The sequence below is a fragment of the Phaseolus vulgaris genome, chromosome 2, assembly GCF_051622355.1.
Source record: "Phaseolus vulgaris cultivar YP4 chromosome 2, ASM5162235v1, whole genome shotgun sequence".
In the NCBI taxonomy this organism is placed as follows: domain Eukaryota; kingdom Viridiplantae; phylum Streptophyta; class Magnoliopsida; order Fabales; family Fabaceae; genus Phaseolus; species Phaseolus vulgaris.
Window position 1 is genome coordinate 8,858,549 of NC_143499.1, and position 72,089 is coordinate 8,930,637.

At 38.0% G+C, this 72,089-nt stretch overlaps 2 protein-coding genes across 6 annotated transcripts; both read left to right on the forward strand.

Annotated features, from left to right (window-relative positions):
- Nucleotides 1–12,917: 12,917 nt before the first annotated feature.
- Nucleotides 12,918–15,685, forward strand: LOC137810616 (polygalacturonase 1 beta-like protein 2). The gene is made up of 3 exons (XM_068611987.2): nucleotides 12,918–12,999; nucleotides 13,207–13,544; nucleotides 13,651–15,685. The coding sequence occupies exons 2-3, from the start codon at nucleotides 13,491–13,493 to the stop codon at nucleotides 15,475–15,477; spliced, it is 1,881 nt and encodes a 626-aa protein (XP_068468088.1). The 5' UTR covers nucleotides 12,918–12,999; nucleotides 13,207–13,490; the 3' UTR covers nucleotides 15,478–15,685.
- A 24,659-nt stretch (nucleotides 15,686–40,344) lies between these two features.
- LOC137810617 (uncharacterized) lies at nucleotides 40,345–55,470 on the forward strand. Of its 5 annotated transcripts, XR_016518428.1 has the most exons (5): nucleotides 40,422–40,653; nucleotides 40,787–40,908; nucleotides 42,209–42,277; nucleotides 43,374–43,493; nucleotides 53,230–55,470. XR_016518428.1 is itself a non-coding variant. In XM_090298241.1 (4 exons), exons 1-3 carry the CDS (start codon nucleotides 40,508–40,510, stop codon nucleotides 42,226–42,228), a joined length of 288 nt encoding a protein of 95 aa, XP_090154367.1. In that variant the 5' UTR covers nucleotides 40,422–40,507; the 3' UTR covers nucleotides 42,229–42,271; nucleotides 43,374–43,493. The 5 variants fall into 5 exon arrangements, 4 of the variants coding, with proteins under 4 accessions (XP_068468092.1, XP_090154367.1, XP_068468093.1 ...); XM_090298241.1 differs by lacking the exon at nucleotides 53,230–55,470 and having other exon boundaries at nucleotides 42,209–42,271; XM_068611992.2 differs by lacking the exons at nucleotides 43,374–43,493; nucleotides 53,230–55,470 and adding an exon at nucleotides 42,375–42,573.
- Nucleotides 55,471–72,089: the final 16,619 nt, after the last annotated feature.

Below are 72,089 nucleotides of genomic sequence, written 5' to 3' on the forward strand. Positions count from 1 at the left end.
GCTTTGCCTCGTCAAACTTGGATCGACGTATGCGCCGCGTCAACCTTCGTCCTTCACCGCGATCCACCTCAAGAACCTGCAAAAGAACAGAACGGCGCCGCTGCGGCCGATCGCACTCCAACGCCCAAGTCAGTGACTGAACCACCAAATACTAAGAGTAACACTCAAGAACTCTCTCAAGGAACCGTGAACCAGTTCTCTCTCAGTATACTCAAGAACTCGCAACGTAAAGAACACAATCTGAACGCGCGTACCTCAGAAGTTCGTTGGGAAACTCTTATATACCTGGGCACTTTCTCTCTCCTGGCAGTTACACATTTGGACACGTGGCTCGCATCCAGCTGTACACGTGCCATCATCTGGAGCATCCTTGACTTGGGCGCTACTTCTGACTCTCCTTTGGCTAAGTTACTTATGCATGATACTACTCAGTGCATAGTTGTCTTGGAGCGCAATCTCTTCTGGATTGGCGAGTTAGGGTGCCTTCGTACACACCTTCCCTGTGGTCTCGCCGGCCGCCTTCATGATCTGCACCACCTGTTTCTCCGTGTATGCTCAAGCAAGCTGTCCCCCGACCTCGTCCTTTGGCTAGCTGGGAAATGTCTACCTGCCTTCATCTTCGGCAATGTGCTTGTCTCGGCGATCTCTAGTCACTTGGTCGCCAGGGTTTACATCTGGCGACTTCATCTTCAACCCGGTGACCGCTGGTTTTGGTGTGCTGGAGATCGGAGCACGCCAACTTAATAACTGGCGACTACACGAGCCCCCCGACTTCCTTCCCTTCTGCCAACCAGGCATCCCATCAACACGCCTATGCAGTAGCTTGATGCCACGTCATCATTTCCGACTACCAGGGCGGTACACAAGCCCCCCAGTCTTAAGCGAAGACTTGTTCAGCGAAAAGACTAAAGGAGTCACGTCAATACCGATCTACGTGGCGCTGGCGCAGAATTCCAAGCGGTTGTACTTTCTGCTTTCCTGACGCTCCACCAAACACTCCTCCAATCGCTCGACACGTGGCTTCATCAACGGTTACCTTTAATTGCCGTTTGCGCTTCCCAAACCCATTCGAAAAACCCTTAAACCCATTTCGCTTATACTGTTCCATCACTTCTTCGTTTCCTCAAACGCTTCAAGTTTCTTCTGCAAAAGCTCACGACGCTTTTCAACTTCCTGAATCCTCGACTTTCTTCATCGTTCTTCCGATCATAAAAAGGTACCCCTTTTACTTCTTCTGCTGATTTTTCCTGCATTTTAACCGATTCGCATCATCCATTAACTGTCTGATGCATACGCTGTGGGCTGTTTCTTCTATTTCTCCTTTCTCGTAACTTAGGGTTTCGTCTTCGTTACAACGAACCTTCGTTCGTTCGTTTTTCACCTTTCTTTCACGATCGAGTCAGCCTCTGCGAACCCTGATCACCTTTTCTTTTCTTCTTCCTTTGCAGTTTCCGCGATGGCTCGCTCAAAGATCACCCCAAATCCTCCTCCCTCGTCACGAAACCCTTCATCTCAAGCACACAACCCACTGCGAGCACCTGGTGCTTCTTCTTCCCAGGCTGAGAGGCCTGCACCCTCCCGCCCTAACCTGGCTCATGCTACTCCACCTGTCGCCGGAGGAGCCTCCGTTCCTTCCCCAGACTTCAAAAAATTATACCCATGGGCCACCCCGACCTTGTTGAAGGAAACCTCCTCAGTAAACTCTGCTGGGGCAGTTCTTCGATTGAAGAAAGGGGACGAGCCTCACCTGTCGTTCCACAAGGAGCATGACGACAAGATGATGGTGCTACCTTGCCCCCCCGGCATGCCAGTGTGCGCCGACGACAAAGGGAACAACGGCGGGTTGTTCTGCTTCGTATACACCACCCTGTTCAAGAAGGTGAAACTTAGGTTTCCCTTCACTCGTTTTGAAAGGAAGCTACTTACCGAGCTCGACATCGCCGCCGCCCAGCTCTATCCCAACAGCTGGGCATTCATGCGGGCTAGATCATGTGCGACCACCTGGGGCTGCCAGCGTCAGTGGACGTTTTTCTTTTCCTTTTCGAAGCCAAACACCCGGGAGATCACCTGTGGGTGAGTCTGAACGGGATTGCTGGGAGGTCGATCCTCTCTATCTTCCAGCAATCCTACAAAGATTGGAAAGGCAAGTTTGTCCAGGTGCGCCCAAACGACAAGGACGCCTCGCTGCTCGACGGCTTCCCCTTGTATTGGGTAAACAAGGGGAATAAAGAGTCCAAGGGAAGCTTCAGGAGGCCAAGGAGTCCTGACAGCATGGGTGCTTTGGACAAGGATTTGTGCTTCTTCTGGAAAAGCGTGGCAGACGCCAATATTACTTTCCTCACCACTACGCTCATCTCCTTCGAGTTCTTCGAAGATCAACTTGAAGTCCGCATAGGTTAGAACTCACCTCAACGTCTAAGTCATTAAGTTGACATTACCTCTGCTAACTGTTTCTGGGCGTCTTGTCTGTTGTGCACAAGACTTTGGTTTTATTTTCTGCACCACTTATCTGCTTTTGCTGCATACTGACTTATGCGTTTATCTTTCTCTCTGAGCTAACCCATGTATCTTTGCATTATGCAGATCGTATGTTGGGCCAGGGAAAGCTAGCTGAACTGCGGGCGCTCGCCCGGGCCCACGGGTTGGCGTCGGGTTCCCAGACCGTGCCAAACTCAGTGGTGGAGATCGCCGCTGCACAGGGCAGATCGCCACCCAAAGGCCCAACCCCTTCCGAGGCCCAGCCCGCCAATCAGCGCAAAAAGCTTATCCTCAGGAAACCAAAGAGGAAAACCCCTCAAGTGGTTCATGAGGAAGAAGAAGAAGACGATGAGGCGACTGAAGATGGCCTCATCACCAAGAGGAAGAAGGTGGCGCCTTCTTCACCATTTGCTCCACCTCCTCCTCCAACATCAACACCACCTTCCACCCCAGCTCCACCTCCAACACTGCTTCCTCCACCAGCTCCCACCTCGCCAGTCCAAGCGGTTCCTCTGGCGTCTGCACTTCCTGTGGTTGAGGCCGCCGAGCCCAACTTCATGGAGAACCCCCCGAGCGCCTCCACGCCCTATGTATCAGTTGGAGGGGGTCCTCCTTCAAACGCCTCAACCGCAAATGATGAGGGTGCTCACAACTCTCCAATCCTCATTACTGAATCCCCGACGTCGCCACCACGCCAAGAAGCACTCATTGAACAACCAACTCAAGAAGGTGGCGGCGAGAACCAACAACAAGCCCCTCCGGTGCCTCCACAAGCAAACCTCTCTCTTGAGGTCAAAAGGGTGTGGGAGCCCTTCTCAGCAAAACTGAAGATGATGGCGGAGGATTTCCCCTCCATCATCTCCAAAGCTGTGGAGAGTTCCACCAAGAAGCTCCAGGATGACATCTTCACACTCCGAGCGGAGAATCGCACCATAAGGATTGAGGCGGAGAGGTTATCCTGCAATCTAACGCTCGTCGATATCGATCACTCCCAAGTGGAAGATGCTATGAGCACTGAGCTCCGGGTGGCACGCAAGGAGGCCACCGATCTACGCCATAAGGTGCAGCTCTTGGCTCAAGAGAAGATTGAGCTAGAGAGCAAGCTCGTACCCTATCGCGTCAAAGTGGCTGACCTGGAGGCGTTGATCAAAGCAGACGCCGCCAAGGTAAAGAACCTCGAGAAAAGGTCAGCCGATCGGGAGGTCTTCTTGGGGAAGGTGGAGAAGGAGAGAGACGACACCATGGCCAAGCTCGCTGAAGCCAACGAAGAAAACGGGAAGATCACCACACAGCTGGCCCAGGCGCAGGCGGAATCCAAGAAGGTTGCTGAAGACCTTCTTCAAGCTCGGGAGACAATTGAAGAACTCAAGAAACAAGCTGAAGAGCTGAAGCAGCAGAACGAGGGGCTAAAGAAACAGATTGAAGAACTTGAGCTAAGCTCCGCCCAAATTCTCGCTGCTGGATTCGAGGCCGCCCGGGAACAGTTCGCCTGCCTGTACCCCGACTTGGATCTTTCCATGGTGTCTCTCAACAATGAGGTGGTGGACGGGAAGGTTGTTCCTTCTGAAGATTGATTGCTTCCCTCCATCCACGATTCTTATGCTTTCTCCTTACACATAATTGTAATAGACTTTCCCTTTTTCTGTATATGTACCTTGAACTGATCGCACTTTATTATAAAGTCTTTGCGCTTCTTCTTGTAACTTCTTTGTCTGCTTTATCTCTCCTTGCATAATTTACTTCAAAGAAATTAACTTAGTAACTTCGTAAGCGCAATTGTATACTTAACTGCTTCGAACCACCGACTTCCGAATTAAAACACTCTAACAACTTGTAGCCTCAAGGTAATGAACCTTAGCGTGAAATCGCTCTTCAAATAACGAACTTCAACTCAACTAATGGCTTAAGACACCGCTCATCTGATCTGCCTTATCAAAACGGGTCTTGACTTTCTCGCCATTGCTTGAACTTTTCCTGGTCGCCAAAGACTCTTGGCGATATCAGCTTCTTCCTGCCTTCACAACTTGGCCATTGTTCCTTTATCTGGGGGTAGAGGCGCCTTTCGGATCCTTCTTTACCTTCCTGAGCTTCAGAACAAAAGACCGGGTGGCTAGGCGTTCTCTTCGAACCTGCCTTAGCCACCCTCCAAACTTCTTCCACCCTTTACACCATACCTGAACTCGTTCGAGACGAGAAGGATTTTATCTTGCCTGAACTCGCTCATTGGCGAGAAGGTCTTTAACTCGCCTGAACTCGCTCATCAGCGAGAAGGTCTTTAACTCGCCTGAACTCGCTCATCGGCGAGAAGGTCTTTACCTCGTGCCTCTACATTGCCCCAGGGGTTACATCTCCTCTCCCCCAAAAACACTGAGGACTTTTTGCTGGTGCCTCTACATTGCCCCAGGGGTTACATCTTCTCTCCCCCAGAAACACTGAGGACTTTTTACTGGTGCCTCTACATTGCCCCAGAGGCTACATCTTCTCTCCTCTGGAAGCACTGAGGACTTTTCACTGGTGCCTCTACATTGCCCCAGGGGTTACGTCTTCTCCCCCCCAGAAACACTGAGGACTTTTCACTCTTCCTCGCCTGCACTCGCTCGACGGCGAGGAGGTCTTTATCTCGCCTCAGAACGCGCGAGGGCGTTGAGATCTTTTAACTGGTGCCTTCGATCGCCGAAAGACGATGAGGACTTTAACTTTAACTGGTGCCTCCGGTCGCCGAAAGACGATGAGGACTTTAACTTTAACTGATGCCGCCAATCGCCGAAAGACGATGGGGACTTAGAAACTTTTTAGAAAGCATGCAATATATCTTTAACTTGCCTTAAATCACATATAAGTGACAAGGTCTTTCTTCAAAACTTTCGGAAAACAACAAGCATACAATCTAAAACGACTTTAAGCTTCGAAAACTCTTCTTTATTGGGTGGCCTCATTAAAAACCCTCCTTAGGGAAAAAAGAGTGCCCCCTCCAAACTGTTTTAACAGAAACATTGTAATATAACTTCGTGTTTGTCTTTACTTACAAAGTTCTTAACTGTAATATAACTTGAGGTGCGTGGCGTTCCAAGTGCGAGGAATCGCCCCTCCTTCCAATGTCTCTAAGCGGTAGGCGCCGTTCCCGAGCGCCTCGGTTATCCTGAACGGTCCCGTCCACTTAGGCGACAGCTTATTCTCCATCTCGTACTGGTGGGCCTTCCTCATCACCAGGTCGCCTTCTCTGAACTGTCTTGGCATCACCTTCGAGTTATATCTTCATTCAATCCTTCTCTTCACCGCCTCAGCTTTCAATCTCGCCTCTTCCCTGACCTCATCCAGCAGGTCCAGGTTCAACCTTCTCTCCTCATTCGAGTCTTCCTCTACGAAGTTCTGGAATCTCGGCGAGCTCTCCTGGATCTCAACTGGAATCATTGCGTCGCATCCATAGACCAGGCTGAACGGGGTCTCATGGGTTCCTGACTGCTCGGTGGTGTGGTACGCCCAGACTATACGGGGTACCTCCTCAGCCCAACCTCCTTTGGCTTTCTCTAGCCTTCTCTTCAAACCTCTTAGCAACACCCGATTGGCTGACTCTACTTGGCCATTCGTCTGACGGTGCTCGACGGATGCAAACACTTGTTGAATTCTCACCCCTTCGCACAGCTTCTTCAACAGGTGACTTGCAAACTGAGTCCCATTGTCCGACACCAGGCGCTTGGGCACACCAAACCGGCACACAATGTTCTTCCACACGAAACCTTCGATCTTGTGTGCTGTGATCTGGGCCACTGGTTCTGCTTCGATCCACTTGGTGAAATATTCAATCGCCACCACCAAGTACTTCATTTGCCTGATCGCCAGCGGGAATGGCCCCATGATGTCGATTCCCCATGTATGAAACGGCCAAGGGCTGTAAATCGACTTCAACTCCTCGGGAGGCGCCTTGTGCCAATCGGCGTGCTGCTGGCATTGCTTGCAGCACTGCGCATACTTCTTGCAATCTTCTCTCATTGTTGGCCAATAGTAACCTGCACGGAGAGTCCTTGCGGCCAGAGCTCGACCCCCGACGTGGCTTCCGCATACCCCTTCATGGAGCTCTGCCATAATTCTTGTACATTTTTCCCCGTGCACACACTCCAGGAGTGGGTGAGTGAACCCAAACCTGTACAACTCGCCGTCAATCATTGTGAACTTGCTAGAATTCTTCTTTATCTTCCTAGCCTCCGTCGGATCCAGCGGGAGAAGGCCATCTGCCAGGCACCGTTTGTACCGTGTTACCCAGGTATCTGGCTCATGGGTCGTGCAGACCTGCGTCATGTTCACCTTCTCTCCCCGACATGCTCTTATTCTTGGCGACCTCAAGGTCTCTTGAGTCAAGGATCTGTGACTCCTCGCCGCTTTCTCCGTCGACTTGCTTATCTGAAGGACCAGGTGATCTGCTACAAATGCTCTCGGCGTCTTCAGAGTTTCTTGAATCACCGTCCTCTGCCTACCCCCCTTGCCTGAACTGGCGAGCTTAGCTAGCAAGTCAGCTCGGGCATTCTGCTCTCTGGGCACATGCACCACTTCAAAGGAGGCAAAGGAACTCTTCAATTCCTGTACATACTCCAGGTAAGCCGCCATTTGTGGATCTTTAGCCTGGAACTCGCCTGTTACTTGCCCCGTGACTAGCAGCGAGTCACTCTTTGCCATCAGCACCCTAGCTCCCATCTCCTTGGCCAACAAAATTTCGGCGATCAGCGCCTCATATTCTGCTTGATTGTTGCTGGCCTTGAAGGCAAACCTCAAAGATTGTTCGATCAGCACGCCGTTGGGTCCCTCCAAAATGACTCCAGCACCGCTACCTTGCTGGTTCGACGATCCGTCCACTAAAAGCACCCAACGGAAGTCATCCCCTTCAACTCGTGTCGCTTCAGACGAGAGCTTGACCACGAAGTCTGCGAAGATCTGCCCCTTGATCGGGCCTCGGGGCTCATACTTAATATCAAACTCCGACAGCTCCACTGCCCACTTCACCATCCTTCCCGCAACATCGGGCTTCTTCAAGACCTTCTGGATGGGCAGGTCGGTCATCACCAGTATTGTAAAACTGTGGAAATAGTGGCGCAACCTCCTCGCCGAAAATACCACAGCCAATGCAGCCTTCTCCAGGGCCTAATATCTCGTCTCGGGGCCCTGCAGCACCTTACTAACAAAATAAATAGGCTTTTGAGCCTGATCTTGGTCCTGGGCGAGCACCGCACTCACCGCCCTCTCAGTTACAGCAAAATACAACCTGAGAGGGGTTCCCACCAGCGGTTTGCACAAAACCGGCGGGCTCGCCAGATACTCCTTAAGCTTGACGAAGGCTTCCTCACACTCCTTCGTCCAGGCAAACTTGTTATTCCACCTTAGACACTGGAAATAGGGATGGCCCTTCTCTCCGCTAGCTGACACAAACCGAGACAGGGCGGCCATCCGACCTATAAGCTGTTGTACTTCCTTCACAGTGGCCGGGCTCCTCATCGCCAAGATGGCGGCACACTTGTCAGGGTTGGCTTCTATTCCTCTCTCAGTTAAGAGGAAACCCAAGAACTTTCCAGCCTCCACACCAAAGATGCACTTCTCCTGATTCAGCTTCAACATAAACTTGGCGATCGTAGTGAACAACTCCTCCAAGTCCGTAACGTGCTTGCTTTTCTCTGGCGAGGTCACGACCATGTCATCTACGTACGCTTGCACATTCCTTCCCAGCATTGGTGCAAGTACTCGATCCATCAACCTCTGGTACGTGGCCCCCGCGTTCTTCAGCCCAAACGGCATCACCTTGTAGCAGTAACACGATCTCTCGGTCATGAAGGTAGTCTTCTCTTCATCCATGGGATGCATCTTGATCTGGTTATACCCCGAGAAGGCATCCAGGAAACTCAACAACTTACACCCTGCAGCACTATCCACCAGGGCGTCTATGCTTGGTAAAGGATATGAGTCCTTTGGGCAAGCCTTATTCAGATCAGTGAAGTCGACGCACATGTGCCATTTTCCATTACTCTTCTTCACTAGCACGACATTTGCCAGCCATTCAGGGTACTGGACTTCCCTGATGTGGCCTGCAGCGAGGAGCTTCTGGGTTTCATCTCTAATCGCCTGCCTCCTCTCCTCGTTGAACTTTCTTCTCCTCTGCCGCACTGGTCTCACCAAGTTGTCCATCGCCAAATGATGGCACAAGAAGTCGGGATCGATCCCGGGCATGTCCGAAGCGGACCATGCAAACGCATCCAGATGCCGCTCTATCACCTTGGCGATCTGGTCCTGGAGCTCGACCTCCAGAGATCTTCCCAGCTTGAAGATCTTTCCTCCGATCTCTCTCTCGAGCCACTGCTCGACGGGTTTTGGCCTGGTTTCTCTGGCGATCACCGCCCTGGCGATTCCCAGCTCCCTCGCTTCCTCAGGGCGATTCCTTGCCTCTTCTTCCTCTAAACCGGCGTTCCCCTCCCCTAGCTCAACGTCCACCATCACTACGTCACTTCTGGCGGTCTCTTCCATTACCGTCGATCTGGGCTTCACACCAGGAGGCGGGGTGGTTGTCACGTAACTCACCGACCTCTTGTTCTTCAGGCTATTCTCATAGCACTTCTTTGCTTCTTTCTGGTCGGATTTGATAGTGATCACCACCCCCTCCATAGACGACAACTTCACCTTCATGTGCCGGGTCGACGGTATAGCGCCTATTCTGTTGAGCGTGGGTCTTCCCAGCAGAATGTTGTATGCTGAAGGAGCGTTTACGACAAGGTATTTGATTTTCTCTGTTCTTGAACCCGCCTCATCTGTAAACGTAGTCCTCAACTCAATGTACCCCCTGACCTCCACCTGGTCACCAGCGAAACCATACAAACACCCTCCATAGGGCCTCAGCTGGTCAAGGGGTAGCTCTAACTGCGTGAAAGTCGGCCAGAACATCACGTCTGCCGAGCTTCCTTGGTCCACCAGAACCCTGTGGACCTTTCTTCCTGCTGTGATCAACGAGATGACTATGGGATCGTTGTCATGAGGCACAACGTCCCGAAGATCTTGCTTGGTGAACGTAATGTCCACATCCGGCGAGTGGTCTTCAAACATATCCACCGTCATCACAGACCTCGCGTACTTCTTCCTTTGTGACGCGGTGCATCCACCACCCGAGAAACCCCCTGCAATGGTGTGGATTTCCCCGTGTGTAGGCATCTCGTGCTGCTGAGCCTCACCACCTGCTGGTTGGGAGCTCGACGCGCCCCCCGTCCTTTTGTCCAGCAAGTAGTCGTTTAGGAACCCGCTCTTGACCAGATCGTCGAGCTGGTATCCTAAAGCCAAGCACGAATCCACGGTGTGGCCAAAGCCCTGGTGAAACTCACACCAGGCGTCTGGCTTTGGTCCCAGCACCTTGTCGCCCACCTTCTCGGGCGCTTTCAGCCTAGCTGATATATTGGGAATGGCGATCAGATCCGCCAATCCTATGACAAACTTGTGCTTTGGCGGGCGATTGTACTCCCGGTGTGCTGGTTGCGGGCGCCCTTAGCCCCTGCCCTTGTTCTTCCTTGGATCATAAGGATGGCGAGTCCTCTGATCCCTCCTGGCCGCCGCTGTCTCCAGCACCCTCTGTGGCTGGATCCTGGTCTGGGCACGTGGCTTGGCGGGGGCCACGCTTCCCCTCTTCTCGGCGACCTCACTCTCATCGGCGATGTGGGCCACCGCAAGTCGCCTGACCTCAGCAAACGTGGCAGGGTGAGCCCTGATCAATGCCTTGCAGAATGGTCCCGGCAGCACGCCCTTCTTGAATGCGTAGACCAGCATCTCTTCATCTTTGGCTGGCGATCGGATCATCTGCGCCCCGAAACGATTCAGGTAGTCCCTGAGGGACTCTCCCTGATACTGCCTTATGTCGAACAAATCATAAGACACCCTGGGCGGTGCCTTGTTCACGATGTACTGCTCGACGAAGATTTTCGAAAACTGTTGGAAGTTGGTTATGTGACCTGTAGGCAGGCTCACAAACCATTCCAGCGCCGTTCCCTGGAGTGTGCTCACAAACATCTTGCAGTACACGGCGTATGATCCTCCTGACAGCATCATCTGCGTACGGAACGTGGTGAGATGAGCTTCGGGATCCTCCACGCCGGTGAAAACAGCCTTCACAGGTACCACACTTGCAGGGATAGGCGTGTCGGTAATCGCCTGAGCGAAAGACATAGGAAAAACGCGAGGCGGCGTTGACGGCGCAACCTCTTCAGCGACTGGACGCCCTCGCTGCTCCTGAAGAGCCTGACGCAGTTCTTCAGTTACTCTGCTAAGCTCATCATTCCTGGCCCGAGAGGCGACCAGGTCCTCATGCATTCTCGCCTGCTCTATACGCGAGGCTTCCACATTCGCCTGCAACGAACGCATGATTTCCACCATCTGTGCCATAGTCATGGCGCCTTCCGCAGCAACGGGCGCAACTAGACTTGAACGGTTGCTTCTCATTTTTCTCATGAAAACTTGGCAAATCACAGAGTGCAATGAACAACACCTCCTTCAACGACGATCGATTCAGCGATCAATCGGTCAGAACTTCGCGAAACTGCGAAAGAAACCTCAAGAACACAGAAAATCTCCACAGAAACCCGCAACTCCACCAAAAACCAACACTCCTTCTACGAAAATCCAAACGAGCCAAAGAACTCAGATCTCACCTAACAAATCTCGCGTAAGCAGCAGAAAACTTCACCTCACCGAACAAAAACCCCAAACGAACGGTGGAAAACGCGAAATTACCGAACAAAACCTAGATGAATCAGCGGACAATGGTTGCACCAGCACACAACCACACAGAAAACTGTAAAAACCTCCAAGAACTCACGCTGTGGATGGGAATAGGTTTTACACGGCCCCACGGTGGGCGCCTGATGATCCTGCCTGTTGACCAGAACGCTGGAGCTTTGCCTCGTCAAACTTGGATCGACGTATGCGCCGCGTCAACCTTCGTCCTTCACCGCGATCCACCTCAAGAACCTGCAAAAGAACAGAACGGCGCCGCTGCGGCCGATCGCACTCCAACGCCCAAGTCAGTGACTGAACCACCAAATACTAAGAGTAACACTCAAGAACTCTCTCAAGGAACCGTGAACCAGTTCTCTCTCAGTATACTCAAGAACTCGCAACGTAAAGAACACAATCTGAACGCGCGTACCTCAGAAGTTCGTTGGGAAACTCTTATATACCTGGGCACTTTCTCTCTCCTGGCAGTTACACATCTGGACACGTGGCTCGCATCCAACTGTACACGTGCCATCATCTGGAGCATCCTTGACTTGGGCGCTACTTCTGACTCTCCTTTGGCTAAGTTACTTATGCATGATACTACTCAGTGCATAGTTGTCTTGGAGCGCAATCTCTTCTGGATTGGCGAGTTAGGGTGCCTTCGTACACACCTTCCCTGTGGTCTCGCCGGCCGCCTTCATGATCTGCACCACCTGTTTCTCCGTGTATGCTCAAGCAAGCTGTCCCCCGACCTCGTCCTCTGGCCAGCTGGGAAATGTCTACCTGCCTTCATCTTCGGCGATGTGCTTGTCTCGGCGATCTCTAGTCACTTGGTCGCCTGGGTTTACATCTGGCGACTTCATCTTCAACCCGGTGACCGCCGATTCTGGTGTGCTGGAGATCGGAGCACGCCAACTTAATAACTGGCGACTACACGAGCCCCCCGACTTCCTTCCCTTCTGCCAACCAGGCATCCCATCAACACGCCTATGCAGTAGCTTGATGCCACGTCATCATTTCCGACTACCAGGGCGGTACAATACATATATAATAACAACAATAATAAAGTAGTAATACATGCGAGCATATATTCACAGACATAGGTTTTAAACTTGTCAAAAAAAAATTACATTTTCATTTATTAAATTACAAATTACTATGTATACTAAATTTATCATAGCTATCTTAAAAATTCTAAAAAATAATAATTTTGATTATATGATAATATAAAATTATTGGACATAATTATTAAAGTGAATGAGAGAAAAAGAAAGTTAGTAATAAAAACGGAATCTAAATCCATAGATACTTAAATTAGAGTAGTTTTTGCATTAACGAAAAGTGAGTCTAGATTTATGGTTTGAGTAAGAGTGAGTGTTTATGATAGGCAAATTGAGCGGAAGGAATGCAATATAGGTGGATCTTTTGTTGACTTGAAACATAACTGGAAATTACTTCACAATTAAGGATGCATTTCAATTGCATGAGAAGTCATCAAGTTTTGTGCTGCTGCTGCATCATGGTTGACCTTTTTCTGATGTGGTGAAGTGTGAATCAATAATATCCAATCTTGTTTCCTTTTTAAACCAACTCTATTGATGAATAGTAAAACCAGGAAAAAGAAATGAGTGATGGGAAGTAAAAGAGTTAAGGCAGATTCGTAAATTGATTTCTTACCGCGTATGCTGCATAAGAATCAGAATGCGCGTCTTTCACTTTTCAATGCCTATAAAATCCCCATCTGTATCTATGTACCAATGTTCATGCCAACACTACACCAATCAAGAGGTGAACCCTCCATTCCATTCACACTCAACAAAATTCAATGCCTTATACCACTTTTTTTCAATTTCTGTGCCACATCCACTCACTTATTTTTGTTTTACACTCTTCCCAGTTCTTTCTTGCACTGTGATTAGAGTAAATAATCAATAGTTTAATGTTGACAGCAAATTAATAGTGAGTCTTTTGAATTTTTGTGAATGTACATTGCAGGAACTTCTCAGCATTCACACACAGGAGCATGGAACATTGAAGGCCCAATATAAAGTCACATTCTTGCACTTCCATTCTTCGCATAATGCACTCTTCTCTCTCTCTCTCTCTCTCTCTCTCTGGGACACACTCTCACGTAATATAAATTTCTGAGTACAACTCAACGAGACCACAAAAGTTTTCAAATCTCTTACCCTTCTTTCTTTACTTCATTTCTCACTCTTGGGAACATTTAAAAAAAAGGGGAAAAACGAACAAAAAGAGAAAAAAAGAGTGAGAATAACATGAACGAACAACTCACGCTGCTCTGTCTCTTTATCCTCTTCTCATCTCTCAGTGTAAGCACAGCTTTTCCTCACTGTCACTGTTACAAGTCTGGATTTTTCCGATTGTTTTATTCATGCCATTGCCACTTCTTAAAAGGGTCTTGTTCACTCAATGCAGGTGAGCTTCGCCGCCGTCGGCGACGGAGAGAAAAACCCGTTCACGCCCAAAGCCTACGCGGTTCGCTATTGGGACAAAGAGATCCGCAGCACGCTGCCGAAGCCGCCGTTTCTCTTCTCGAAGGCGTCGCCGCTGAGCGCTGCGGAGTCGGCGGTGTTTGTGAAACTCGCCGGTCAGAACGCGCTAGACAAGCGGCTGCCGGAATTCTGTGCCGCCGCGAAGCTCCTCTGCTTTCCGGAGGTGGCGCCCAGCCTCGAGAAGCACGACAAGGACTCGAACTTCGCTGTGTACAGAGACAAGAACTTCACCAACTACGGAACGGGTCGACCCGGTGGAGTGGACTCGTTTAAGAACTACTCCGAAGGGGAGAATATTCCGGTGAACGATTTCCGGCGCTACAGCAGGGACTCCGCCGGGCATAAGGACAATTTTTTGAGTTACGGCACCGACGGGAACGTGGTGCAGCAGAGCTTTCACACCTACGGCGCCGGAGCCACAGGCGGCACCGGGGAGTTCAAGCGCTACTCCGACCAGACCAACGTCCCGAACCTCGATTTCACCTCCTACTCTGACGACGCAAACGGGAGAACCCAGACGTTCTCTTCTTACTCAGAAAACGGCAATGCCGGAGAGCAAACGTTCTCCTCGTACGGTAAAAACGGCAACGGCCCGACCAACGCGTTCGCCTCTTACGGGACAGAGTCCAACGTTGTGGGATCCGGGTTTTCCAACTACGCCGAAAACACAAACGCCGCTAATGACACCTTCAAAGGCTACGGCGTGGACATGAACAACCCCACCAACACGTTCTCAAACTACGCCGCCGGCGGCAACGGCGCCGTCGAGAGGTTCTCCAATTACCGCGACAAGGCGAACGTTGGCGCCGACACCTTCGCGTCGTACGCGAAATCCGCAAACGCCGGCGACATAGGTTTCAGCAACTACGGCAAATCCTTCAATGAAGGCACCGACACGTTCAGCTCGTACGCGAAATCCTCGAACGGCGAAACGAAGGTGGGTTTCACCTCCTACGGAGTGAACAACACCTTCAAGGAGTACTCAAAAGAAGGCACCACTGTCTCGTTCGCGAAATACACGAACGTGAGCACCACGCTGAGCGTTTCGGCTTCCGCGGCGAGTAGCAGGATGGTAAATAAGTGGGTGGAGGCGGGTAAATTCTTCAGGGAGAAGATGATGAAGGAAGGGACGGTGATGCCAATGCCTGACATAAGAGATAAAATGCCACAAAGGTCGTTTTTGCCCCGGAGCATTTTGTCTAAATTACCGTTTTCCGTTTCCAAGATGGACGATTTGAAGCGCGTGTTCCGAGCCTCCGATAACGGTTCCATGGAGAGGATGATGCGTGAGAGCTTAGAGGAATGCGAACGCGCTCCCAGTCGCGGCGAGACTAAACGGTGCGTTGGGTCCTTGGAGGACATGATCGACTTCGCCACATCCGTTTTAGGGCGGAACGTGGCCGTTCGGAGCACGGAGAGCGTGAATGGATCGAAGAAGAGTGTGATGGTGGGGCCCGTTACGGGTATCAACGGTGGTAAAGTCACCCAATCCGTGTCCTGCCACCAGAGTCTGTTCCCTTACCTCCTCTATTATTGCCACGCGGTTCCTAAGGTTCGGCTCTACCAAGCGGATCTTCTCGACCCGAAATCCAAAACCAAGATAAACCGGGGCATTGCCATCTGTCACTTGGACACCTCCGATTGGAGCCCCACCCACGGAGCCTTTCTCTCCCTCGGCTCTGCTCCGGGTCGGATCGAAGTTTGCCACTGGATCTTCCAGAACGACATGGCCTGGACCATTGCCGATTGAGAATCTCCGAATAACAATCCCCTCTATAGGAAATCAAACCTAAATTCTCAGAAGCGCTAAGAAAACTTAGCCCCCTTCAATCATTTGTTTTTAATTTCAAAATTAAGCAATGTATTTTTTTTTAATTCATAGAAAAGTTCGAGTAATGGGTTTACTAAGAAGAAGATATATTAATTTATATGAACATGACCACTATTATTTACTCCAACCATGACTCTCTTCTCGTGTCTTTCATTGTTGTTATTATCATTACTATTAGGTTTTGAATTTGATGTAGAATGTTTGCAGTGTTCGTTTATGAGTTTGGGAGCTTGTGAATGTTTTTTGGTTGAATTATTGTTGACACCAGAAGAGTCCATGGGGAGACAGAAAGACACATGTTGATAAATTTTAGAGGGAGAGGAGAATTAGAGGGACGCGCCATTGGATTTTCCACATATATACAAAGCCATGTGAACTGAAGGATGAGGTGGTCCTTAAACCTCCCAAAACATCCTTTGTATTGGTCTGGAAGGAGAGTTCACGGGACACCTATTCTTGCCCAATCTCCAAACAATACTCAAACAAATAAATCTATAATAATAAATCTATACACCCTTTCTTCTTTGTATCACTTCCATGGAGACACATTATCCAATATGCACACATTATGTCAATGATGCTAGAACTTCACTAACCATGGAAATCAACCATGTGAATCACATAATCAGTTATAGTGGTACGAAAAGGCTTAGCGAAAATTCTGGAATTATTATTGAATTCCTAGTGCTGCTAGATGAGTTGGTAAGAGACTGTCTTCTCTTATTCACAATGTTACTACTAAGAAGGGTTCACAATTATAGTCGTACATGTCATACCGAAAATTGGGGAATTATTGAAATCCTTGTGTTCAGTTCACAACTTTCCCATGTGTTTGGTACTTGATATCAAACATGAACATCTAATGTATCATCATGGTCATCTTTATCATTTGTCCACAAAAATTTAGGACAGGGTCAGTATGTCCCCAAAGAAGACCAGTGTAAAAAAGTGAACTTCAAGTGAAATCATACTGCGGCTATAACGTCATAACTCACCAAGGTAGATGCCCTTTTTCTATGCACTATTACCATTTATATATGTGTATAAAAAAAAAAAAATATGTAAACCAAACAAACCTAAACTTTTTCCTTGCAATCAGGGTATATATTGGTTAAGCATGTATTTTGAGCGTGACACTGAGAGAGATCTTGACTTGCTAGTGTAGCAGTTTGAAGTTTGAGCTGGGATCACTAATTGAATGCAATGTGCATGAGCAACGACGAAAGCGAAAGCACAACGGTTCCATCATTAAAAATTTTACCACTTCACATAGTGGATAATCGGTGCATGACAGATACTCATTCCTGTGTTTGATTAAAGCAAAAAGAAGAACGAATACAAAGCTGTTTTCAAACCAATAAATCTCAACTTTTACTTTCAAATCGTTACAACAACGTTAAGAATCAAAGACCAACCAAATTTTTCAATGCTCTTTCATAAAGAAATCAACACAACTCAAACCCTTTATTCTTGAATTCAAGCTCATCAATTATTAACCTTTGGCTAATGAAAACTCTTTTTTCACTTTAACCCAAGAATTCCGTCATCAAAGAACTAATATTTCAAATCTTGTTTTCAATTATCAAGTTTTAGTTAATAAAGATAGATTCCTGTCAACTACACTTTTTCTTTTTCTTTTTAAAATAACAGAAAAAAGCATAATTAAAAAAATAAGAAATTTAAGAAAAAAAAAAAGGAATGGGGTTTGATGGTGAAAGTGAAGAAGGTAGGTTTGGTAAAGAATGTAGTAATGCTTCAACTGCCCCGTGTACAAATTTATACTATGCATTAATGTAGGTGCCTGAGGATTATTACATGCATCATTAAAACTTTGTGCAAACCCCAAGAAACAAATTAAATACATTAACCTAACTTTCCCATTCATAATCAATGAGGATGAGGTGTGATTTCTTGTTCTGGAAAAACTGCAACACCTCCCCATAAGTTTTTTATGATTTCAAACTACTATTAAAAAAATTATTAGCAATAAATTCAAAATTAAATTAAATATAGTTAAGGATAACCGATTAAATAAAATAAAATAATTTAAAATTTATTTATCTTTAAGATTGATATGAAATAATTTGTTTCACTTATGTTATAAAAAAAATGAGATAGTACTATTATTTTGCATACTAACTATTAAGCGTGTTTTATATTTTTAAAATATTTATTTTTTCCTCTATTACTTTCTTTACAAAATAGTAAAGAGAATTTAAAAGAAAAAACAGTAGAGAGGATCACAATATTAATCTTTCTTTGTAAGTTCTTGAAGATATTAGTTAAGAGATCAATAACTCTAAAATCGCTTTATTTTTAATTTGTTAGATTGGAGTCAGCTTTATTTTTTTCTTTTTAACCACCAGAATGAGTTTTATAGTATACTTTTATTAATGTAATTTTATATTATTTACTTATTTTAATTAATGTAAAAAAAAATTGATATTATATTTATTGATTGATTAAGGTATCAACGTAATATGTGATATTTTTTTAAATAATTTCATAGATTTTGTTTCATTATCAATCTGTAATTGTAAATCACATACATATAAGATTGTGAGGAAAATAAACTTATGAGGAAAATAAACTTAGGTATTTATCCTTGAGAATAACAAAACTTGTTCAAATCAAAACTTAGGAAAATAATGTATAATACAACTTAATTAAAATTAAACTAGTTAAATAGTTAAATAATATGAAAGCATCACACATAATTCTATATCATAAATTTCTAATTCATAAAAAATATTGTGCCCATTCATGATGAATTTTGTCAATTGTAATGACACGATACTGCAAAAAATAAAATATGAAATATAAAATACTCAATTTTCATGTATATTTTTCCCATTTTGTTGAGTAAATTGTAGAAAGTTCTCAACGTCATTCTCATACACATCACTAATTCGACTTGAGTTCATCCAACTTCGATTCATTACTATGTAATAAAAGAACTTGGTTTATGCATGAATATCTCAAAACTTTTTTTTAAAATGTGTGACCCTATCCTGTTCAAGAAGATTAAATTCTTTATATTTCATTAGTATGTATATTTTAATATGCACTATTTATGCTTTACAAAATTTTGGCAGCATTTCGTATTGATCTTCAGATAATATGAAATGAGAGTGTGGATCAATCATCACATTCGAGCTATTGTTCGCTTTGGAGCTCCATCACGATTTTGTCCTTAAAAGACACCTGAGAGAGTTAGGGAGGAAGGTGTATATAACCTATCATTGGCCTTGACTCCTAAGTGATGTGGGCGTATCAAAACAAGCCTCCCAGTCGAGGTCTAAGGGAACGAGTTCCAACCTCAAGTTCGTTGAGATGGCATCACTAGGGTTAATCATCGCATCCTAGATATTGTCTACTTTGGAGCTCGAAGCTTCGTCACAGTTTTTTTCTTAAAAGGCACCTCGAATGATTAAGAGAGGAAGTTGTATGTAACCTATTCTTGGTCTCGACTCCTAAGTGACGTTGAACTAATATTGGGCTAACTAGAACAAGTCCCTCAGTCGAGGGCTAAGAGAACGAGTTTTCAATTCCCACAAACGACTCCAAAAATGTTCTTACAATGCCAAATTCCTTTGTGAGTGTTCTCTCCTTTTGTTGCCTTCAATTCTCGGCTCCTCGGTTCTTTGGTTCTTGGATCGCAACAGGTGGGGGGTACGTACAAAGATACTCTAACGTTCAAGTTAGTTCGAGTACGATTTGTAAGTATTATATTAGATTGATCATTACATTTGTCTTTTCGGTGCCTCTATTTATACCTTTAGCTTAGACCTTTGTTGATATGGACTTACATGTTGGGTCCAAAAGGGACTCAATCGCTCTTAATCGTGCTTTGTGGATAATTTAGCATATTACTGATTAATGATGTTTTAAGGTCCTCCGTGAGTCTTGCCGGAATGTCAAAGAAGATACAAACAGGATGTAGATCATTGGATAATGTAAATCATTGGATAATCTATTAGTATAATTATGAATATAGGGAATTTGTGTACAATTTGCATTATATTATTTTTAGATATCTTATAAATAATTTTTTAATAGATTAGTTTGTATCATCAAAAGATAAAGCTTAATCACTTAGTTACCTTTTTATTTATTTCAACAATATTAATTATAACAACTTCTCCAAGAGATTATTATTTTATGATTGTTGTTAACTCTTATAACAAAAATGAAAGCTCTTATTAAAGCATATATATTAACATCTCCGTGACAGAGACTATCATGTGAAATTATACTATATCTAATACACTTAATCACTTTATATTCTTTATTTTTATTATACATTTTTATTTAAGTATAAAAGCGCCATGTAAAGATGAACCTCCATTCAATTTTTAGTCATATATTATTGGCATAGAGTTTTTCATTTAATCAAATCTTCAACTCAATTTATAAAGCTAAAAAAAATGAATTCTCTCATTAAATGTTCAGTCAAAAACATTCAAATTTTGGTAACATTAATAAATAATCTATGTATATTTTATTTTAATGAAATTTAATTCATTATTAATGTGAAACATATATAAATTCATAATAGAATATTAAGTGACATGCCTTATTTATTATACCAAATTCATTAGTATTGTAACATCTTGATACAATTCAAATAGCCAAGAAGATTATCAAGGATACAAGAGACACTTCACACTTTGATAAGTCATCTCAACATCCAAGACAAGGTCCCACCAAATGTCGGAAGAACCTCAGCAAAAGAAGAATTGGGCATAAACCAAATCATCAAATGTTCTTTCTTCTGGTCTTCTTACAAGAGAAAATGTTTGTAAATAAATTAGGCTCCCTTTAGGGGTCCAAATAGAAGAATAAGCTATAGTAGATTTACATAGCATAAATAAGAGTGTACTTAGCAAAATGGGTTTGTTCCAAGCCCACTTTTCATGACACATGCACCTAGAATTAGGGTTTTTAACCTAACTTCTAGAAGTTATGTCTAAGGTGCAGTTTTGACCATGGTCAACACCCTAGGCAACCCCTCTTCTCTTTCTTTTCTACCCTCACTCATCTTGCCCTCCAAGTCACTCTTTTCCTATATAAAGGGTGTCTTCCTCCATGTATTGAGACATTGAAATTAAATAGTAAAAAAACTCCGCATGAGTGATTTTGTGAGACTTGTGAGCTCTCATGTTGGGTCTTATCTTGGGTGGATAATATCTCAAGTGGCGGCTCTTGCATCACTCATGTTGGAGTTCCTCTGCTTCAAGTGGTGTGACTTCATTTCTTCCCATAAGCTCTCTTCATCTCTTCCTCTTTTATCTTTATTTACGTCTTCCTCTCCACTCCATATACATTTTCTTCTACTATTTAATTTGTTCTTTACTTTGTTCTTCTTCTTTATTTGTTCATTGTCTCTAATTCCGCTGCATTATTGTCACCTTATAATTTCTTTTTCTCTTTGCCCTTCTGAAGTGAACTTTCACACTTACTTAAACACTTGGTTAAGTTCGTGTTCATTGAGAATCTTTGTAGGGTTATCACTATAATTGATAAATAAAAAATCATAAACAAAGAGCAACCAATCCTAAAATCAACTCACATCACATCCACATCTACATTCCTCTAAATATTCACATCATACTATTTAATATATATATATATATATATATATATATATATATATAAGTATAAACATCTTAATTACATATTCATAATACTGTATTACAAAATTTTATCTCTTTTTATAAGGACTTTTAAATTTATATACATCAAAAGACAAAATATTTTATCCTCTGATCCCATGTAAAACATGATTATTACAAGTTTTATAAAAACAACCACAAACAAGAAAATAGGGTAAGCTAGTATTTTTAAAAATTTTAATGCAATTCTTTAATTGATATTCATTCAAAATTGTTCTCATATATCTTAATTTACATCACAACACATGAACCATCACACTTAATCTAATTCATGTAATAAACAATCAAGTGTCTATAAATATCTCATGCTCAACATTTCTCATGCCATAAATCCACTAACAAATTTCTCATGCCATAAATCCACTAACACCAACACATAGATACTCGTCTCTACTTCTGGAACACCAATGTATTTAAATTAGAACTCAGAGACTTGCACCTGTCATATTACCATGTTCTCCTTACAACATAGTCTCCCCTTCAGGAAATTCATCCTCATATGACATGGGTAAATCCATATGATTTGCTCTAATGAGTTCTTTCAAACCTTAGACTCGGTTATATGAACCTCATTCGGCTCTGACTACTTAGTACTCTTCGTCTATATGATTTTAATATACCAGGAGAGTCAAGATCACCCCTTTCACAGAGTTCTCACAAATAGATACACCCTCCTAACAATCTCAATATATTATTTCCTTTCCTGAAAATATTATGTCTTGATCACACTTTCACTTGATTCATCAATCATTTCACACATTATACATCAATTAAAGATTAAATATTTAATTTATAAAAATATAAATAAACATTCATTAAAATTTAAAAAAAAATCATTACACAATAAATATGGAAGATTTTATCGATACTTATATTCCTGCGATGGTTTCCTCTGAGGAGAATATGATGTTGATTAAATGTCCTGATTTTTCTGAAATCAAGAATGTTTTTTTTAATCTTAACGGTAATAATGCTCCTGGTCCTGATGGTTTTGGTGGTGTTTTCTATCATTCTTGCTGGGAAATTATTGGGACAGATGTTTGTAATGTTGTTCAAAAGGTTTTTAAACAAAATTGGGTTCTCCCTGGAATGAACATTAATGTGGTATCTCATATTCCTAAGATTCAGGGTGCTAATTCCATTAAAGATTACAGGCCAATTGTTGTTGCTAATTTCAAATTTAAAATTATTTCCAAGATACTGGCGGATAGGCTTACTCTTGTGGCTGCTAGAATCATTTCTCCTAATCAATATGGGTTTGTGCAGGGTAGACAGATTCAGGATTGCATTGGTATTGCTTCTGAAGCTATTAACATGCTTTCTAAAAAGGTTAAAGGAGGTAATGTGGCTTACAAAGTTGATATTCATAAAGCTTTTGACACTCTGAGTTGGAAGTTCTTATTATTAGTTTTGAAACGCTTTGGTTTTCACCCCTCGTTTGTCAGTTGGATTAGTACAATTCTTCGTTCAGCTATGATTTCTATCAGAATAAGTGGTAGTTTGGTGGGGTTTTTTTCCTTGCAGTCGAGGTGTAAGATAGGGTGATCCATTGTCTCCTTTACTTTTCTGTCTTGCAGAGGAAGTTCTTAGTAGAGGTATCTCTAAGCTTGTGAATGATAAGAAGATTTAAAATATGGCTAGTCCGAAAGGTTATCTCACTCCCTCTCATATTTTGTATGCTGATGACATTTTTATTTTTTGTAGGGGGATATTAAGTCTCTTCAAAATTTGAGTATTTTTCTTAAAACATATGGTGATTTTTCTGGTCAATATATTAATAACTCTAAAAGTAGTTTCTTCACCATGGATAATTCTCCAAGATTTGTCACCAAAATTCAAAATATTCTTTCTTGTAGTCATGGTTGTTTGCCTTTCAATTATTTAGGAGTGCCTATCTTTGTTGGTGTTCCAAAGTGTTGATTCCTTCAACCTTTGGCTGATAAAGTCAAATTAAAGCTAGCATCTTGGAAAGGTAAATCTCTTAGCATGATGGGTCGGATCCAGCTGGTCAATACAGTGATTACTAGATTTCTAGCTTATAGTTTTAATATGTATAAATGGTCTGTTTCACTTATTAAGCAAGTTGAGCAGTGGTGCAGGAATTTTATTTGGACTAGTGATATTATGAGAAAAGGTATCGCTACCGTTAATTGGGCGAAAATTTGTTCACCTCTTGAGGATGGAGGCTTGAATATTATTAATCTTCATCATGAAAATAATGCATATCTTCTTAAGCTTGCTTGGAACTTTGCTTATAGCAACAAACCTTGGTCTTTACTCTTGAAAGCCAGAGTTCTTAAATCAAAATACGAGTTTAGAATGGTTTATAGATCCTCCTCTCTTTGGCTTGGAATTAAGCAATTTTATTCTATCATACTTGATTATACTTCTTGGACTGTTGGTACAGGTTCTTTTATTAATTTCTGGAATGATAAATGGTGTTCTACTACTTCTTTAGCAAATATTGCAGGGTTATCTGATGGGGCTAGCATTCCGGATACAATCTCTCAATTTTGGTCAGGTTATGATTGGAATATTCCCTTATCTTTACAGCAGATGCCGCATTTTTTTAATCATATCATGGTTAGGGAGGAACAAGATATTCCTAATTGGATTCTAGATGAGTCTGATCGTTTCACTCTTAAATCGGCTAGGACTTTTTTCTTGGAACCAGGAGTTCCATGTGGTTGGGGTAAGTTCATTTGGTCTTCATCTATTCCGCCTTCCAAAACTCTAGTACTCTGGAAAAATTTTCATGGGCGACTTCCTACAGATCATCATATTCAGAATAAGGGTTTGCATATATGTTCTATGTGTACGCTTTGTGAGAAGCATGGAGAATCTATTCAACATCTATTTTTTGAATGTTCTAATGCATTACATATTTGGAGTTGGGTTCGAAAGATTTTTCTTACTTCTCATTTCTCTAATAAGGATGATCTTCTTTCTTTTATTAAGAGTGATGGTAGTCCTTTGGTTAAATTGATTAAGATTGTTGTGACAACCTTTTCTATATGGATGATATGGCGTATGAGGAATTATGCTAGATTTCAGGATAAGATTGAGATTTCTAAGGCTACTTTGGTAATTAAAGATTTAACTTGTCTAGTGGGAAATTCGTCTAAAGCTTCAATGAAGAATGATATGTTAGATTTCAACGTGATTAAGTTTTTTGGTATTAAGACTCGTAGTGGGAAAGTTCTTCGTCCTCTTCTTGTTAGATGGGAATTTCCTTCACCAGGCTGGGTTAAAATTAACACTGATGGGGCTGTTAGGGGGTATCCTGGTCTTGCTACTTGTGGAGGTATTTTTCGTGGGAGTATGGGAGAATTTATTGGTGCTTTTTCAACGTTTCTTGAAGTTCAGACTGCTTTGGTTGCTGAGTTTTATGGAGTTATACATGCTATGGAGGAAGCTCAGAAGCTCAGAAAGATGGGACTTACTAATGTTTGGCTTGAATGTGATTTTGTCTTGGTTTGTGCTGCGTTTACTGCTAGGACTAATGTTCCGTGGATGCTTCGTAATCGATGGAATACTTGTCTTAATTTCTGTGGGACAATCAGGTTTAGGGTTACTCATATTTTTCGTTAGGGGAATGCATGTGCTGATAAGTTGGCTAATTTAGGATTCATTCATAGAGAATCATTTCATTGGTATAATAGACTTCCATCTAGTATGTTCTTAGAATTCTTTATGAATAGGTATAGTCTACCTATGTATCGTTTTTGTTAACATGTGAGTTTTGGTCTAGTCCCCACATATTTTTGTATTTTCTTTCTTTTTCTTTTTTTTAATAATACTTTTTTCATGTGATGGCAGATGATTGTTGTTACTTGAGGTGTCAGCCTAGCTGAGATGTCAAGTTGCATAGTGATGCCTAACATAAAAACTTTTATAAAAAAAAAATAACTAAACAAACAAAATCAAAAGAAGTTTTGTTTAGCTTGAGAAAAAATTGGCCTTGCTTGAGCAAAAATTTCATCGCTTGAACAAAAATGTTGTTGAGAGAAAGTTCAACTACAATACTATTTTCGCTTGAGCAAGAATCCTCTCGCTTAAGCAAAAATAGATTCGAGAAGCAAAAATGGACCCAGGAGCAAGGTTAATATCACATTCTAGCTTAAGCGAGGATCTTCGTTTAAGAAAAAATCTCTCACTTGAGCTAAAATATTAGAAGAAACTTTATAAATTTTTCTATTTTTCATGTTTTGTCTCAAAAATCAATATCCAAAACTGTATTTTCACAAAACAAACAAGATTAATATGATACCACCTTGCTTAAAATTGGAGAGTTACTATTCTTAAACATTATGTCAACTCATATATCGATACATTTATAATTCTCAATCAGATTCATTCAAATTCAATTTCAATTTCAAACTCTAACAACCAACAATCATCAAAGTTTACACTTCAAATTATTCATACTACAATTTAAGCATATTTAAGAATTTCATCACATCAAAATCAACATGTAATTTACAAAATCGACAAAATCTATCATCTATATAATTTCATTTCAATCTCAATCAAAACACTCTAATTTATTCAATAACAAACCCTACAAGAAAACTTGAAGCTTGTAACCAATCACCTTCACATCCAAGTTTTCTAACTTAGGGTTCTATTGAAAAGTAAAACTAGTTTCCCTTATCTGATTAGAAGTAGGCATGTTCACAGGAGTTTCAACTCATAAAGAAACACAAGGATAACCTAACTTGCACCACAAAGTCTGAAATAACATAGACTCGTCCTAAACTCTCAGGTATGAAGAAAATCTATCCAAGTAAACAAGAAAAGTTTAAAATAATTCAAAGAAAAATGAGCATAATTGAACTTACTCTAACTAAAATTCTGATCAGACAATGTTGTTCTTTTCACTGCCAGGAATCTGGTGATGACCTCGTTAGTCTGATGAAGGATGTGTCTAGAAATCTAGAAAGAAGGTAGATGAGAAAAAAGAAAACCTTTCTAGAGAGATGATGATTATATTAAAATGAGACCTGAATATAGTCAATTGTGTTCTTCATCTCCTCCCTTCTTGTAGAACACTCCATAATCAATTGTCCCTTTTAAGTATCTTAAAATCTTCTTAGTTTCTTGTAAATGTACATTAGTAGGATGCTTCATGTACCTATTGATGAGGCTAACAACAAACATAACATTTGGTCATGTAGCAGTTAAGTACATGAGACTTCCCACAATCTGCTTGTAGTAAGTACTATCAATTTTCATGCCATCTTCATCCTTTTGAAGCTTTTCTCCAGGAACAATTGGATTATATACCAGATTACTTTTCTCCATTCTAAATCTCTCAAACACATTCATCGCATACCTTTTTTGACTAATGAATATACCATCAGTTTTTTGCATCACTTCTGTTGAAAAAGAGCTTTAATGTCTCCAAATCTGTGTGGATTGCTTGAAGGCCTTGCTGCTTCTTGTGTGTGTGTTCTGGGTAGTTTGAATTTGTAAATCCATTCTTAGTGAGGATCCAAAGTTGGTTTAGATCAAATCTTTTTAAAAAAAAAGGTGTTTTACAAAGAAGTGGAAAAACAACTAGTTGTTTTATCATTTCAATCGGTTGTTTTATACTTAGTGTTTTTGAAACAAGTTTTGAGAAAGCTTGTAATTGGTTGACTTTGCTGTCAAACCAATTCAATCGGTTGTTTCGACGTTTCAACCAATTGTTTTTTGAAAATCCATAACAGAATTTGTTAAGTTTGGCAAATCTGTTTTAATTGATTCAAAACTGATTTGGCTTTTGCATTAAATGTTTTTAACAGTCATTTGGAGTTTAAATAATCTATTTTACGCTTCTAGTAGTTAAGATATCAGATTAACATCTTTCAAATCAGTTTTCTCCAAGATTTGCTTCAAGCTTTGAATTTTGTTTAAGAGTGGAATAAAACTGTTTTGTAACTTTGGAATTCAATCAGTATCAGGTGGGATCAATCCTTTTTTCTCTATTGAATACTGTAATTCTGTAAACGTGTTGTGTGCAGATCTAGAGGGTGTTTTGTGATTTGTAGTGTGTTGTTTGCCAAAGGAGGTGTGTGTTCTTGAAGGGTTCAAGATCACCTCTTTGGTGTGTGGTTTGTAATCAAGGTTGTTGATTGCTTAGTGGAATATCTAGTGGTTTCTGGAGACTGGATGTAGCTCTTGGTATAAGAGTGAACTAGTATAAATCTGTTGTGTGATTCTTTATATCCTTAATCTCATTTAAATCTGTTTTGGCTTGTTTTTATTAACTGCTGATAAAAACAACCGGTTGAATCGCATAAACAACTGGTTGAATTTTTGGAAACATAATAAAAGATATTTGGTCGAGATCTCTGATGATCGAGGATGACCTGGAAATGTTGTCGGTCTTGGACAGACTTCCCCACAAGATTCCAACTCGGTCTCTCGTCCGTGCTTACTTGTCTCTCCAAAAAGTCATTGATGTTGGTGGTATGTCATTTTACTCGTCTCAACGTGTTTTTTTAAATGAGACGTTAACTTACCCTTTTGTCGTGTGCAGGAATTATGGCAGGCATGGCACCAGAAGAGGGTAATAAGGATTACTTCCACACTTGCCACAGAGGTGACCATTCCAATAACTGTGGTGCTAGCACCAAAAAGCACTCGTCCTCCCGTAAATCTAAAGAATAGAACAAAGGAAGACCATGTGAAGGATCATTGTCGTTCTTCTCGACATTACAAAGAGCGCTCCTCTTCGAGCAAGTCTCCAAGAAGAGGTCGCGTGACTGGGGGGTCAAGCTCAACTGACCTTGATTTCTTGGGTCATGATCTACAAGTGGTCGAGGGGGTCCCCTACGAGTAAGATGCTTACTTGTCGGCTTGGCCTTCCCAAGTCCATGATGCGTTCATGGAGTTATGCTCGTGCACCCTGGTATTAGGCAAGTGTATGGCTTCCGACCCGATGAGGCGAGACAAAAACGCGACCGAGTTGGATAGTTTGCACTCTCAACTGGAGGAGTCGGCTGCCAACCTTCAGTCGACCTTAAATGAGAACAATAATCTCTTGGCTAGGAATCAAAACCTAGAAGCTTGGATGAATCACTAGAAGAATTTGTGCACCGAGGTCGAGAGGGTGGGTAAAGAGCTTTCTATGAAGATGGATGAGGAGATCCGAGGGCTTAAGGAGAGACTTTCGGATATGACCCTCTCGAACTACCGGTCTGAGGAGAAGGTAGAGAAGTTGTTGAAGGACCTGGATGTCGCTGAGGATAACGTTTTGGACCAGCATGAAACAAGCGACCTTCTTCTACAACATTCCCTTGGACGAGGGAAAGTTCAATGTCGACAAAAACTTCTATCAGGGTCAACTTGTGCCCATTGAAGAAATTCTAAGTGGCCGAGAAGTCGTGTTGGCTCCGCTAAGGACTCCAGGCTCAGAGATAATAGCTGTCAACTCTTAGGCTCTTTTGTTTCTCTTTTTGGCTGGGCACACGTGTTTAACCTTTTGTAAACGTGGGTCCTTTTTTGTGTAAATTGGTGGTCTGTCAGCCTTTAATGGAATTAACTTAACTTCTCATGAAAATGTTTCCTTTTCGCTTTACTGTTTTTACTCACTTACGTTGTCTTTCTTTAACGCGCTCTCGATAAGGATTCACTTAGGTGAATTCTTCCTCCGCCGAGAGGTTTCTTCAACGCGCTCTCGGCAAGGATTCACTTACGTGAATTCTTCCTTGGCCGAGAGGTTTATTTATCGTGCTCTCGGCAGGGATTCACTTAGGTGAATTCTTTCTTAGCCAAGAGGTTTCTTTAACGTGTTTTGGGCAGAGATTCACTCAGGTGAATTCTTCCTTGGCCGAGAGGTTTCTTCAACGCGCTCTCGGTAGGGATTCACTTAGGTGAAATCTTCCTTGGCCGAGAGGTTTCTTTAACGCACTATCAGCAGGGATTCACTTAGGTGAATTCTTCCTTGGTCGAGAGGTTTCTTTAACATGCTCTCGGCAGGGATTCACTTAGGTGAATTCTTCCTTGGCCGAGAGGATTATTTAACGTAGTCTCAGCAGGGTTTCAGTTAGGTGAATTCTTCCTTAGCCGAAAGGTTTCTTTAACACACTCTCGGCAGGGATTCACTTAGGTGAATTTTTCCTTGGCCGAGAGGATTTTTCAACGCGCTCTCGGCAAGAATTCACTTGGGTGAATTCTTCCTTGGCCAAGAGGTTTCTTTAACGCGCTCTCGGCAGGGATTCACTTAGGTGAATTCTTCCTTGGCTGAGAGGATTCTATAATGTGCTCTCGGCAAGGATTCACATGGGTGAATTCTTCTTAGCCGAGAGATTTCTTTAACGCGTTCTCGGCAGGGATTCACTTGGGTGAATTCTTCCTTGGCCAAGAGGATTCTTTAATGCACTCTCGATAGGGATTCACTTGGGTGAATTCTTCCTTGACCGAGAGGTTTCTTCCTTGGTTGGTCTCTGCCCCTGCTTGCGTATTCCTATCGTTGCCTGTCATATTCCTCGTTGTTACCATGTGGACACTCTGAAAGGTTTCTTCCCGACCTCACGATGGGCGTCAAAAATGTTCTTACAAGGTCGGGCTCCGCTTAGAGTGAATCCTTCTGTCTTTATCTTCCGGTCTTCACGACCTTCAGGTGCGATGGTCTTCAGTTGGTTCTTCCTTTCACCGAGATGAGTGGGGGAACCTGCAAAGACACTCTGACGATCAAGTTGAGAGTGAAAAAATTACCTTTAACGCTGAGTCTCCTCTGGTATTTATACCTTTTGGATGGATCCCAGCTGTCATGGACGTGATCGTAGGTCCAAAAGAAGATCCAATCATATCTTAATTATGATTTACCACTGACCGTGTTTAATTACGGTTAATTATAAATTTACAGATTGTGTTTGGATTAAGGAGTGTTCTCGACCACTCGCCCATGTCTGCTCGGCAATGTGGTAATACAAAGAGCATGGCGCAGTAATGATACTTGACAGACATTGCCGTGCTGTGCTGCAAAGGCTACAATTTTGTAGGGTTTGAACTTTGAGTAAGAGGGAGAAACAAGACATTCACATCTTAGTGTCTTAGCTTTAAAGCTTAATACAGATTTTGAACTATGCTTTTAATCTTGCCCTGTAGCTTTCTTGTGTTGTAAACCTCACCTCATTCCTTAGTCAAGTTGTCTGCCAGAAAGTGTTTGATTTTCAAACCTGCTACCTAGAGTTTACTCATCTACCTTCACCTTCCATTAGCCATTAGCCATTAGTGCAGTGGACCACTCAAAAATTATGGGGAGAAACCCAAACCATAAATTTGGTAGCCATAAAAGAGGTCAATTGGAGAAACCTGGTTCCATCATCATGCTCATCTACAACTAAATTTATTCAATAGACCACACGTTTTGGACGTAAATAATTAACGTGTTAACAAAAATTAGTAAACAAACAAATATTGATTTGTTAATATATTTGTGTGATTAATATGAAAATCTTATTAGTAGATAACATATAAACTCTTAAACGTTTTCTTAATATGAAGTCTTCTCTTGTTTACAACTGAAGACATTAAACTCAGTTAAACTTTCTAAAAAATAGTATTAAAATCTTGCAAAAGCTGTTGTTTTCCAATCTGAAAACCCCATATGAATTTTTTATAGAGCTTGATTTGAAACAGGATCATTTAATGAAAAAAAAAGTCACAACAAAGTACTGCTAAATATAAAGGAATTTCTCGGTTTATTGACCATGATGGGGTTATTTTTTTTTTGTTTTTACCAAAATGGTGTCCGTTTAAAAAAAAATTATAAATTTAGGCAAGTCGTGTCTAATTGGGACGACTTCATATGCAGAAGTCATACCAATTAGACACGACTTCTGCCATGTCATACTAAAATCGTGCCAACTTGGCACGACTTCTGCCCTGTCATACTGAAGTCATGCCAGGCACGACTTCTGTCCCGTTATACTGAAGTGGTACCAACTTGGCACGACTTCTGCCCTGTCATACAGAAAGTCGTGCCAATAAAAATATTTTATTGATTCTTAAAACATTAACCATATATAAAATTATATATAATAATGATTGATAAAAATTAAGTAATACGAACAAATATTTTTACAGATTCTTAAAACATTAAATATTAAATAAAATTAGAAACATTTTTTTATTATCATATATAAAATTATATATAATAATGATTGATAGAAATTAAGTAATACGAAAAAATATTTTTTATAGATTCTTAAAATATTAAATAAAATTAGACACATTTTTTTATTATCATATATAAAATTATATATAATAATGATTGATAGAAATTAAGTAATATGAAAAAATATTTTTATAGATTCTTAAAATATTAAATATTAAATAAAATTAGACACATTTTTTTATTACCATATATAAAATTATATATAATAATGATTGATAAAAATTAAGTAATACGAACAAATATTTTTACAAATTCTTAAAACATTAAATATTAAATAAAATTAGATAAATATTTTTATTATCATATATAAAATTATATATAATAATGATTGATAGAAATTTAGTAATACGAAAAAAATATTTTTATAGATTCTTAAAATATTAAATATTAAATAAAATTAGACACATTTTTTTATTATCATATAAAATTATATATAATAATGATTGATAAAAATTAAGTAATACGAACAAATATTTTTACAGATTCTTAAAATATTAAATATTAAAGAAAATTAGACACATTTTTTTATTATCATATATAAAATTATATATAATAATGATTGTATTTTTATAGATTCTTAAAATATTAAATATTAAATAAAATTAGACACATTTTTTTATTATCATATAAAATTATATATAATAATGATTGATAAAAATTAAGTAATACGAACAAATATTTTTACAGATTCTTAAAATATTAAATATTAAAGAAAATTAGACACATTTTTTTATTATCATATATAAAATTATATATAATAATGATTGATAGAAATTAAGTAATACGAAAAAATATTTTTATAGATTCTTAAAATATTAAATATTAAATAAAATTAGACACATTTTTTTATTATCATATATAAAATTATATATAATAATGATTGATAAAAATTAAGTAATACGAACAAATATTTTTACAGATTCTTAAAACATTAAATATTAAATAAAATTAGAAACATTTTTTTATTATCATATATAAAATTATATATAATAATGATTGATAGAAATTAAGTAATACGAAAAAATATTTTTTATAGATTCTTAAAATATTAAATAAAATTAGACACATTTTTTTATTATCATATATAAAATTATATATAATAATGATTGATAGAAATTAAGTAATATGAAAAAATATTTTTATAGATTCTTAAAATATTAAATATTAAATAAAATTAGACACATTTTTTTATTACCATATATAAAATTATATATAATAATGATTGATAAAAATTAAGTAATACGAACAAATATTTTTACAAATTCTTAAAACATTAAATATTAAATAAAATTAGATAAATATTTTTATTATCATATATAAAATTATATATAATAATGATTGATAGAAATTTAGTAATACGAAAAAAATATTTTTATAGATTCTTAAAATATTAAATATTAAATAAAATTAGACACATTTTTTTATTATCATATAAAATTATATATAATAATGATTGATAAAAATTAAGTAATACGAACAAATATTTTTACAGATTCTTAAAATATTAAATATTAAAGAAAATTAGACACATTTTTTTATTATCATATATAAAATTATATATAATAATGATTGTATTTTTATAGATTCTTAAAATATTAAATATTAAATAAAATTAGACACATTTTTTTATTATCATATAAAATTATATATAATAATGATTGATAAAAATTAAGTAATACGAACAAATATTTTTACAGATTCTTAAAATATTAAATATTAAAGAAAATTAGACACATTTTTTTATTATCATATATAAAATTATATATAATAATGATTGATAGAAATTAAGTAATACGAAAAAATATTTTTATAGATTCTTAAAATATTAAATATTAAATAAAATTAGACACATTTTTTTATTATCATATATAAAATTATATATAATAATGATTGATAAAAATTAAGTAATACGAAAAAATCTTTTTACAGATTCTTAAAATATTAAATAAAATTAGAAATATTTTTTTATTATCATATATAAAATTATATATAATAATGATAGATAGAAATTAAGTAATACAAAAAAATATTTTTACATATTCTTAAAACATTAAATATTAAATAAAATTAGACACACCTATTTTTATTACCATATAAAATTATATATAATAATGATTAGGCACGTTGGCACGACTTCTGTATGACAGAGCAGAAGTCGTGTCAAGTTGGTACGACTTCAGTATGACGGGACAAAAGTCGTGTCAAGTTAGTACGACTTCTGCATATGAAATCGTCCCAATTAGGCACGACTTGCCAAAATTTATAATTTTTTTTAAACGGACACCATTTTGATAAAAACAAAAAAAAATAATCCCATCATGATCAATAAACCGACTTTCTCATGTTCTGTATGGTCATATCAGAAAATATATATATATATATGTATAATGTATGGGAGAGTTTATAGACAGGAATAAATGATACGCAAATTTATTGGTCTCAAGATTTTAGCAGTTGACTCACTTCAACTATAAAATTAATGCTGAAGTTATTGCAGTTCTTGACAGTCTGTAATTATATGGCTTCATCTACCTATAAAAGTTATCAGAATTTTCATTACACAATGATTATGACTCGTGATAAATAGATTGACAATGTAGAAACCATCAACATTAACTTTATGAATAACTTTTCATTTATTTTTTAATCGTGAATAAAAATAAGATAGATAATAAACAAAAACATGGCACTTTTAAGAAAAATAACTTCAAATATTATATATGAAAAATAAATTTAATTAGTTAAAGTGTTTAACTTATAAAAATAAGAATATGTTTTCATTTATTATTTTTAATATTAATATCTTAATCTTGTATTTTCATTTATCGTATTTAATATTAATATCATTTAATTTATTTTCTTTTAGTATTGCATTCTTTCGCAGCTCATTCTTATCTTATTCATCCATTTTTTTTAACTATGTGTTTAACTTCCTTTTCGTTTGTTATTAGAGTAAATTCTTTTTCATCAACTTTAATAACTTCAATTTTTTTAAAATAAAAAAAATATTAAATAACTATTAAATTTGTATTGAAAATAAAAAATAAAAATATAGTAACATATCTATATACTAATTTAAATATAAAAATAACTTGAACAATAATAAAATATTTTTTTATAAAATAAAAATTAAAAGAAAAGAATAAACGTAGTTTGATTCAGATATTATAAATAAAATAATAAATAAAGTGTTAATAAAGTTGTGTTAGTGACTACAAAAAGTATATTCATATAAAATATTAATATTGTGTCAGATATTCAATATATAATTAATAATAACAACAATATTACATCATATCAAGTTTATTTATCAAAGGTTTTAGTTGTTTAAGTAAATATACATTCTAAAATATTATAATGAGAAATCTAAAACAAAAAATAACGTTTATATTCTCTATGTAGTTTCTTCTGCAACAGAACTTTTTTTTCTTTCTCTCCGATTATCTTCCCTACAAGTCTCTCTTCCAGGAGCCTCACGGAGAAACTTTATTTAATAGGGAATTGTGAATTGATTAAAAGAAATTAATTACAAACTCTAAGTGAAATATAATTATTTTAGTAAATATATAAGGTTAAAAGTAAATTATTAAATAGAAAATAGCATGCAAAAATTACCTTATTTATATTAAATAAGAAATATATTTCCTGGTTAAATTAGATGTCTAAAAAATGATTTCTCTTTATTTAAAATATTATATATTATTTTTATTATATTAAACAATATTTTTAGTTTTAGTTTTAAAATTAACTATAGTTAATGATATAAGAATAAAAGAGATAGTTAACAAATCAAGAATTTAAAACTAACAAGCCTTTTTACAGAATTAAAAATAGGCAAAGTTTAATAAAGTGAAAAAAACATATTTGATTTTTTCTTGTTTTCATTTTTTGAGTATGAAGTACGTGATGGAGGGTTTTTGCAAATCTATGAATGCAGATTCTCCCTGCACCATATCATTTTGGACTGTACCCAATATACATATAAAAAAAATCAAAATATCCTTAATGAAATGAAAATTAGGGTTTAGGTAAAATGTGCACCCAACCTACACCCAACCCACCCAGCAGCCTTGCACCCTTAATTTTTCGGTGATCAATGTGAGGCAGCGCACAGAAGCTTGGAAACTTAAACACAGAATAACTCAAGCACCTCCATTCTTGTTCTTGTCATGACTGTTGCAGCAACGGAACTCGAAAACAGCAGAGGCACCGCGATGACATCAATTGACATTCCCAAAGATTATCGCTGTGACATTCTTCTCATTTTACACTTTCAAGATAAAAGTGCGAAACTCACTGGCAACCTCAAAACTCACCTTCTGCGATTTGTCTCCTTCTCTGGTGGTTTCGCCGGTAGCTTCAATCCTTTTCCGGTGATTTCATCTCCTTCTCCGGTGGCTTTATTTGCTGTCGTCGCAGTGTCTCAATGTTGCTTCGAGTTCCGGCAGCCACAGTGACGACAAGAATAAAAATGAAAGGTGCAAGGCTGCTGGGTGAGTTGGGTGTGGGTTGGGTGCACATATTATCTAAACCCTAATTTTCATTTCATTAAGGATATTTTAGTCATTTTGTGTGTATATTGGGTGCAGTCCAAAATGATATGGTGTAGGAAGAATCTGCCATCTATGAACCTTTTCCATAGGGAAGTAATGGGCCAGATGGGCTCAACATATTGCACCTCGTAAATTTCAACTGCACCTCATACTCATTAGGAAATGACTAAACTATTCCTCTTTATATTTATATTTAACCTACTTTCTCATTTCTTCTCTCCCACCTCTTCTTCCAACCTTTGTTGCACCCGTGCCTGTCTTCTAAATTTCTTCTTCGTGAGTGGAAAAGACTGCTGGAAATACATTCATCACATGCACCACTGTTCAAGAGGTAAGTATCTCTGGTGTATTTTTATTATTGGTGGTTACGTGTGTAATATAGTTTTTGAATATGAAAATACATTTAGAAATATACCATAGAGATCTGAAAATATATTTCAAATTATACAATATATTTCAAATTATACAATCTAAAAGATGTATATTAATTTTATAAAAAATATTAATTGTTTGTTATTAATATTGTCAAATATATGACTGGGATAAAATATGGATCATCATCTCAAACACAAGTCAGACAAAGACGGATGATATTGATCCATAAAAGGAATAGAGAAAGTTGTTGTCATTGTCATTGATGGTTATATGTTGCCACCATCTACTACATGAGAGCATGAGGAAATTGGAGTAGAATTTCCTGAAGCACCTACTGTTATTGATGCAAAGTTATATCAATCATGTGACATGTAGACTATGGGAGAATGAGGATCAAGAAGATCGTTTATACGAGCTATATGGGACAAGTGACATGGACTGTCGTGTAGTACTTAAGTTTTGTATTTTTATATTTAAAAATGACATTGTACAAATATTTTTTTATTATTAATATATTTGATATTACCATCATTTAAAAATGTTTACTTTTGGTGAAAATTCTTATTAAAAAAATATATTTTCATTAAATAAATTATTTAAAAAAAATCAAATTAATTTTTAAAATAAATAAATAATATTTGAAAGTAATTCAACAAAAATATAAATATATTTAAAAAAAATTAAAATAATTATTTTATAAATTACAATTTAAAATACAATTTCAAAATGTTAGAAATTGATTTCCAAATCATATAGCATCTAGAATGCAAAAAGCTCATCTAGACATATATAAGTGTCAACTAGTCACACAGTCAAAAATACCATATAAACACAATGACAAATTCTCCCTTCACCTCCATATCTTTTTTAAAAATTTTAAATAATCCTAAATTATGCATAACTTTACCTTTTTAAAATAATTTCAATTGCACCTTCACACATCCCTTTCAGTTGCATCTCCATACATCCTTTCTAGTCGCAACGTTTGAGAGAACACTTCCATAATTTGAAAGTATGTGAGAGGATTGACGAGAAAATTCCTTGTATTCAACGTTCCCCAATACAAAGATCAAAAAAATTGAGTTTTGTGTTGCATTTTTGTATTTTACTGTTTTTTGTTTTTGTTTTGTGATCATAAAACTTACATCAATTACCAACGTTCGTCACCAGCTACCACAAGCAACCACTACCACTTGAAAATGAAAAGGAAGGCATCACACCTCTATCATACTCAAGAGGATATTGTTAGAATTAATAAAAAAATATGAAAGTGTGAGAAGAAGGTATGGAGACATAAAAAGAATTTACAAATACATATAAAAATCCGAATAAATTAGAATAACTATATTATATTAAATTATTTTTAACTGACCAAAATGGTTAACTATATTTTTACAAAAGTATTTTAAGGAATTTTTTCAATATTTATCTATCTTAATCTATTATTTTAAATCCTTAGTTATAAGTTGAGTTTAATTTTTAATTGTAATATAAATAATTTATCACAAATCTATAATATATTTTATACTCTTACAATATTTGTTTTGCTATAAATTTTAATGGTAGATAAGAGACCAAATTATTTGAAATTAATTTTACTCTTCATCTCATTCTTTATTTCTCATAATATAATAGTTAAATATAAGAAATTTGTTAGATAAAATGATTAAAAGAAAATAAAAAGTAAAAGTAAGAAATAGTTTTTTAAAAGTTACTCTTAATTATAATATAATTTATATATTTAAAAGTTTTTTTTATTATAAATTTCATTTATATAAAATAAGTATTTAGTTTTTTGTAATTTATGAACTAGTAAAATACTAATTGAATAAATAAAAAAAATCATAAACTCCTTCTCCTATCTATTCTTCCAAGAGGCAGCAATGTAAATGAGAGAGAAAGGTGAATTATTTATGGTTTATGTGATGATGAATTGTCACCAAAGGTGTTGGATAAGGTGGTGTGATCTTCTTCCTTTTTCTAATGAAACTTCAAAACCTTCCCCAGATTGAGTTACAGCACTACCAAACTTACCTTAATTTGACAATTGGATAGTGACATCACAGAAACAGGGTACTCAATCATGCATCAACTTTTTATTTTTAATTAAAGCAAGCCACATGGATCCAACTTCAATTTTCTTTTGCCACATTTATCTAAACACAACATAAGTGAGGGTTGCTTCATTCAATTATGCATTTCATTCTTCTCAAGAGACGAATCTCAATTATAGTGAGAAAATAAGAAGGATACATTCTAATAAATATGCAAATTATTTGCAGTAAAGGTTTCAGAATAGCCAGATTATTATACTTCCACACTATTTCAAGATTCCATGTCTTCACGTTTTATTTTTACATAATCTAGTAGTTAAAGATAAATTACTAATTAAAATCATTAGATTTAGAAAAAAAAGTGAAATTGTTAGAATGAGAAGTCACTAATAAAATAATATATTCCCTTTTATTGAGTTCCCATGGTGCGCATAAGACAACGGAAGACCAAGACACTTATTCGGCGATGATGAAAGGTATTGAATGCACACCAAAGAGGAACAAACAAAAAGGACAAGAATAGAGAAAGAAGAACAATTTCTATGTAAAAAAAATAAACTACGGGTAGTTATTTGTAAAAGAAAGGAGCCTAAGTAAGAGGGTCCAAAAGGAAAAAAAAAGAAGCAAGTCCAATAGAAAAGAAACTACAAAAATAGTGAAGCCCAATAGTCTCCCTCAAGTTGAAGGTTAATCATTTTTTAACCCAAGCTTGGAAACCGTTGTACTAAATATGGATTGATCAAGGCTCTTGCTGAAAATGTCAGCAAGTTGTTCAGAACTCTTGATAGGGAGAAGATGAAATAATCCATAATGCAGTTTTTATCTAACCACGTGACAATCTATTTTGATATGCTTCGTGCGTTTGTGAAAAATAGGATTTGAAGCAATACGTCGAACAATTTGATTGTCGCATAACAGATTGACGCTTTGTTGAATATTGATTTGAATATCTTGTAGAAGAAAAGTGAACGATTGAATTCACATGCAGTAGTAGCAAGAGCTCGATATTTAGCTTCGAACGAAGAATGCAAAACAATACTCTATTTTTTTTTTGTTTTCCACGAAATCAAGGATGGTCTAAGATACATGCAGTATCCAATAGTAGACCTTCGTATAATGGCACAAGAGGCCCGATTTGAATCGTTAAAAGCCTTCAGTTGAATGTCTAAATCTTAAGAGAAGAAAATACCTTGATCAGGAGAATTCTTTATGCATATCAAAATATGATTGATAACTTTGTGATGATGTGATAAGTGCCAGATTTCAACAATATGGTTGGGCATTTATTTCTCCACCTTTATTCTTTTTTTATGCATTTTATATGAATTTTTTCATTTTTTATTTTCTAGATTGTATAATCTAAAAGTTAAAAGTATATTATGGATTATACAATCTGAAAAAACTTATGAATTGCACAATCTAAAAGTCATTTTAGATTTTCGAATTATACAATCTAAAAGACATTTTTAGCTTTTGTAGTGTATCCCATAAGCTAAAAATGACTTTCAACTTATGCAATTTAAAAGTAAAAAACAAGTTCTAGATTGTGAAATCTAAAAGTTGTGTGACATTCTCCATCAAAAAATGAGCAAGTGGTGGCTAAGGTTGCACTCGATGTTCGCGACCTCTTCGTTAGAAGTCGTGTCGATAAGGGAGATAGTGATGTCATTGGCAAAGATTCGTAACAGTCTCGATATTGGTGACAATTTTCTTCTTGATGGCAAATATTATTGAAGAAGATAACTAAAATGATGGAAGCCATCAAAATTGTGTTATTCACAAGCAAAAATGACTTCTAAATTGTGCAATTTGAAATTCTTTTTAAGAAAAAAATGATTTATGAATTGTGTAATCTAGAAGTCAAAAATAAATTTCGGATTGTGTGATCTATAAGTTTTTTTTATTAAACAATCTAAAAGACATTTTTAACATTATGAAGTAATTCATAATCCAGAAAGTTGGATTTGTCATATTTACGGGGTGGAGAAGAAATCTATGGTGGTGGAAGAGGAAATATCTTTTTGGTTTTTGAACAGAGGCCCATGTGATTAGACCCAGCCCATAATAAGGTAGGCTCTTCCTTCTCTCACCAGAGGAGAGTGGGAGAAGTGTTGAGCCGAGAAAATGGCGGTGGCGGCGAATTCTGCAAGAAAAACCCTCCAACGAGCTTCCTCTGCTTCCAGAACCCTCTTCTCTCGTCGATCTTCACATCCCATTAAGCTCAATGGACTTCCCTCTTCTCCCCACAAACGCACCCTCTCGTTTTCCCGGTAAATTTCACTTCTTTTTCACCGCACCATTTCATTGCCTTTTGCCCCCTTTGTTTCACTCTATTGTGAGGTATCCAAATGGGTAACATTTTTTGTGCTTATGAACTGAATAGTTGTTATGGTTGCTGTTTAGGCTTCCGGTGCAGTTGGTTGGTGCACAATTGTCTTTGACGCCGTTGCATAGTGCTACTGCCTCTGCTCTGTTCACTTCTCTGCTTTCTTTGCACAATACCAACTGGGGTTGTCTTTCAGAAGGTATCCTTCCCCTTCTCCCTTTATTCTCTTCACGTTTTGTACTAAAAGTTTATCAATTATAAGAACTGCTGTTATGTGTGATTTTCAAATAAATTTCCTGATTTATGGGACCCATCAAGTATTTTTGTTTTTAAAAAAATTCAACAAATGAAAGAGAGTGTTCAAAACGGTGTGTTCTTAGCATTTCTGTTAATTGTCAATATCATGCATTTAATCGTTTAGCCACATTTTTGGGTTACCAAAATTGTTTGGTTTGGAATTTCAGTTATAAGATAGGATGCTGTTTATCCAAGTTTAACCATATTATTTTTTCTTTAAGTATATTTTTGTTGTATACATTGCATGGTTTGTCAGAAGACATACTGATTCTTGTGGCGTAGATATCTGTGAAACCGTAATGGTCTTTGACATGATACTTACATTTATTTTCTGTTTACTATGTTTCTTATTAGTTTACAAAAACTAATCACAATTCCATTTGGAACTGAAGGGGTAAAATGGTTTCTAATTACTAAATTTAGAACTTAGAAGAGTTAGTTTGATTCAGTTACAGCACACATGACTTCTAAACAATATTTTAACTACTTAGGCGGCAAGTTTGACATTCAACTTCTACTTAATAAGGAAATAAGAAACTGAGTAAGTTGATTAGGATGGGTTAAGGATACATAATGATTATGCATGGAACAACTAAGGAACATTTTGAAATATCATTTTCATTCTGTGTCCTTGACAGGTATGGGCAACTTGAGTGGCAAATAAGTGAAATTTGAGCTTAAAGGACTTTGTCAAATTAACATCGGCTAATCAAAGTGTGTTTATGGAATCACTTTTAATGTCGTGAGGAAAAACAGATGAAAATTGAGAGATACTCTTTCTTGCCAAGTGAAGAAAACAAAGGATAACCTTAGAAATGATTTTATATTACTCATGCCAGTGCCAAAAGAGGGGATCCATAACAGCACTTGTGGTAAATGGTGATATTCAATTCAACTAGTCTAGGTGTTTTTTTTTTTTGTATATGCCTTAATTGGGTGGGGGGGACTACACCAACACAAATTTTCATTAAAGGAAAATCTTAAAGAAACCATCACAAAGACTTTTAGAACTCAAATGGATTGTGAGAAGAATTTACCAGTAACATTTTTTTCAGTAGTATATAAATTGCTTTGTCATGTTTGTGTTCGTTTTATTAACTCTTTAGTTCCCCTGAGGTATTAATGTTACCAAAAAAGTAGAGATAGCTAAGAAACTTCCCTTTTTACTAAAAAACACTGACATTTACTTTATATCGTGACAGGTTTTGCCACACCTCTATAACATGGCAATGATATTGTGCTTTTGGGCATCCAGATACCATTAGGTTCAGGTTTTGTTTCAATACTTGTTTCTAGTAGGTTCTGCCATTAATAATATAACTTCATTATTTTTCTATAAAAATGTGTTTTCCTCCTGAAATTTACAAGGTGTTCTTGCTGTTGAGGCTTTTGGAAAGATCAGTCTATTGACACTATTCCCGATTGTAAACCCTGAATTTGGAGATTTTTCAATGTAAAATTTATGCCAGATTTTGAAGTGCTTATTATGTAGAATCATCGTTTTGAATTTTATATTATGTGTGATCTCTAGTTGTCGTCATTCTATGAAAATTATGAATTTCTTTTAGTCCATATCTTTAATGATCAAAGTGGTTCATGTAACTTCAAATCTTTAAGCCTTAGGTACTTGTCCAGCTTCTATGACATTCATCATGCAAATCTTCTATACAACTTTTTGGCAAAATATAAATGGATCACTTAGTTCTATGGAACGTAGGTTTGTGTGGATAAATTTATCGAGAAACACTTGTAGTAGAAGAAAAAAAAGTGGTTCCATATTATAGAAGAAAAATGAAAAAGAAAAAGGTTTTCATAAATTAAAATCAGTTTATGTATAATATTTTTGGATAATTGTGTTATTAGTATGAAATATAAGTATTGAATGTTTTTTGAATTTTTTTATGGTTGGGGGTTGAAGATTTCTAGATAAGCTTTATTGACATATTTGCCACTTGTGTTCGTGGTTGATTTCAATCGCATAGACGAATAATTAAAATCATCATATTCAAAAGAAGGTTCAATGCTTGTTTATGAGTTTCAAAGTAGGCGTAAGCAAAAGAACTACAACTTTTTTCTTCTTTCTTTTTTCTTTCTTTTATAATTTTTGTGTAATTTAAGTGTCTATGAATTTCATCTTCCTTCTAAAACATGATATGTTAAGATTATAAATCATTTTAAAGAATGAATATATTATTTATTTCTCGTTTCTATTTTTTAATTAGAATGAATTTGCGTGATATGTTTGTGTGATTTTTTTTTTATGAGAGACGTGTCCAAAGAGGTAGACAGTGTCATCTTCGACGTGTCAAAAAACAGACATGTGTATGGTGTATTTGACATCGTGTAATGCATGTATCTGTGTTGAAGCTTCCATGCCGTGTCAAAGCTTCAAAGGTCAAAAGTATCTCAGTCATTGGATTGGACAACAAATACTTCCAAGCAAAATGTTGTTATTGGCACTAAGGTTTCATTATTCTATTTCCTTAGGTATGCACGGGACATCGTGTCTTTTGTTTCCTATGCATTTTCAATATGAATCCAATTCGAATAACCCTTCGTAATCAACTTGAAATTTAAATCATTTGTATTCGATTAACCTTGTTACGTATAGTAGTTATAATTGCATGATTATACATTCGTACGTACTACATATATTCCATTCGTTTGTGTATTTAACATACTAGTGCATTTAATAATTCTCTTTTACAAACCTTTCTCTCTCTCTCTCTTCTTCTCCTTATATGGTATACAAAGCACATCATGGTTTCATCATCATTCATTGCTACCAGTTCCAAAAAAAATTATTCCAAACCTAATACCCTTATTCCTCATATCTTTCATACTTCCATGTCCTTGAAACTTGACATTGATAATTTCTAAGTCTGGAGACAACAAGTCACAGCAACTCTATGTACCATCACGTCTCATTACTGCAAAAAGTAGTTCTACCTCTTCAATCAATCCCAAATATGTCACTTACGAATGACAAGAACAATCAAGTTTGGAGTAAACACTAGACTCATTATGCATCTCAAACAAAAGCCCGATCAAGAAACTCAAATAGCTTCTACAACTTCAAGAAAGATTGTTCTACAACTACTTTCCTTTTTGAAATTAAGAAAATGGTGGATAACATAGTTGTCAGGTGCCCAATTTCTACATAGGATCACATCAAAGCCATACTAGATGGGTTTTCCAATGAATATGATCCATTCATCACGTCAATAACTTCATATCTTAACCCCTATACCATGGAGGAAAATGTTTCTTTTGTTCTTTCTTCATTTTCAAATACAAACTATACTCGTACCCAACCAAGCTTGGTCGCTTGGCCTAATTTTTGTGCCTTGGTAGCAAAATTGGTGAAAAAGTGAAGTCATAGTTTCTGAGCAATCTTGGTGGAGAAGTGTTACAAATGTATGCAAAATGAGGTGTGAAAAGTTTGGTTGCAAAAGGAATTGATCTTGGTTGGGTTTTGGCTTAGCCAAGTTGGGTGGATTGGCTTTTTGTGCCTTGGTAGCAAAATCGGTGAAAAAGTGAAGTCATGGTTTTTGAGCAAACTTGGTGGGGAATTCTCACAAATGCATCCAAAATGAGGTGTGAAAAGTTTGGTTGCAAAAGGAATTGATCTTGGTTTGGTTTTGACTTAGCCAAGTTGGGTGGATTCGGTTTTTATGTCTTGGTAGCAAAATTGGTGAAAAAGTGAAGTCATGGTTTTTGAGTAATCTTGGTGGGGAATGGTCACAAATGCATCCAAAATGAGGTGTCAAAAGTTTGGTTACAAAAGGAATTGATCTTGGTTGGGTTTTGGTTTGGCCAACTTTGGTCACTTGGCCTAGTTTTTATGCCTTAGTAGCAAAATTGGTGAAAAAGTGAAGTCGTGGTTTTGGAGCAATCTTGGTGGGAAATTGTCACAAATGCATCCAAAATAATGTGTCAAAAGTTTGGTTGCAAAACGAATTGATCTTGGTTGGGTTTTGGCTTAGCCAAGTTTGGTTGCTTGGCCTAGTTTTTGTGCCTTGGTAGCAAAATAGGTCAAGAAGTGAAGTCGTGGTTTTGGAGTAATCTTGGTGTGGAATTGTCACAAATGCATCCAAAATGAGGTGTCAAAAGTTTGGTTGGAAAAAGAATTGATCTTGGTTGGGTTTTGGCTTAGCCAAGTTTTGTCGCTTGCCTAGTTTTTGTGCCTTGGTAGCAAAATTGGTGAAAAAGTGAAGTCGTGGTTTTGGATCAATCTTGGTGGGGAATTGTCACAAATGCATCCAAAATGAGGTGTCAAAAGTTTGGTTGCAAAAGTAATTGATCTTGGTTGGGTTTTGGCTTAGCCAAGTTTGGTCGCTTGGCCTAGTTTTTGTGCCTTGGTAGCAAAATTGGTGAAAAAGTGAAGTCATGGTTTTTGAGCAATCTTGGTGGGGAAGTGTCACAAATGTATGAAAAATGAGGTGTGAAAAGTTTGGTTGCAAAATGAATTGATCTTGGTTGGGTTTTGACTTAGCCAAGTTGGGTGGATTGGCTTTTTGTGCCTTGGTAGCAAAATTAGTGAAAAAGTAAAGTCATGGTTTTTGAGCAATCTTGGTGGGAAATTGTCATAGATGCATCCAAAATGAAGTGTCAAAAGTTTGGCTGCAAAAGGAATTGATCTTGGTTGGGTTTTGGCTTAGCCAAGTTGGAGGGATTGGCTTTTTGTCCTTTGGTAGCAAAATTGGTTAAAAAGTGAAGTCATGGTTTTTGACCAATCTTGGTGGGGAATTGTCACAAATATATGCAAAATGTGGTGTGAAAAGTTTGGTTGCAGAAGGAATTGATCTTGGTTGGGTTTTGGCTTAACCAAGTTGGGTGGATCGGCTTTTTGTGCCTTTTGGTAGCAAAATTGGTTAAGAAGTGAAGTCATGGGTTTTTGAGAAATCTTGGTGGGGAATTGTCACAAATGCATGCAAAATGAGGTGTGAAAATTTGGTTGCAAAAGGACTTGATCTTGGTTGGGTTTTGGCTTAGCCAAGTTGGCTGGCTTTAGTAGCAAAATTGGTGAAAAAGTGAAGTCATGGTTTTTGAGCAATCTTGGTAGGGAATTGTCACAAATGCATCCAAAATGAGGTGTCAAAAGTTTAGTTGCAAAATGATTTGATCTTTGTTGGGTTTTGGCTTAGCCAAATTTGGTCGCTTGGCCTAGTTTTGGTGACTTGGTAGCAAAATTGGTGAAAAAGTGAAGTCATGGTTTTTGAGCAATCTTGGTGGGGAATTGTCACAAATGTATGCAAAATGAGGTGTGAAAAGTTTGGTTGCAAAAGGAATTGAACTTGGTTGGGTTTTGGCTTAGGTAAGTTGGGTGGATTGGCTTTTTGTTCCTTGGTAGCAAAATTGGTGAAAAAGTGATGTCATGGTTTTTGAGCAATCTTGGTGGGGACTTGTCACAAATGCATCCAAAATGAGGTGTCAAAAGTTTGGTTGCAAATGGAAATGATCTTGGTTGGGTTTTGGCTTAGTCAAGTTTGGTCGATTGACCTAGTTTTTGTGTATTGGTAGCAAAATTGGTGAAAAAGTGAAGTCGTGGTTTTGGAGCAATCTTTGTTGAGAATTGTCACAAATGCATCCAAAATGAGGTGTCAAAAGTTTGGTTGCAAAAGGAATTGATCTTAGTTGGGTTTTGGCTTAGGCAAGTTTTGTCTCTTGGCCTAGTTTTTGTGTATTGGTAACAAAATTGGTGAAAAAGTGAAGTCATGGTATTTGAGCAATCTTGGTGGGGAAGTGTCACAAATGTATGGAAAATGAGGTGTGAAAAGTTTGGTTGCAAAAGGAATTAATGTTGTGATGGAAGAAGGCTATGCACCACTTTAAAGGAAGGTCATACACAAAGACATATAGGGCCAACTACAAGGGCAATGTCCAAGAGGCTTGATGAGGATTGGGACACTTCCACTGATTGCAGAGAAATCTATCTCTACATGTTCCAAAAAGTCCAAAATCAAGCGTAGCATAATGATGGCATTCTCAAGGAGCTCTTCTTGGATGTTGGTGAATATGGTGCGGAAGCTAATGGTGAAAGTGGGCAAGGTCCTCCTAGGAGTTGTGATGACTTTGAAGGTGCATGAAGAGTATGGAAGTAAGGAGGTTCGACCAACCCTTTGATAGATGGTGAAGGAAGATTAAAACCTAGAAACTAGGTAAGGAGCAAGTATGGCACAAAATGGGCAGCATAACATTACTCAATTTAATCTTGCAAATACAAGTGATGGGCTTCTCCTTTTATAGGCTAAGGAGGCCGTAAATGTTAAGCTAAGAGAAGATGAAATGTAAGCCAAATAAAATGGAAATGTGGAGGCATATGGCACATGGAGCACATGGCCGTTCCTAGTGGAGAATCTTCTAGAAAACGTGAGCTAACTAGGTTAAATCAAAAGGAGACAAGTTTATGCTTTTTAACACTACACTAACTACTAAGTCACCCCTAATGGGCTTTCATGGAGCATGTATAGGTTCCTTTCCCTTCCATCCGTGGCTTGCCCCAAATGTGCGTGGAGATGCTTGGCCATGGACCTAGTGATAGGTCCTAGACGGTCTAGGCTTCCTCCTAGACACTCCTTTTGCCCCTCATCTTGTGCTAGACGCTCCATACTTGAGTCTAGACGCTCCCCACATGGCTCTAGACGGTCTAGGCTTGGATCTTGTCTTCCATGGTGTGGTGAGCTTGGCCCTCCTCCATCATCCCCTCCCCCCTTGGAAAGGATTTGTCCTCAAATCCAGCTCGTCCTCGTCGTCATTGGTACCTACAAATGGAGAAAGATCAATTACATTAAAAGTATCATGTACTCCATATTCAAGAGGTAGGTCCAATTTGTATGCATTGTTATTGACTCTCTTGAGGATTTGAAAGGGTCCATCACCTCGGGGACTTAGTTTGGACTTCCTTTGAGTTGGAAATCGATCTTTGCGAAGGTGAAACCAAACTAAGTCTCCTTCCTAAAAAATTATTTCTTTCTTCCCTTTATTGTTGTATTTTGTGTACTTCTCATTTTGTTGTTGTATTTGGAGTTTAATCTTCTCATGCATTTTCTTCACAAAATCGGCTTTGATTACTCCTTCCTTATGCATAAATTCTTGTGGATTAGGAAGAGGTAACAAATCCATAGGTGTGAGAGGATTAAATCCATATACTACTTCAAAAGGAGAAGCATTAGTAGTCTTGTGGACTACTCGATTGTAAGCAAACTCAATGTGGGGAAGATACTCATCCCAAGATTTATGGTTTCCCTTCATGATAGCCCTAAGCATAGTCCCAAGAGATCTATTGACTACTTTGGTTTGGCCATCCGTTTGAGGATGACAAGAAGTTGGAAATTGTAGTCTTGTTCCAAGTTTGCCCCAAAGAGTTTTCCAAAAGTGGCTTATAAACTTGGGATCTCTATTGGATACTATACTTCTAGGTAGACCATGAAGTCTCACCACTTCTCTAAAGAAGAGTCTAGAAATATTTTGAGCATCATCTACCTTGTGGCAAGGAATAAAATGGGACATTTTGCTAAAACGGTCAACTACCACAAAGATAGAATCATGGCCTCTTGCAGTCTTAGGGAGCCCTAAAATGAAATCCATGCTAATGTCTTCCCAATGAGCATTTGCAATCGGCAAGGGAGTGTAGAGTCCATGAGGCATTGTTCTAGACTTTGCTTTTAAACATGATATGCATCTAGAACAATGTCTTTGGACATCTTTTCTCATGTGTGGCCAACAAAATTTTTCTTTCAAAATGTCTAGAGTCTTATCAACTCCAAAATGGCCCATGACTCCTCCTTCATGTGATTCCTTGACAAGGAGTTTCCTATGTGTGCCTTGGGGAATGCAAAGTTTTCCTTCTTTAAAAAGATACCCCTCGGTCACATAGTAACCTCCTTGTGCCCTATGTTGACATTGGGCATAGATGGATGAGAGTTCTTGATCCTCTTGGTAAAGCTCTCTTATTTGATCAAATCCAAGAATTTGGGCACCTAATTTTGAAAAGAGTGTATGCCGTCTTGAAAGAGCATCGGCTACTATATTGGTGCTTCCTTTCTTGTATTTGATTACATAAGGAAATTGTTCAAGAAATTCCATCCATTTAGCATGTCTCTTGTTGAGCTTGTGTTGGCCCTTTAGATATTTTAAAGACTTGTGATCACTATGGATGAAAAATTCTTTGGACACAAGGTAGTGTTCCCAAGTCTTTAGGGCTCGCACAAGAGCATAAAGCTCTTTGTCATAGGTGGGATAGTTGAGGGTGACACCATGGAGTTTTTCACTAAAATAGGCAATGGGGTGTCCACATTGCAACAATACCGCACCTATGCCTACTCCCGATGCATCACATTTTATCTCAAAAGTTTTGGAAAAGTTTGGAAGAGATATAATTGGTGCATTGGTGAGTTGAGCTTTTAGCCTTTGGAAGGCTTGCTCATGCTTATCATTCCAACAAAATGCAACATCTTTTTTTACAAGTTCATTCAAAGGAGAAGCTAGGCTTGAAAAATTAGGCACAAACCTTCTATAGAAGCTAGCTAACCATGAAAACTCCTTACATCACTTACATTTTGTGGAGTGGACCACTCTCGGATGACTTTGATTTTCTCGGGGTCAACATGCACCCCCCTTTGGTTAACTATGAATCCTAAGAAAACTACATTATCTACACAAAAGGTGCACTTATCCCTATTGGCAAAAATACTATTTTTCCTAAGCACTAGAAGAACTTCCCTAAGGTGACTTAGATGGTCTTCTAGGGTTTTGCTATACACTAGGATATCATCAAAATAAACTACTACATATTTACCTATGCAATCTCTTAAGGTATGATTCATGAGCCTCATGAATGTACTAGGGGCATTAGTGAGTCCAAAGGGCATCACCAACCACTCATATAATCCAAACTTGCGGTTTTCCACTCATCACCCTCTTTGATTCTAATTTGGTGATATCCACTTTTAAGGTCAATTTTAGAGAATATGGTTGACCCATGTAGTTCATCAAGCATGTCATCAAGCCTTGGGATTGGATGCCTATACTTGATGGTGATGCTGTTGATTGCTCGACAATCACAACACATGCGCCATTTTCCATCCTTTTTGGGCACCAACAAGACATGTACAACACAAGGGCTTAGGCTCTTTTGAACCCAACCCTTCTCCAACAAGTCTTGAACTTGTGACTCTATCTCCTTGGTTTCCTCGGGGTTTGTTCTATAAGCGGGCCTATTTGGTAGGCTTGCCCCCGGAATGAAGTCAATTTGATGTTCTATACCTCTAATGGGAGGGAGTCCAATAGGTCCCTCATTAGAGAATATATCTTCAAATTCACTTAAGAGTTTTTCTACTGGAGGAAGTAGACTTATGAGTTCATCACTTGTGGAAGTGCATGCAAGTGTTCCTTTACAAAAGACTAGGCTTGGTTGTTCAACAAGAAGCAAATTTTCCAAAACGTTTTCAAAAGACTTTTATTATTGAACAACATTGTGGGAAGGAACACTCTTCTCCCACGCCTTTTTATCCCTAAGGATTTTCTCTTTTTCTAGCACTTTTTTTTTGTTTTCCTCATCCCTCTTATGTTTCATTTGTATTTGGTCTTTCACCACTTGAGAATGTGGTAAAGGACTAAGTACAAATTTCTTATGCTTATGGGTGAGGGAAATCTCGTTAGCGAGACCATCATGCAAGGTTTTCTTGTCAAATTGCCATGGTCTCCCTAATAAGATGTGGCAAGCTTCCATAAACACTACATCACATAAAACTTTGTCTTTGTAGTTCCCCATGGAAAACTTGATTTCCACTTGCTTATCTACACTTAGTTCCCCATTTTCATTAATCCATTGTAGTTTGTAAGGTTTTGGGTGAGGAACTACTTGTAGATTAAGCTTATCAACCATTCTAGCACTACAACAATTACAACTAGATCCACTATCCACAATGAGGAAACATATATTTTCTAAAACATTGCATCTTGTATGAAAGATGTTCTCCCTTTGTGTTTCCATGGACATGCTAGGTTGATTGTTGAGGGTTCTCCTAATCATTAGGAATTCTCCCTCTAATGGAGCTACCCTCTCATCCTCTCCCCCTTCCTCTCTCTCACTAGGCTCATCCTCGCCACTAGTGTATTCATCTACATCCTTTGAAAACAAAGTCCTTTGGTTTGGGCATTGTGCTTGCACATGCCCTCTACCATAGCACTTAAAGCACTTAACATCTCTAGCTCGGATGGGTGGGGTGGAGGTTTCTTTTGCTAAGGGTTTGGTAGTTTCTTTTGGTTTTTCTCTTGATGTGCTACCCTCCCTTCTATATTCTTTCTTGGGATAAAAGCTAGAGTAGGAACTCACCCTTTGTGATGGAGGAGGGCCCAAGCTCACCACACTATGAAAGCCAAGCTTCCAAGACTAAGATCGTCTAGCCATGATGAGAGCGTCTAGCCTCAACAAAAGGAGTGTCTAGCCATGAGGAGGAGCGTCTAGGCCATGAAGAGGAGCGGCTACATAAGGAGCATCTATGAAGAGTCCTAGACCGTCTAGCTTCACATATACATGGGCCAAGCTACGGTTTGTGAAGAGAAGGCTTTTGTTGCATAAAGGCCCATTAGGGGTACTTAGTAATTAGAGTAGTGTAGAAAGCATAGTTGAGTGAAACTTTCTAGAAGCTTTCTATGATTTGCATTTCATTTGGATTCCATTTCATTATGTATTAGCTTAGGTCTTACGTCCCAAATGGCCTATAAATAGGGAGGCTATCTCATGTATTTTCCAAGTTTATTGTGAGTAAAGTTATGCTGCCCATTTGTGCTCAACTTTGCTTCTCCCTAGAATCCTAGGCTCTAAACTTCAATTCCTTCATCTTTTCCCTTGAGCTGGCCGAACCACTCAATACCCATACTTATCATGCACCTACAAGATCAACACCACTCTTAGGAGGATCTTGCTCACTCTCATTCATTGCTTCCGCCCCATACTCTACATTGATTCAAGAAGAACTTCATGAAAATGCCATCATTTGGTATCATGAGCTTTGGTTCTTCGAGATGAGTAGCTCCTTGTCTTTTCAATTTTAGTTCTTCTTTATTTCATATTGTCATTTACTTTCCTTACTTGTCTTGCTTTTTTTTACATTTTAATTTGTTCTTGGTGTGCTTTGTGGAAGATCCAACCGAAGCACTCTTGTTCATTTGATCTTGAACAAGTTCTTGTGCAATTTGTGATAGGATTCCATACACCTTTGAGTTGCTATTTTCTTTTAGGCTTTTGAGTCTTTATTTCTTTCATTATTTGCTTCATATTATGCTTTGAGTCTTTAATTTTTTCTGAATCTATACATGTTTTGTCAAGTCATGTTCATCCATATTGTCAACAATTCATAGTAGTCCTTTTATTTGGCTTAATTGTTTCTTGATTTTGGGTCTCTTTATATTGCTTGAATCTGCTGTTCTTTGCTCCTTTGGTGCCTTTTTAATTTCTAGTTTGAGTTCATATTGTGTTTAGATTCTACACAATTCTATTTCACAAATTTCCATTGTGTCTAAACTTTGGTATCTTGCTGTTTTTGTTTCCAGTTTTCAGATTCCCCTATTTTCACCTTCTCTGTTTTGGCTGTTTTAACCCAGAAAAATATTTCCACTCATAGGAAAATTCTGATTCTCTGGAAAATGCAAGTTTAAAGTGTTATAGAAAGGACAAAAAAATAATTAGGTCAAAAGAAGCAACAGAAAAAATGATAAATCTTTTAAAATCAGAGTGCAAATCTGAAGCGCTCCAGCTGGCCTAACCGAACACCAAATTTGCAAAATTTATTAAAAAAAAATGGTGCATCCGTTTTGAGTGATTCCAAAGCCAGATTTTAGATAAGATCCTGAATATCTTGCATAACAAATTTCAGAGCCAAATTCTAAAAATACAGCTCAGCATAAATCGGGGAACAAACACGTTTTCTGGCCCACAACATTTTCCAGTGGTGCTGTTTTTTTTATTTGGTAATCTAATCTAGTGCTTTTCTTTAGGAATTCTTTTGTGTGCCAACCTTTAATTGAGTACCTTTATTTGTTTGCTTTAATTACTTGACTCTTTTTCTAGTTGTCATAATCTAAATCCTTTTGGTGGTACTGTTTTATTCAATTAAATTTGTTTCTTGCTTTTGTTCTTTGACCTCTAATTTGGGTGCTGGAATTTATTCTTCTTTGGTGCTTATGTGAATGGGAACTTGATTTGGTTAAGGTTTAGCCCTTTGCTAGGTGCTGGAAATTGGAGAATTAAAGACCATCATTCTAAGGAGAAGACAAGGCCAAAGCCGAAACAAGCATTATTGAAATAAACACTACAAACACTTGGAAGATCAACAATCAAAGACAACAAGGAAGTGCACCAACCAAAAGAGGATCAACAAAGGGAGTTCTCTTATTTTCCTTTGCAACTTGGTTTATTGTTAATTACCTTGTTAATTACGTTTTAGACGGTGAGTGTGTCTTCAAGGGCTCAAAGTGTCCAAGAAGCCTCACATAGGGCGAATAGTATAGCATTCTTGATTAGTAATTGTTACTTGTTTGTAATTGCTTTTCTTTTGCTTTCATAGCTACGTTTTGCATGTTTAATTTTGTTTAATTTGTGTGCTAAACCGACTAGCTTTGTTGCATAGTTAGCTTACATCGTTTTCTTGCATTTATTTCTCAACTTATTTGTGTTCTAAGTGTTTCACTAAGAGAAAGTCTTGTGTGAAGATATTGGGGGATAGTTTTTGGCAAGGAAAAGGCTTGGTACTTAAGTAGTCCTTTGTGACTCACCTCCCTTACCTGGAAAACTACCTTCTTTAACTTTCCTAAACTTTCTCAAAGTAAAACACCTATATACATAAAGTTTTAGCCATGTCTTCTTCTTCTCACTCTCCAAAGTCTATAGAAAGTGAAGTAAAATCTTTGAAAACTCTTTTAAAAGAAGTATCCCAAGCGGTACAATTGGTATCTTTTAGACAATTGGAGAATGAGAACAAAATCAATGAGTTGGCTAAAGCTCAAGAAGAGAAATCACAAAACTCACAAAAATAAAAAAAAACTCATGCATCCCATTCTAAAAGTAATGAGACTCTAGGGGAGGGAAGCCTTAGAATTAATGACTATTACCAACCACCCCCTAGAAGAACTAGACAAAGGGAGCAAGAGAGCCCAAAGGAAGTAAGGGTAGACCTACCCCATTTCTATGGTAAGGAAGATGTAGAAGCCTACCTAGATTGGGAGATGAAAGTAGAACAACTCTTTGCTTGCCATAGGGTGAGTGAAGAGAGGAAGGTACCCTTAGTAACCCTTAGTTTCCAAAGCAATGCCATGTATTGGTGGACCTCTTTAGAGAGAGACCGACGTCTTCATAGGGAGCCTTCCATAGAATATTGGAATGACCTTAGGGGAGCCCTAAGACGTCGCCACATACCTTCCTACTACCATAGGGAGTTGATGGACAAGCTCCAAAGACTCCAACAAAAGAACTTAAGTGTGGAAGAGTATAGGCAGAAAATGGAGCTCTACATGATGAGAGCATCCATTAGAGAGGAAGAAACCACCACCATATCTAGGTTTCTAAGTGGGCTCAACCTTGAGATAAGGGATAGGGTAGAACTATTACCCTACCAAGACTTGAATGATTTGGTTCAACTTTGCATTAAAGTTGAACAACAAAATTTGCGCAAAACTTCAAGTCTAAGGGTGGGTTCTTACTCCAACTCTTATCCCAAGAAAAACTTTAAAAGGGAGGGTAGTACACCTAGAGACGAATCCAAAGAAACTACCAAACCCTTAGTGAAAGATGCCTCCACCCCATACATCCGTGCTAGGGACACCAAGTGTTTTAAATGTTTAGGAAGAGGGCATGTGCAAGCGCAATGTCCAAACCAAAGGGTTTTGTTTTTAAAAGGAAAAGATGAGTACACAAGTGGTGAGGATGAACCTAGTACTCAAGAAAAAGGGGAAGGAGAAAGGATAAATCCTTTGGAGGGGGACTTATTGATGATTCAAAGAATCCTCCACAATCAACCTAGTGCATCCAACGAGACACAACGAGAGAACATTTTTCATACTAGATGCAATGTTTTAGAAAATATATGCTTTCTTATTGTGGATGGTGGGTCAAGCTGCAATTGCTGTAGCACTAGATTGATTGAAAAATTAAAACTACAAGTAGTTCCTCATCCAAAACTGTACAATTTACAATGGATCAATGAGGATGGAGAACTACGTGTAGACAAACAAGTGGAAATCGAGTTTTCTATAGGTAACTACAAAGACAAAGTTTTATGTGATGTAGTAACTATGGAAGCTTGCCACATCTTATTAGGTAGACCATGGCAATTTGATAAGAAAACCTCGCATAATGGTCTAACTAACGAGATTTCTTTCATCCACAAGCACAAAAGATTTGTACTTAGCCCTTTACCACATTCCCAAGTGGTAAAAGACCAAATACAAATGAAACACAAAAGGGATGAAGAAAAAATAGAAAAAGAGAAAAATTTTGGGAAACAAAAGGCGTGGGAGAATAGTGTTCCTTCCCACAAGGTCATTCAACAAGTCAAGCACAATGAAACTACCTTTACAAATATGCTTCTTGTTGAACAACCTAGCCTTTCCTATTGTAAAGGAACACTTGCAAGCATAAGCACAAAAGAAAATTTTTTAAAAGAAGCTTGCATAGGTCAAGACTATTTCTCCAATGTGTTAAGATATCCCCAAAAGAATGACAAGTTATCTATAAGCACCTACCAATTTTTGTATGAAGTAGTGCCTAGAACAACTTGCCATGTCTTATTGAGACAACCATTGCAAAATGTACAAATTTTCATAAACAATGGTTGTACCAACGAGACTCTCTTTGCACATAAGAGAAAAAGTCTACAAGAAGGAGAACTCATGGGGCAAATGAGAATTAATGAAACTCTAGAGCTTTTAAGAGAAAAACTTTTGTCACCCATGAGAAAAGAGGTTCAAAGACATTACTTTAGGTACAACTCTTGTTTTCAAACTACACCTAAAGCAAAGTCTCAAGAACTCTATACTCCTTCACCTTTTGTAAAAGATACTTGGGAAGACACACATTTCATATTAGAGCTTCCTAGGACAACAAAAGGTCTTGATTCTTTCTTCATGGAAGTGGATAAACTCTTCTTAAGAAAAGTGACAAGCCTCCATGATTTATTTTCAAAAATAAGGGATAAAGCTCCAAAATTTGAAAACATAGCTCTCCCTTCTATGCTTCACGAAATCATGAGGGACACCCACAATTCTTGGGATAAGAATCCTTTTCCTTTTATGCATGCATACAATGGAGTAGTCCACAAGATTACTCATATCTCTCCATTTGAAGTTGTATGTACCTATTGTCCTCTTGCCTTTTTAAAGTTGCTACCATTTCTTAAAGGGATTATGCCTAAGGGAAAAGTAACTACTTTTGGAAATTTTCGAAAACATAAGAGGATTAGAAGGCACCTACAACCCTCAAAAGGGAGATATTGTGAGAAGTTGGCCAACACAAGAGAAAAACAAGAATGGCAACTTCACACAATTATCTGTTTTCCAAAGGCTCACCCTAACTCCTTTGCTTTGTTTCAGGATTCACATAGATTGACATTTGATCCGGGAGGATACACCTTGACGAAGCAAGAGGCTGCTATCCGAGATCAAGCATGCACATCTGAGGATAGATCTTCTCCTGAAGGAGGAGATGATGGAAACCATCCAGCCACAACCATCCCCCGAGCAAAAGCCTTGGATTTGAGGACAAATCCTTTTCAAGAGGGAGGGGATGATGGAGGAGGGCCCAAGCTCACCACACTATGAAAGCCAAGCTTCCAAGACTAAGATCGTCTAGCCATGATGAGAGCGTCTAGCCTCAACAAAAGGAGTGTCTAGCCATGAGGAGGAGCGTCTAGGCCATGAAGAGGAGCGGCTACATAAGGAGCATCTATGAAGAGTCCTAGACCGTCTAGCTTCACATATACATGGGCCAAGCTACGGTTTGTGAAGAGAAGGCTTTTGTTGCATAAAGGCCCATTAGGGGTACTTAGTAATTAGAGTAGTGTAGAAAGCATAGTTGAGTGAAACTTTCTAGAAGCTTTCTATGATTTGCATTTCATTTGGATTCCATTTCATTATGTATTAGCTTAGGTCTTACGTCCCAAATGGCCTATAAATAGGGAGGCTATCTCATGTATTTTCCAAGTTTATTGTGAGTAAAGTTATGCTGCCCATTTGTGCTCAACTTTGCTTCTCCCTAGAATCCTAGGCTCTAAACTTCAATTCCTTCATCTTTTCCCTTGAGCTGGCCGAACCACTCAATACCCATACTTATCATGCACCTACAAGATCAACACCACTCTTAGGAGGATCTTGCTCACTCTCATTCATTGCTTTCGCCCCACACTCTACATTGATTCAAGAAGAACTTCATGAAAATGCCATCACTTTGACTTGAAGTTTTGCGCAAAATTTGTTGTTCAACTTTAATGCAAAGTTGAACCAAGTCATTCAAGTCTTGGTAGGGAAGGAGTTCTACCCTATCTCTTATCTCAAGAGAAAGGCCACTAAGGAAGTTAGCTATGGTGGTGTCCTCCTCTTCCCTAATGGATGCTCTCATCATGTAGAGCTCCATTTTCTGCCTATACTCCTCTACACTCATATTTTTTTTTGTTGGAGTCTTTGGAGCTTGTCCATTAACTCCCTATGGTAGTATTAGGGTATATGTCGACGTCTTAGGGCTCCCCTAAGGTCATTCCAATACGTAATGGGAGGTTCCCTATGAAGACGTCTTTCTCTTTCGAGAGAGGTCCACCAATACATGGCGTTCCCTTGGAAGCTAAGGGTGGCTAAGGGTACCTTGCGTTCTTCACTCACCCTATGGCAATCAAAGAGTTGCTCTACTTTCATCTCCTAATCTAGGTAGATTTCTACATTCTCCTTACCATGGAAGTGAGGTAGGTCTACTCTAACATCCCTTGGCCCCTCTTGCTCCCTTTGCCTATTTCTTCTAGGGGGTGGTTGGTAATAGTCATTGATTCTAAGGCTTCCCTCCCCTAGAGACTCATTACTTTTAGAATGGGATGTGATGGCATTTCATGAAGGTCTTCTTGAATCATGTAAGAAAAAGGGGTGCGGAAGCTATGAAGGTGTGTGAGCAAGATCCTCCTAAGAGTGGTGTTGATCTTGAAGGTGCATGATAGGTATGATTATAGGGAGGTTCGGCCAACCCAAGGAGATGTGAAGGAAATGAAGTTTAGAGCCTAGAATTCTAGGAGAAGCAAAGCTTGGCACAAAATGGCAGCATAACTTTACTCACAATAAACTTGAAAATACAAGGTGTAGGCTCCTCCTTTTATAGGCTAAGGAGTACCATAATGCAACCCTAATGCTAGCCAAATGAAATGTAAATGTGAAGCACATGGGTGCACATGGCACATGGGTGCACAAATGAGCATCTACAAGATTATTAGTAGATTATTTTGATTATGTGAAGGTCAAGTTATCTATAGGCATCTACAAAGATAAATTTTTTGTGAGGTAGTGCCTAAAGAAACTTGTCATGTCTTATTGAGACAACCATTGCAAAATTTTAAAATTTCCATGATCAATGGTCAAATCAACGAGACTACCTTCACACATTAAAGAGAAATTTTTCGTGAAGGAGAACTCATGGGCCAAATTAGAGTTGATAAAACTCTAGAGTTTTTAAAAGGAAAATTCTTTTGGTCACCCATGAGAAAAGATGTTCAAAGACATTACCCTAGATACATTTCTTGTTTTAAAAATACATCTAAGGCAATGTTGCATGAAATCTATACTCCTTTACCTTTTGCAAATGATCCATGGGAAGACATAAGCCTAAATATTATATTAGAGCTTCCTTGCACAACAAAAGGTATTGATTCCATTTTTATGGATAAAATCTTCTCTTGAGAAGTAATAGGACTTCCTAGTTTATCTCCAAGCATAGTATTGAAAAGAGCTCCAAAATTTGAAAAACTTGGAACTAAGTTGTACTCTTCAAATTCTTATCATCCTCAAAAGAATGGTCAAAATGAAATTGAAAACATAGCTCTTTCTACTATGTCTAGAGTAATCATAAAAGGCAAACACAACTTTAGAGATGAGCATGCGTACAAAAGAGTAGTCCACAAGACTATTAATATTTCTACATTTGAAGTTGTATGTGGACTTAATCCTCTTTTTTATTTGTTAGCATTTCCTAATCCACAAATATTTGTGTCTAAGGAAAAAGTAACAAAAAATGAATATGTTAAAATACATAAGAGGATTAAAGAACAAATACAACAATCAAAAGAGAAATATTGGAAAAAGTTGCCCAAAACAATAGAAAAACAAAAAGAATGGCAACTTCATAAAATTGATTTTTATACAACTGCTCAAACTAACTCATTTGCTTTGTTTGATGATTTCCATAGAAGGACGTTTGATCCGGGAGGACGATCATAGTTGTCAAAGCAAGAGGCTGCTATTGGAGATCGACCCTGTAGATTTGAGGATAGATCTTCTCAAGAAGGAGGAGATGATGGACACCATCCAACCACATTCATCCCCCTAACATTGAAAAAGAAGAAGCATTGGATTTGAGGACAAATCCTTTTCAAGAGGGAGGGGATGATGGAAGAGGCCCAAGCACAAACCCACATGCAAGCCCACCAAAGGGTAGATTTGGGCCAACCCTAGAGTTATGGCCAAGAGGATCCAAGAAGACGTTATTTTACATGTTCAAATGCCATAAACTCTAGTGTAGAGTAGACTTTAATTTCTTGTCAAAATTAGCATAGGAACTTTATTTGTAATTTTTCTTAGAATTAATTTTGGCACCTAAAACACTAACCTAGGTAAACTTAGAGTTTCTAAAAAAATCTCTAAATTTACCAAGGCCGGTCTAGAAAGCCCATGGAGGGGGTGAGCATACAAACGAGACACACCCCTCCCCATGTGCTCATTTAGGCTCCACTTATGGGAGGGAATTCATTTGAATTTCCCTCCACTTTCTTTTGAATTTCCAACCCTCTAAACACTATAAATTGAGGTGGCTGGCTCTCATTTTGTAAGATTAATTTGAGTAATGAAATGCTGCCAAAATGTGTCATTCTAACTCCCTTGCATAAAATCTCTTTAGATTTAGGTATCTAATCTTCAAACCTTTCACCTACAAAGAGAGTTGGCCGAACCTCTCTCACTCTCCTACTCTTCATGCACCTCCAAGGCTACCACAACTCTTAGGAGAGCCTTGTTCCACCAACAATCCATTGAAGTTTCCGCAAACCATAACAAAAACCGCAAGGAGAAGAGCTCAATGCCATCACAATGACCAAGAGGCTTGATGAGGATTGGGACACTACCACTAATGGCAGAGAAACCTATCTTTACATGTTCCAAGAAGTTCAAAATCAAGCGTAGCATAGTCTTTAAATTCTTGTCAAAATAGTATAGAATTTCCTTTTGTAAAATTGTTTAAATTGTAATTAGGATAAAAATTGGTTTCTAAAAACCAACCTAAGTTAGCTTTCGGTTTCTAGAAGCTACTAAGCTAACTTTGGCCGACCATGTGAAGCATAAGCACGCCAACGGTCATCTTTGGATCACGTTTCCCATGTGATCTCATAGGTGCCAAATTTACATGTCATTTGGCTAGCATTTCCTTTTCATTACCTTTTCATTTCCGGTCCTCCAAGGCTATAAGGAGGAGCCTACATCATGTATTCACAAGATTATTTTGAGTATTGAAATGTTGCCAAATTTGTGCCAATTATACTCCCTTGCCTGAAATCTCTTTAGATTTAGGTCGTTAATCTTCAATTCTTTCACCTCAAGGAGAGTTGGCCGAACCTCTCTCATCTTCATACTCTTCATGAACCTCTAAGCCTTACATAATTCCTAGGAGAGCCTTATTCCACCTCAATCCGTGAATGCTTCCACCAAAACCACCACAAAAACCGCAAGATCAAGAGCTCAAAGTCATAATCTTGGTTGGGTTTTGGCTTAGCCATGTTGGGTGGATTAGCTTTTTGTGCGTTGGTAGCAAAATTGGTGAAAAAGTGAAGTCATGGTTTTTGAGCAATCTTGGAGGGGAATTGTCACAAATGCATCCAAAATGAGGTCTCAAAAGTTTGGTTGCAAAAGGAATTGATCTTGGTTGGGTTTTGGCTTAGCCAAGTTGGGTGGATTGGCTTTTTCTGCCTTGGTAGCAAAATTGGTGAAAAAGTGAAGTCATGGTTTTTGAGCAATCTTGTTGGGGAGTTGTCACAAACGTATGCAAAATGAGGTGTCAAAAGTTTGATTGCAAAAGGAATTGATATTGGTTGGGTTTTGGCTTAGCCAAGTTGGGTGGATTGACTTTTTGTGCCTTGGTAGCAAAATTGGTGAAAAAATGAACTCATATTTTTGAGCAATCTTGGAGGGGAATTGTGACAAATGTATGCCAAATGAGGTGTGGAAAATTGGTTGCAAAAGGAATTGATCTTGGTTGGGTTTTGGCTTAGGCAAGTTGGGTGGATTGGCTTTTTGTGTTTTGGTAGCAAAATTGGTGAAAAAGTGAAGTCATGGTTTTTGAGCAATCTTCGTGGGGAATTCTCACAAATGCACCCAAAATGAGGTGTCAAAAGTTTGGTTGCAAAAGGAATTGATCTTGGTTGGGTTTTTGCTTGGCCAAGTTGGGTGGATTGGCCTATTGTGCCTTGGTAGCAAAAATGGTGAAAAAGTGAATTCATGGTTTTTGAGCAATCTTTGTGGGGAATTGTCCCAAATGCATCCAAAATGAGGTGTCAAAAGTTTGGTTGCAAAAGGAATTGATCTTGGTTGGGTTTTTGGCTTAGCCAAGTTGGGTGGATTGACTTTTTGTGCCTTGGTAGGAAAATTGGTGAAAAAATGAACTCATGGTTTTTGAGCAATCTTGGCGGGGAATTGTGACAACTGTATGCCAAATGAGGTGTGAAAAAATTTGTTGCAAAAGGAATTGATCTTGGTTGGGTTTTGTCTTAGGCAAGTTGGGTGGATTGACTTTTTGTGTTTTGGTAGCAAAATTGTTGAAAAAGTGAAGTCATGGTTTTTGAGCAATCTTCGTGGGGAATTCTCAAAAATGCATCCAAAATGAGGTGTCCAAAGTTTGGTTGCAAACAGAATTGATCTTGGTTGGGTTTTTGCTTAGCCAAGTTTGGTCGTTTGGCCTACTTTTTGTGCCTTGGTAGCAAAATTGGTGAAAAAGTGAAGTCGTGGTTTTGGAGCAATCTTGGTGGGGAATTCTCACAAATGCATCCAAAATGAGTCGTCAAAAGTTTGGTTGCAAAAGGAATTGATTTTGGTTGGGTTTTGGCTTAGCCAAATTTTGTCGCTTGGCCTAGTTTTTGTGCCTTGGTAGCAAAAATTGGTGAAAAAGTGAAGTCATTGTTTTTGAGCAATATAGGTGGGGAAGTGTCACAAATGTATGCAAAATTAGGTGTGAAAAGTTTGGTTGCAAAAGGAATTGATCTTGGTTAGGTTTTGACTTGGCCATGTTGGGTGGATTGGCTCTTTTGTGCCTTGGTAGCAAAATTGTTGAAAAAGTGAAGTCATGGTTATTGGGAATCTTGGTGGGGAATTGTCACAAATGCATCCAAAATGAGGTGTGTAAAGTTCGGTTGCAAAAGGAACTGATCTTGGTTGGGTTTTGGCTTAGCTAAGTTCAGAGGATTTGCTTTTTGTGCCTTGGTAGCAAAATTGGTGAAAAAGTGAAGTTAAGGTTTTTGAGCAATCTTGGTATGGAATGTCAAAAATATATGCAAAATGAGGTGTGAAAAGTTTGGTTGCAAAAAGAATTGATCTTGGTTGGGTTTTTGCTTAGCCAAGTTGGGTGGATTGGCATTTTGTGCCTTGGTAGCAAAACTGATGAAAAAGTGAAGTCATGGTTTTTGAGCAATCTTGGTGGGGAGTTGTCACAAATATATGCAAAATGAGGTGTCAAAAGTTTGGTTGCAAAAGGAATTGATCTTGGTTGGGTTTTTCCTTTGCCAAGTTGGATGGATTGGCGTTTTGTGCCTTGGTAACAAAATTGGTGAAAAAGTGAAGTCATTGTTTTTGAGCAATCTTGGTGGGGAATTGTCTCAAATGTATGCAAAATGAGATGTGAAAAGTTTGGTTGCAAAAGGAATTTATCTTGGTTTGGTTTTGGCTTAGCCATGTTTGGTCGCTTGGCCTAGTTTTTGTACCTTGGTAGCAAAATTGGTGAAAAAGTGAAGTCGTGGATTTGGAGAAATTTTGGTTGGGAATTGTCGCAAATGCATCCAAAATGAGGTGTCAAAAGTTTGGTTGCAAAAGGAATTGCTATTTGTTGGGTTTTGGCTTAGCCAAGTTTGGTCGCTTGGCCTAGTGTTTGTACCTTGGTAGCAAAATTGGTGAAAAAGTGAAGTCGTGGATTTGGAGCAATCTTGGTGTGGAATTGTCACAAATGCATCCAAAATGAGGTGTCAAAAGTTTGGTTGCAAAAGTAATTGATCTTGGTTGGGTTTTGGCTTAGCCAAGTTGGGTGTATTGAATTTTTGTGGCTTGGTAGCAAAATTGGTGAAAAAGTGAAGTCATGGTTTTTGAGCAATCTTGGTGGGAATTGTTAGAAATGCATGCAAAATGAGGTGTGAAAAGTTTGGTTGCGAGAGGAATTGATCTTGGTTGGGTTTTGGCTTATCCAAGTTGGGTAGATTGACTTTTTGGGCCTTGGTAGCAAAATTGGTGAAAAAGTGAAGTCATGGTTTTTGAGCAATCTTGGTGGGAAATTCTCACAAATGCGTCCAAAATGAGGTGTCAAAATTTTTTTTGAAAAAGGAATTGATCTTGGTTGGATTTTTGCTTAGGCAAGTTTGTTCGCTTGACCTACTTTTTGTGCCTTGGTAGCAAAATTTGTGAAAAAGTGAATTTGTGGTTTTGGAGCAATCTTGGTGGGGAATGCTGACAAATGCATCCAAAATGAGGCGTCAAAAGTTTGGTTGCAAAAGGAATTGATTTTGGTTGGGTTTTGGCTTAGCCTAAGGTCATTCCAATATGTAATGGGAGGGTCCTTGTGGAGATGTCTCTCTCTTTTTAGGGCATTCCTTCAATATATACCATCACCTGTAAAACTTAAGGTAGCTAAGGGTACTTTCTTTTCTTCACTCACATGGTTGCAAGGCTCCCCTAAGGGTACATCTCAAGGCTCCCCTAAGGTCATTCCAATATGTAATGGGAGGGTCCTTGTGGAGATGTCTCTCTCTTTTTAGGGCATTCCACCAATATATATCATCACCTGTAAAACTTAAGGTAGCTAAGGGTACTTTCTTTTCTTCACTCACATGGTTGCAAGCAAACAAATGCTCTACCTTCATCTCCCAATATAGATATGTTTCTTCATCTTCTTTTCCATAGAAATGAGGTAGGTCTACCTTAACTTCCTTTAGGTTTTCTTGTCTCTCTTTTCTAGCTCTCCTAGGGGATGGTTGAGGATATTCTTTTATCCTAAGACTTTCTTCCCCAGAAGAATCATAAACTTGAGAGCTATATGCATGAGAATGTAATTTTTTTGAAATTTGAGACTTCTCATCCTTTGCTTTAGTCAATTCATTAGTTTTGGCCTCATTCTCCAATTGTTTAGATGAAATTGATTGAATATCCTTGGAAAGTTGTTTTAAAAGAGATTTCAAGGATTTCACATCACTTTTAAGAGATTTAATGGAGTGAGAAGACATGACTAAAACTTTGTGTTTAGAAGTGCTTTACTTTAAGAAGGAAGAGGAAAGTTAATGAAGGTAGTTTTCCAAGTAAGAGAGGTGAGTCACCAAGGACTACTTAAATACCAAGTCTTGCCTTAGTCAAAAACTATCCCTCAAAATCTTCACACAATTCTTTCTTTAGGTAAATCACTTAGAAACAATGAGGATGAAGAAATCAAATTTTATGCAAGAAAATAATGCAAAGCTATCTATCAACTAAAGCAATTTATCAAAGCTTTAAACAAGGCTAAGCAAAAGCAATTAAGCGAAACTAAGCAAAAACAGTTGTCGTAATGAAAACAATTAACAAACGCTAAACTAGAAAGCTTAAACTAGTTGATCCTAGGTGAGACTTCTTAGACAATTTGAGCCTTTGAAGACACACTCATCGTGATGGCATTTCATGAAGGTCTTCTTGAATCATGTAAGAAAAAGTGGTGCGGAAGCTATGAAGGTGTGTGAGCAAGATCCTCCTAAGAATGGTGTTGATCTTGAAGGTGCATGATGTGTATGAAGCTAGGGAGGTTCGGCCAACCCAAGGAGAGGTGAAGGAGATGAAGTTTAGAGCCTAGAGTTCTAAGGAGAAGCAAAGCTTGGCACAAAATGGCAGCATAACTTTACTCACAATAAACTTGAAAATACAAGGTGTAGGCTCCTCCTTTTATAGGCTAAGGAGGACCATAATGCAACCCTAATGCTAGCCAAATGAAATGTAAATGTGAAGCACATGGGTGCACACGGCACATGGGTGCACAAATGAGCACATGGGGAGGGGTGTGTCTAGTTTTTATGCTCACCCCCTCCATGGGCTTTCTAGACCGGCCTTGGTAAATTTAGAGGTTTTTTTAGAAACTCTAAGTTTACCTAGGTTGGTGTTTTAGGTGCCAAAATTAATTCTAAGATAATTACAAATAAAGTTCCTATGCTAATTTTGACAAGAAATTAAAGTCTACTCTACACTAGAGTTTATGGCATATGAACATGTAAAAGAACGTCTTCTTGGATCCTCTTGGCCATAACTCTATGGTTGGCCCAAATCTACCCTTTGGTGGGCTTGTGCTTGGGCCTCTTCCATCACATCGTCTAATTGCGTGATTAATCAACTAATTAACAAAAGTGAAATGTAATTAAAATTCAAGAAATGCAAAGAAATTAAATTGCACAAATTAAATTTCAGCAAGGCATTCTTTTGACTTGTTGTTACTCTTTTTGGTTGTGCCCTTCAAGGTGTATGGTGTATTTTGGTATTGTGTTTGTTGCTGCCGCTTGCCTTGATCCTCTTTGATTTAAGTAATTAAATTCTTCAATACAGTACCTGTTAAGTAAAGCTAGACTCTCCTCAAGTCAAATCCCACTCAACAAGCACCAATTGATATTTATCCACCAACAATTTTAGAGGTCAAGAAAAGAAAGCAAGAAACAAATAAAATTTAAAAACAGCACCACTGCAATTGGATTTAATAATGTAACAAAACTAGAAGGAGTTCAGAATGAATTGGACAAGCAAATAAATAGGCACTCAAATAATGGATGACACACAAAAGGAACCTAAAGATTGATACTAGAATTGATTTGAAAAACCAAAACAACACCACTAAAAATATTGTGGTCCAGAAAGCGTGAATTAAATGATTTATGTTGAGCTGGCTATTTTTTATTTGTTTCTGAAAATTTAAACACAATCAATTCAGTTTCTTAACAAAATTTTGGCATTGGTTTCGCTCCAATCACATGTGCCAATTAATTATGATAATTTTTTGAAAAACAGTGTGCCAGGTGTAACGTCAGAATGCACACTTCTTTTGTATGATTTATCTTTTTTTTTCTATTTTGTTTTTTTCAACTGATTCTTTTTTTCGTTTTGTGCTAACACCTCAAACTATTGAAATCTAGAGGCTCATAATTTTCTTATGACGTATTTAATTTTCATAAAGCAAAACAGCCAAAACAGATTTGGGAAAACAAAGGATTCTGAAATCTGGAATCAAAACAGAAAGATATACTTCAAAAACACAATGGAATTAATGTGATGGAATTTGTGTGGATCTAGCACACAAATATGAACGCAAACTAAAAAGAAAAATGCACCAAAGGATCAAATCAAAACAGAATTCAGATTGAGCACTCAAATCAATACAAGAAACAAATAATTCAAAAAAAGTACTACTAAGATTTGTTGACAAATTTTTGAATCACATGACTTGACAAAACTTCTATATTTAGAAAATAAAATGACTCAAACACATCATATGAATCAAATAGAAATTCAAGCAAGACTCAAATATCCTAAAATAAAAACAGCAACACAATTCACCATGGATCCTACACAAAAATTGCAAATAAGATGCTAAAGCACAAATTGAACAATTCTACCGATTGAAATGCTTAGAAGAGCATCCAACTCAATTTAAAAAATGTAAAAAATCAAGACAACTTGAACAAAAGATGAACAACATGAAGATAAGAAGAACTCAAGCAGAAAAATGAAAAGAGATACTTATCTCTTGAAGACCATAGCTCTGATACCAAATGATGGCATTGAGCTCTTCTCTTTTGTGGTTTTTGGGTGGTTTGCGGAAGCTTAGTGGTTTGTTGATGGATCAAGGCCCTGCTAAGAGGTGTGGCTACCTTGGAGGAGCATTAGAGTAGGGAAATTGAGGGAGGTTCGGCCAGCCCCCTTTGGTAGGTGAAGGATTGAAGATTAAGACCTAAATCTTAGGCAAGGGAGTAAAGTATGGCTCAAGTTTGACAGCATAACAATATTCAATTTAATCTTACAAAATGAGAGCCAAACACCTCCTTATATAGGATTGGAGGGCTGGAATTTAAAGAGCCAAATACAAATGAAATGCTAGCCAAATTACATGCAAGTGTGAGCACATGGAAGCAGATGGAGCACATGGCACATGGGAGAACATGGCCACCTAGCCTTCACGTGGCCGGCCTAGATTGGTGGTAGGTTCTAGGAAACCGTAGCTAATCTAGGTTAATCCTTTCTTAATCCTAATTTGCAGAATTTAAACAAAGGTCCACAATGCTATGCTATTTGCACCACAATTAAAACAATGCTAACGCTTGATGGGCCTTCTTGGAACATCAACTCTCTTGGTCATGGACCTTGTTGACCTAGACGCTCTTGCGGGTGCCCTTCATGCAAGGTTAGTCCTAGACGCTCTTTTGGTTGCTTTTCATACAAGGTTGGTCCTAGACACTCTTGTGGTTGCCCTTCATACAAGGTTGGTCTTAGACGCTCTTTTGGTTGCTGGGGCTTCTTCCATCAATTCCCCACCAAGATTGCTCAAAAACCATGACTTCACTTTCTCACCAATTTTGCTACCAAGGAACAAAAACTAGGCCAAGCGACCAAACTTGGCTAAGCCAAAACACAACCAAGATCAATTCCTTTTGCAACCAAACTTTTCACATCTCATTTTGCATACATTTGGACAATTCCCCACCAAGATTGCTAAAAAACAATGACTTCACTTTTTCACCAATTTTGCTACCAAGGCACAAAAACCCAATCCACCCAACTTAGCTAAGCCAAAACCCAACCAAGATGAATTCCTTTTACAACCAAACTTTTGACACCTCAATTTGGATGCATTTGTGAAGATTCCCCACCGAGATTGCTTAAAAACCACGAGTTTACTTTTTCACCAATTTTGCTACCAAGGCAAAAAATGCCAATCCACCCAATTTGGCTAAGCGAAAACCCAACCAAAATCAATTCCTTTGGCATCAAAACTTTTCACACCTCATTTTAAACACATTTGTCACAATTTCTCACAAGATTGCACAAAAACCATGACTTCAATTTTTCACCAATTTTGCTACCAAGGCATAAAAAGACAATCGACCCAACTTGTCTAAACCAAAACCTAACCAAGATTAATTCCTTTTGCAACCAAACTTTTGACACCTCATTTTGGATGCATTTGTCAGAATTCCCCACCAAGATTGCTCAAAAACCATGACTTCACTTTTACAACAATTTTCCTGCCAAGGCACAAAAAGCCAATCCACTCAACTTGGCTAAGCCAAAACCCAACCTAGAACAATTCCTTTTGCTACGAAACTCTTCAAACCTCCTTTTGCATACATTTGTGACAATTCCCCTCCAAGATTGCTTAAAACCGTGACTTCACTTTTTCACCAATTTTGCTACCAAGGCACAAAAATCCAATCCACCCAACTTGGCTAAGCCAAATCCCAACCAAGATCAAATCCTTTTGGAACAAAACTTTTCACACCTCATTTTGCATACATTTGTGGCAATTCCCCACAACGATTGCTCAAAAACCATGACTTCACTTTTTCACCAATTTTGATACAAGGCACAAAAGGCCAATCCACCCAACTTGGCTAAGCCAAAACCCAACGCAGATCAATTCCTTTTGCAAACAAACTTTTCACACCTCATTTTGCATACATTTGTGACAATTCCCCACCAAAATTGTTAAAAAAGCATGACTTCACTTTTTCTGGACCACAATATTTTCAGTAGTGCTGTTTTGGTTTTTCAAATCAAATATAGTGCCAATCTTTAGGTTCCTTTTGTGTACCATCCTTTATTGAGTGCCTATTTTATTTTCTTGTCGAATTTCATTCTGAACTCTTTCCAGTTGTGTCATATCATTAAATCCAATTGCAGTGGTGCTGTTTTTAAAATTTAATTGTTTCTTGCTTTCTTTTCTTGACCTCTATATTGTTGGTGGATAAATTTCAATTGGTGCTTGTTGAGTGGAAATTGACTTGAGGAGAGTCTAACTCTACTTATTAGGTAATGTTTTGGAGAATTTAATTGCTTAAATCATAAGAGGATCAAGGCAAGGGGCAACAACAAATACAAATACCAAAATACACCATACACTTTGAAGGGCACAACAAAGAAAGCAACAACAAGTCAAAGGAGTGCATTGCTGAAATTTAATTTGTGCAATTTAATTTCTTTCAATTTCTTAAGTTGTAATTGCACTTTACTCTTGTTAATTAGTGGATTAATCACAAATTAGATGGTGAGTGTGTCTTCAAAGGCTCAAAGTGTCTAAGAAACCTTACCTAGGAAACGACTAGTTTAAGCTTTGTAGATTAGCCTTTGTTAATTGTTTTAGCTAGTTTTCCTTACGTCAATATTTGTTTAATCTTGCTTTAATTTGCTTATGCTTATCTTTGTTTAAAGCTTTGATAAATTGCTTTAGTTGTTAGATAGCTTTGCATTGTTTTCTTGCATAAAATTTGATTTCTCCATCCTCATTGTGTTCTAAGTGATTTACCTAAAGAAAGAATTGTGTGAAGATTTTGAGGGATAGTTTTTGGCTAAGGCAAGACTTGGTATTTAAGTAGTCCTTTGTGACTGACCTCTCTTACCTGGAAAACTACCTTCATTAACTTTCCTCTTCCTTCTTAAAGAAAAACACTTCTAAAAACAAAGTTTTAGTCATGTCTTCTCACTCCTCTAAATCTCTTAAAAGTGTTGTGAAATCCTTGAAATCTCTTTTAAAACAACTTTCCAAGGATATTCAATCAATTTCATCTAAACAATTGGAGAATGAGGACAAAACTAATGAATTGGCTAAAGCAAAGGATGAGAAGTCTCAAATTTCTAAAAATTACATTCTCATGCATATAGCTCTCAAGTTTATGATTCTTTTGGGGAAGAAAGTCTTAGGATAAATGACTATCATCAACCATCCCCTAGGAGAGCTACAAAATAGAGACAAGAAAACCTAAAGGAGGTTAAGGTAGAGCTACCTCATTTCTGTGGCAAAGAAGATGTAGAAACATATCTATATTGGGAGATGAGGGTGGAGAAATTGTTTGCTTGCAACCATGTGAGTGAAGAAAACTACCTTAAGTTTTCAAGGTGATGCTATGTATTGGTGGAATGCCCTAAAAAGAGAGAGACATCTCCACAAGGACCCTCCCATTACATATTGGAATGACCTTAGGGGAGCCTTGAGATGTCGCCATATTCCCTCACTTCACAATAGGAAGTTGATGGACAAGTTCCAAAGACTTCATCAAAGAAATATGAGTGTAGAAGAATATTGGCAAAAGATGATGTCATATATTAAGAGGGCAAGGATTAATGAAGAGAACCATACCACCATATCTAGGTTTTTAAGTGGTCTCAAACTTTTGATAAGAAACAAAGTTGAAGTTTTACCTTATAGAGATTTAAATGACTTGATTCAACTTAGCATTAAAGTCGAAAAACAAATTTCGAGAAAACAATCAAGTCGAAAAGAAAGTTCATACTATGTATCTTATGACAAGGATGAGTTCCATAGAGGGGAAAAACATATAAAAGAAACATCTCTAGAACTTTCCCAAAACCTATCCAAGCATATCTCACACACTCAAGCTAGAAAAATTCCATGTTTTACATACCTTGGTAATGATCAATTAGAATCTCATTGTTCCAATGAAAGATCTATGATCTTAAGGAACAAAGATAACAATAGTAGCCAAGAAAAAGAAACTAGTGAGAGTAAAGAAAATATGAAATTAGATAATAACCAACAAGTGAAGGTCGAGTTAAAGAAACTTGTCATGTCTTGTTGAGACGACCATTGCAAAGTGTTAAACTTTCCATGCTCAATGGTCGTACCAACGAAACTACCTGCACACATAAAAAAGAAATTCTTCATGAAGGAGAACTCATGGGCCAAATTAGAGTTGATAAAACTCTAGAGCTTTTAAAAGGAAAATTATTGTCACCCATGAGAAAAGATGTTCAAAGACATTACCCTAGATACATTCCTTGTTTTAAAAATACATCTAAGGTGATGTCTCATGAACTCTATACTCCTTCACCTTTTGCAAATGATCCATGGGAAGACATAAGCCTAGATTTTATATTAGAGCTTCCTTGGACAACAAAAGGTATTGATTCCATTTTTATGGATAAGCTCTTCTCTAGAGAAGTAATAGGACTTCATAGTTTATCTCCAAGCATAGTATTGAAACATGCAAAGTGGTACTTAAAAGGCTAAACCTAAGTTTACTTAGAAATGGTATTTCTAATTAAACTTAGGACCGACCCAATTAGCTAGACCTAGTGGGCATAAATTCTAGACCAACCACACAAAGAAGGATTCTAGAACCTACCTCCATGTGAAAGCTAGGTGCACCATGTGCTCACATTTTCCATGTGCTCCCATGTGCTCACACTTGCATGTAACTTGGCTAGCATTTCATTTGTATTTGGTTCTTAAAATTCCAGCCTTTCAATCCTATATAAAGAGGTGCTTGCCTCTCATTTTGTAAGATTAATTTAGGTATTGTTATGCTGCCAAACAAGAGCCATACATACTCCCTTTGCCTACAATCTCTATAGATT

Bases quoted from the DNA above. Each gene is read 5' to 3' on its own strand.
- LOC137810616 (XM_068611987.2), top strand. From the start codon at position 13,491: ATGAACGAACAACTCACGCTGCTCTGTCTCTTTATCCTCTTCTCATCT. The intron at 13,545-13,650 runs GTAAGCACAGCT...CACTCAATGCAG, and splicing joins TCCTCTTCTCATCTCTCAGT to GTGAGCTTCGCCGCCGTCGG.
- LOC137810617 (XM_068611991.2), top strand. From the start codon at position 40,508: ATGGCGGTGGCGGCGAATTCTGCAAGAAAAACCCTCCAACGAGCTTCC. The intron at 40,654-40,786 runs GTAAATTTCACT...GTTGCTGTTTAG, and splicing joins CGCACCCTCTCGTTTTCCCG to GCTTCCGGTGCAGTTGGTTG. The intron at 40,909-42,208 runs GTATCCTTCCCC...ATATCGTGACAG, and splicing joins CTGGGGTTGTCTTTCAGAAG to GTTTTGCCACACCTCTATAA.